This window comes from Rhinatrema bivittatum, chromosome 10, assembly GCF_901001135.1.
Source record: "Rhinatrema bivittatum chromosome 10, aRhiBiv1.1, whole genome shotgun sequence".
Taxonomy (NCBI): Eukaryota; Metazoa; Chordata; class Amphibia; order Gymnophiona; family Rhinatrematidae; genus Rhinatrema; species Rhinatrema bivittatum.
Genome location: NC_042624.1, coordinates 48,116,706 through 48,188,794, shown reverse-complemented (window position 1 = coordinate 48,188,794; position 72,089 = coordinate 48,116,706).

Below are 72,089 nucleotides of genomic sequence, written 5' to 3'. Positions count from 1 at the left end.
AGAGACTTGGAAACGAGGTACATGGCTTGCATCACAGATGGCCCTAACCAGCCCGCCCCGAGGGTTGGTCACGGACCACGGCGTGGCTTGCCGCGAGGTACCAGGACATTGGAGGACACAGGATCAAGGTGCTAGCTTTCAGGAGATTCAAGACAAGGTATTTAGCTTTCAGGCAAGTTTCAGGATCAAGGTACAAGGACTTCTCAGAGACTTAGAAACGAGGTACATGGCTTGCATCACAGATGGCCCTAACCAGCCCGCCCCAAGGGTTGGTCACAGACCACGGCATGGCTTGCCGCAAGGTACCAGGACATTGGAGGACACAGGATCAAGGTGCTAGCTTTCAGGAGATTCAAGGCAAGGTACTTAGCTTTCAGGCGGGTTTCAGGAACAAGGTGCAAGGCTTGTAATATCTGGATTGGATCATGGATACCGGATTAGGAATCAGACCTCAAGGCAGGAACAGGGACAAGCGAACATCAGGACTGGAACAACTGAAGACATCAGGACTGGAACCACTAGAGACATCAGGACTGGAACACAGGACAGGAAGCTTCAACGGAAAACATGGAACACTGGACCTTGCAGAAGGCTGGAACACAAGGCAGCTCCTGGAACGAGGATCTCAGGAGTGACCAACTCCTTGCGAAGGCCAAGACAGACTGGACGCGGAATCCCTTTGTAGAGCTGAGGTGGACAACGCCCAGGGAGGAGCCAGCAGGGGCCACACCTGGCTGGCCCTTGAAGAACAGACGAGAGGCGCGCGCTCGCGCCCTAGGAAGCTGGAGAGATGAGTGCTGGAAGCTGGTGGCATCCTCGACCACGTGGAAAACCCAGGGAAGCAGCGGAGCATCCCTGGGCTAGAGCTGGGTGAATGCAGGTTGCTGGAGCGGCTCCCAGCCGCCAGGACTGAAGCAGAGAGAGAGAAGTGCTGGCTGCAGGACGAGCAGGAAGCTGTAGCAGGCTGCAGGCAGAGAGGTAAGGCTGGCTGCAGGGAGCTGTGGGAAACTGCAGGCACCAGCAGGGACGGCTCCCTGCCGGTCGAGGACCCGGGCAGAAGCAGGCACAAGCAGGGACAGCCTCCCTGCTGGCTGAAAGCCCTGGGATCGGCAGAGACGCGTCGGGGAGACACATGGGCTGACACAGCTGACTCAGCCACATGGGAAGGCTCCCGGTGGGCAGACCCAGCAGCGCAGGGCTGGAGGCAGCCGAGGAGGAGCCCGGACAGTGCAGCAGAGCTGCCGCGGAGGCAGCAGCGTCAGCGGCCCGACTGGCTGCATGGAGGTAATGGCCTGCCCGCGCTCCTCGCGGGCAGGATTGTAACAGCAGGAGAGAACTTTTGGGAGAAGTACGAACACAACCAGGATCTACCGTTGCTGGATACTTGACTCAGGACGGCTCCGACCACCATGTCGGAGGCATCAACGTCCGCAATGAACTGGCGCTGGGGGTCCGGATGGCAGCCTTCATTTCTTGAAAGGCTCGTACTGAAGCCGCCAGCCAGTTTCTCGCGTCGGCCCCCTTCTTAGTGAGGGCCGTTAATGGGGCCACCATCCAAGAATAGTGGGGTATAAATTGCCAGTAGAAATTGGCAAAGCCAAGGAAACGTTGGAGTGCCTTGACTCCCACAGGTTGAGGCCAAACCTTGATGGCTGTTACTTTCTCAGGGTCCATATGGAAACCCGTGGAGGACACAATATACCCGAGAAAAGGGAGGGACACCTGTTCGAATTGACACTTTTTCATCTTGGCAAAGAGCCGATTATCCCGAAGCTTCTACAGCACCCGGCGGACATCTATGCGGTGCATATCCAGATTCTTCGAGAGTATCAGCACGTCGTCCAGGTAAACAATGACCGAAGTGTGTATCATATCCCTCAGTACCTCATTCATAAGGGTCTGAAAAACCATGAGGGCGTGGCTGAGGCCGAAGGGCATGACCAGGTATTCATAGTGGTCATCTTCGTGTTGAACGCGGTCTTCCACTCATCGCCTGGTCGTATCCTGACCAGGTTGTATGCCCCACGGAGATCCAACTTCGTGAAGACCCTGGCTCTTTGTAGCTGGTCCAGTAACTCCGGAATCAATGGTAACAGGTATCTGTCACGCCGTGTAATATTATTCAGGCCACGATAGTCTATACAGGGCCGGAGAGACCCATCCTTCTTTTCCACAAAGAAGAATCCAGCTCCGGCCGGGGAGGTAGATAGTCGAATGAACCCTCTGTCCAAGTTTTCCTGGATATACGTGGACATGGCCCAGGTCTCCTGGAGCGCAAAGGATAGACCCGTCCTCATGGTGGCGTGGTACCTGGGATCAGGTTGATAACACAATCAAAGGGTCTGTGTTCCGGAAGGAGTTCAGCCTTCTCTTTTGAGAAGACATCCATGTAGTCCTTGTATTGGGGTGGCAGTGCCAGAGGTGTCGTCAGGAGAGGTACCAAAGGTCGAGGCCTGGTGGTCAGCCAAGTATCGAAACAAGTTGAACCCCAGGACGCAATCTGGAGGGTGTCCCAACAGATAACTGGGGAGTGTTTCTGAAGCCAAGGTAGGCCTAAGATGACCGGGTACATGGATTTCTCCAACATGAGGAACGAGATTTCCTCTACTTGCAAGAGGCTTGTGCGTTGCATGAGGGGCTTGGTATAAGTAGAAATGGTCCCTGGAAGGGGGGTCCCATGAATGGAAGACACTCAGATGGGCGATTCTTGAGGTTGGACCCCGATCTGAAGTTGCTGGACTAAATCCCAGAGGATAAAATCCCCCCTGGCTCCAGAGTCAACCAGGGCTAGCGTATCGAAGCTCCCTCCGGGAAGGAGTAAGGTAACCGGAACAGTACATGGGGAGGTAGAAATGGTGTTACCTATGGTCAGCTCCCCGACTATCTCTAGGTTCTGGCATTTTCACGGCCGCTCACAACACTGAGCAAGGAAGTGCCCCTTGCTACCGCAATATAGGCATAGGCCTTGGGCACGGCATCTTCTCCTCTCCTCCTGGGAGATCGTACCCCGGCCCAACTACATGGGCTCTATGTCTTTACTTCCTGGAGAGGGTGGCACTGCTCGGGAGAAAGTGGTTCCCGAATTCCTGGGTCTTCAACTGGACCTACCCTCCCGAACCAGCATTGGATATGGCAATCCACGCGACCCGCCAGATCGATGAGGCTGTTCAGGTCATCCTGGAGCTCCCTCGCCGCTAATTCATCTTGAAGTCTTGGGGAGAGTCCCTCCAGGAATATACTATGGAAGCCGTCATCCCCCCAGTTCAGCTCGGTGGTTAGGGTCTTGAACTCCACTGCATACTCGGGAGGAGCCAGTTGCCCTGACGCAGCTGAAGTAATTCTGAAGCAGCGGTAGGCCTGCGAGAGGGTTCATTGAAGATCTGTTGGAAGGCTGCGACAAACTGCTCCAGATTTCTCAGGCGGGGGGCTTGACGCTCCCACAGCAGGGAGGCTCACACTAGGGGTTTCCCATCCAACAATGAAATGATGTAGCTAGTTTTAATCGGATCCGTAGGAAATTGGACTGGCAGTAGGTTGAACCGGATAAAACATTGATTTAGGAATCCTCGGCATAGCTTCGCATCCCCAGAGTATCGTGAGGGTTCTGGTAGTTGTGTGGGAGTGCTCGGTCCGACATCGGCCAAGGCTAATGGTACTGGAGGACTATGTGCAGGGACCCCGTCCACTCGATTGTCCAATCGCTGCACGGTTGTCATAAGGGAGTCGATGCAGATTTGCTGTTGTTGGAATCGCTGTGCAATACCGGGAATGGCTTTCAGGCCCGAGGCATCCGCCGGGTCCATGGCCTTGCAATCTGTTAGATTCATGGACCCTTGGGCCGGCTGAGACAGATGGCGATGCACTGTGGGGAGCCCAGAGCGGACATCGCCGCCGGGAGGTGGCACTGGAGAGGTGGTTCTGGGAAGGCTTCCCCACTGGAAGCCCAAGGTCCCCCCAGGAGGAGCCTGTAGGGATCCGGGCTTCTTGGACTTAGGTGAGATCCTCTGCGACCGAGGACCTGAAGAGAGATCCTGAAGAGGTAGTCCAGTGAAACGGCTGAGCCAGGAGGTCAGAAGAGACTTCACCCTCGGAAGCCCGCGTCCCCCCCGGAAGGAGCCCATGAGAACCCGAGCCGCTGGGACTTAGGCGAGACCTCCTGGCAGGTGAAGAACTGGATACCTGTGGAACGCGAAAGGTCAGGAGCCGGAGTCCAGCCAGGGATGGAAACTGAAGCCGGAGTCAGTGGACAAGCCAAGGTTGGAAGCCAGAAGTCGGAAGCCAGAGAGGTCAGAAGAACCGCAACACAACTCAGGAGAAGGAACCTCGTTGCAAGGCAGGGCATTGAAGCAGCTGCAGGGTTTAAATATCCCTGCAGCATCTGATGTCATCTCTAGGGCTGTCCTTCATTTCCGCGCTGGCCACTTTAAATCCGGAGCCCTCTGCGCGTGCGCTAAGGGGGCGGGATCAGGCACCGAGGATTGGCGGCGTCTCCCTTGCAGGGGGAACGCCGCGGCAGGAGCCAGGTCAGGCCTAGACGGCCGAAGAAACCTTCCAGTGGCCCGGGCCTGCCCTGAGGTAGGTGGAGGGACTGGGGCCTGGCCCGGGACAGTAACAGGTGGAGAATAGAGCACATAAAGGGATCCTGATTGATACAAGCACACCAGATGGAAAATCTTCCTCATATGATTTTCTCAATGCAAGAAAAACTATTGCTATAGGTAGTTGCATTGAAGCACATAGATGACTTTCAGCATCCAGGCAGTCAGAGCCAAAGATTGAAGGTTTAGGTGGAGAAAATTCCCATTGTACTTTATAATTAATGTTGGGAATATTTCCCGTGTTAGTGACTATTGAAGAGCTAGCTGTTGAAGCCATCGAAACCATTTTTGACATGGTTAAAAGAAGCTATCAATATCTTTAGGGCTTTTTCTCTTGGTTTTTGAATTGCCTTGACTATGAGAGGAATTGGGGAAAATGCATAAAGGAGCCCAGTCATGGTTTTCCATGTATCAGGTCTCTGAGACCGCTACTATATCTAAATCAGCTTCTTCCACAACTGCCTCTAGATCTGTGACTTTTTTCCCTATACTATGAGCATTAGTGTACATAGCTTTCCAAACATTGTCTTTTTTCCCCCAATTCTAAATGAGGAAGGACAAGGTAGGAAGGACAGGAGGAGGCGTGGCATTATATATAAAGAACAATATTAAAGCAACAGCATTGCTGGGCTTATGAGAGGAGGAACACTGTGAGTTAATTTGGAAAGAGGGAATGGAACCTCTCTCACTATTTCCTACACAGAACCTACTCAATCAATTGGTACATACCTATTAGTTAGGGAAACCTTCCCTACATTTATACCAGTGGCTGAAAGAGTAGAGTTTATATCAATGGCAGCAAAAACCAACAACAGAGATTACACACTCAGACACAGTGAGCAGCAGGAATTATGTGTGTACATGCACACACACACTCATACATATACATAAACAGAGGAACAGAGATTACTCAAACAAAACCTGCAGCAGGGAGACAGACATATCCAATGGCAGGCATAGCATGCACACATAAAACCAGGAAACCACAGCAATTATTAACAAGTATGAGACAGACACACACTTAGGTATAACCAATGGTAATAACTCCTCACTGACACAGTCTCAGCAGCCAATCACAGATGAAGCAGCTGGGAAAATGCTTTCATTTAAAACAAATGGGTAAAATATAACAAATTAGACCATTTTTGTTTTATTCATGGACTCCAAAACAAATGGAAGGTGCCCATAAATTAAATGAAAATTTGTTACAATTTATGTTTTTCATTCAAGTCTATGACCCACTGAAAAGTACTGTAATGAAACTTAAGTAAAGCAACCATGAAATTCCTGAGTGAGGTAGTAGCAGGACAGATCCAAGGTGGGAGAACAGGGGAAGTAGACAGGACAGAAGACCAATCAAGGTGAAGCTGTGCTGCTCCTGACAATATACTTTGGGGATCTTACTGCCACTCTGCATTGTCACCATACCTCTGAGGTCTTAATACAACTCAACCTTGCTGCCATACTCCAGATTTAGGGGTCTTGATGTCACTATGCTTTGCTTCTATACCACTTATTCTACACCTTGGGGGTCTTTCTGACACTCAGCCTTTCCACTATATCCCAGGCTTTATACCTTGGGAGTCATATTGCCTGTCTGCCTTGCTGCTCTATCCCAGATTCTATACCATGGGGTATTCTTGCCACTGTGGGTGGCTTCTTTGCACCTGTCATGGTGCTTTGGGTCTTCATGCCATTCTTTGTGCTGCTTTATCCCTCTGTTAGTATATGCATTTTTTTCTGCCACCTTTTCTGCTTTGTTACCTCTTCACGGTGCCTTAGGATGTTCATGCCATTCTTGGTGCCATTTTGTCCCTCTTGTACTTCCCATGGGAACTCATTCTACTTTTATTGGTGCCCTTTTTTGAAGCCTTGGGGTGTTTTTGCAATTCTTGCTACTGCTTTGCCCTTCTGACAGTACCTTGGAAAGAACTCCTGCCATCCCTGGTACCCTTTTTCCTCTTTACAGTGCCTTAGGCGCTGTAAAGAGGAAAAAGGGTACCAGGGATGTCACTTTTGGTACTATATTGCCACAGTATTGATACATTGGAGTTCCCTTCCCCCCTTTTACTGATGTTTACCCTCCAGTTTCAGCAGAATTGATTAGAAAATTTCAATTTTAAAACTCAAAATGTCTTCCCCCTTTGAATTTAATAGGAAACAAAAAACTAATGGAATGAATAAATACACTTTTCTTTTTCATTTGAAACAAACCAATCAAATGGAGATGACCTACAAAACAAATAAACAAACTGAAATGAAAATTTTGCCTCTGTACATCCTAGAAGCAGCACTACTTACACACACACGTATAGAATGTCTTCAGAAATTTAGTGTGCTCCATGGAGTACACTTTGTCCAATCTTGTTACATTTTGATTTGAATTTGTTTCTTGAAAATTTAATTTGAATAGGTGAGCATCTATTTTTATTATATTTAACTTTAACCACAATTTTTAAAATTTTTTGTATAATGGATTTTTCAAAGCTTAAATTATATTAATTTATATTGCAACCTGCTTAGAATTGTAGATAGGCAGGATACACATTTTAAAATAAATAAATCAATCAAGTTTTAACTGTCTAACTGCTGGAGTCAGCTAGTTAAATCTTGCTTGTTAAAAATTGGCTCCTACTGACCAGACAACTATAACCATCTAAGGCCTGGATTTATAAAAATGCACTAAATATTGCATGTGATAGAAAAAGGGGTGTGTTTTAGAGGGAGAGAGAGAGAGAGAGAGAAAGAGACTAGCCATAATGTCTTATCCCTAGATAAGTATTTGTATCCCTATGGTAGGCCCACCTAATAACTCGAGGTGAGGTTTAGGTATTAGTGTAGGGGGTTAGGGGCCACTTTGACATTCAAAGTGAGATGTATGAACAGAACAGTGCTCTCTTGTGAAGATTTGATTACCTTCGGAGTGAGGAAACTCAAAGATGAGATTTGTGCAATGTTCTCTCAACCTAGCTTGATGTTACTCAGGTAGAGAGTCCATCAATCTAGATTGAGAGAACATTGCACAAATCTCATCTTTGAGTGAATTTCCTCACTCCAAAGTGAGAAAACAATTTATCAAAATATTAACTAAATATAAACAAAATATAAACAAATATAAACACAATATAATATTTTGTTTATATTTGTATATTTTGTATATATTATACGTTTTGTATATTTTGTATATATTTTGTATATATATTTTGTATATATTTGTATATATTTTGTATATATTATAAACAAAATATAAACTAAATATAAACAAAATATTAACAAAATATTAACCAATCAGGAGAGCCAACTTTGAAAAGCCAATCGGGGGACAGCCCCGACCGGCCCTTTAAGCAGTGCGGCTGCCAGGCGCCCTCTCTTCACACGCGGAGAGCTGAGCGTTCGGAGGGACAGACAGGCCTGCGCGATCGGTGCCGGTGACCCACTGGGGTAAGGCCTTTAAATCTCTGCACTCACCCTCGGCCGCCGCCAGCGCTGACCACAAGGCAGTCCCAACCAGGACTCCGGGATTCTGACCGTCCTCTTCCTCTCTCCTGAGCCAATCAGGAGAGCCAACTTTGAAAAGCCAATCGGGGGACAGCCCCAACCGGCCCTTTAAGCAGCGCAGCTGCCAGGCGCCGGCCCCTTTGTGCGCCCCTTCGTGCAGCTCCGGAGAGTAGCTCCCGCCTCACCCCACTGCATTCTCTCGCTACAATTATAACTCCTCTTAGGCGATCTTATTGCCTTGCTCTTCAAACCTCTTCAAAACTCACAACTACCTCCTCAGTCTCCAAGTCCAACAATTCAAGTAAGCAACTCAGTTTAACCTCACCCCTGCTTCTATATCAAGCCCTCCACTAGCACTCGAGTTAACTGAGTACTCATTCTACAGTTGCACAGATCCTGAACCTCAAACAGCTTCCAACCCTCTTTCTTCCGGAACTCATTCCTGGCCAGGCCCCGTGGAGACTGACCACTCAGTTGATTTAAAAGCTAAAGCCGTTTTATACCTCCTCAATCCAACGGTGAGTCAACCTCACCCCCTGAGAGGCACCAGGCCAATCTTAGGGCTCCGTCAACCTCTATAAATTTTCACACCCATCAGAGCGAGTTCTAAGGGGCTTCCCTTCAGTGTCCCCCGGTGTGAATCCCAAGACAGGGCCCTCTAAGCCATCTGCAACCTTGACCATAAACCTTCCACAGGAAAACAAAACAGAATAGATGCCTCAGTCTTATTTCAATATTTATTAAAACAGAGATGTGTTCACACGATGCCCGACTCAGGCCGAGTTTCGCAGCTTGTCAGCCACTGCCTCAGGGGCTTGAACACTTTAGATTCCAAAATGAGACTCTGCAAAATTAATTTCATCGAACGTGCAACAATTGCATGACCAATGTCCTGGATAGCATACCGCACTCAATCTGAAATTAATTTTGCAGAGTCTCTTTTTGGAATCTAAAGTGTTCAAGCCCCTGAGGCAGCGGCTGACAAACTGTGAAACTCGGCCTGAGTCGGGCATCGTGTGAACACATCTCTGTTTAAATAAATATTGAAATAAGACTGAGGCATCTATTCTGTTTTGTTTTCCTGACGGCTATCATAGATCGCCTACCTCTTTGTTTTCTTGGACCATAAACCTTCCACTACTATTCAGGATCCCCCCAGGCATCCTACATTGCTCCACTCTCTTCTAGCCTCCCTTAGCAACCTTTTCTTACAGTAATCATACAGCCCTCACCCCCCAACTGCAACCATCCAGCACTCATATCTTCCAGCAATCATCTAGCACTCATCTTTTCCAGCAATCATCAAGCACTCATATTGTCCAGCACTCAGCCAGAATTCATCTCTTCCAGCAATCATCAAGCACTCATCTCTTCCAGCAATCATCCAGCACTCATCTCTTCCAACAATCATCAAGCACTCATCTTGTCCAGCACTCAGCCAGAATTCATCTCTTCCAGCAATCATCAAGCACTCATCTCTTCCAGCAACCAGCCAGCACTCATCTCTACCAACAACCTTGTAGCACCAGTCTCCTCCAGAAATCATCCAAATTTTCTCCAAAAGTCATCATGTTACAAACGTACCCCATCCCCATTATCTCACTCCCATTCCTTAACAGAAACAATCTACCCACGCACAATATTCAACGCTCAAAGAGATCACTGATTCCCATCATGATCTCTCCTCCAGCCCAATTCCTGGGTCTCTCATTAATCACCCTAACTCTTCTCAACCGCCAATCCCTCTCATAAAAATCACACTTGCTCAATGACCACCTCTTGGACACCCAACCTGATATATGTGCTATAACCGAAACATGGCTGCAATCCACAGATACAGCTTTAATCAACCAATTACCAATTCAACTCTAGGACTTCTTCTCTCTACCTAGACTTAAAAAAAGAGGGGGAGGAATTTTGCTAGCCGCAAAAAAAGAACTGAGACTATCCCACCAAACTTTTAAATCGACATCTAAACTAGAAATTGGATTATTCAAATCCAATCAGTTACAAATATGTTTAATATATGCCCCCCCCCCCCCCCCAGGCTCCTAGAATCTGACTCTTCTCCTCTCATCAAAATCATAACCAAACACATCAATACGGACTCCCCAGCCATCATTTTAGGAGACTTCAACATCCATGTTGACTCCCCTTCGCCCACCTACAACTGTGAAGCCCTCCTATCATCTTTCCAGGCCATGGGATTTAAACAAATCATAAACAAACCCACTCACAAAGCAGGCCACACTCTGGACCTCATATTCATTAATGAATCCATCTCACCCACTTTGATTCCTGGCATCCGACGGCACGAGACCACAAAATCGCTCCCGGACCCCCGCTGGATCCCCAGGGATTATTGGCAAGCCTTGGGGGGGTCAGGAGGCCCCTCAAGCTGGCCAAAAGTCCCTGGGGTCCAGCGGGGGTCCGGGAGCGATCTCCTGCACTCGTGCCGTCGAATGCCAGGAATCAAAATGACGCCGATAGCCTTTGCCCATACTATGTCACAGGGGCTACCGGCGCCATTGGTCAGCCCCGTCACATGGTATGAGCACAAGATGGCGCCAATGGCCATATGACAGGGGCTGAGCAATGGCGCCAGTAGCCCCTGTGACATAGTAGTTCAGAGGCTATTCGGCACCATTTTGAGCATGGCTGGCAGTGGCACACCAAGCACGGAGGGACAAATGGAACCCAGGACCCCGCTGGACCCCCAGGGATGTTAGTAAGTCTTGGGGATGGGGGGAGGGTGGTTGTATTATACTTAATCTTAATGTTTGGGGTGGTTTTTAATTTAAAAAAAAAATGTGCCCCTCTCCCTACACAAACCCGAAAAACGAATTTTCTCCGAAGTTCAGTGAAAATCCTTTTCGGGTTTTGGGGCCCCCGAACCACGACGAATTAGGCAATTTCGTTGCAATTGCCTAATTCATGATAAACGATTGCACATCTCTAACGAATACTACGAATAGTGCAATATACGTTGCGGATCGCCAATACGGCGAAAACGAATGCACACCCCTATCTACCATCATTCCTCACTCCAACTCACAATCCCACTCGAATTCCATACTTCCACTAGGCCAATTAGATCCACATACAAAGGAACTCTCCAGGCGCCCCCACACAAATCCTTCATCCACAATTCTTCTCAAAAACGAGCACTGTCCTCTGCGGGACCACATATATGGAACACACCACCCCCAGATCTACGCCAGGAACAATGTCTACTCTCCTTTAGAAAGAAACTGAAAACTTGGCTATTTTCTCAAGCCTTCCACTGATGAGACACTCCCCAACTAGCAATGACTCTTACACCCCCCATATCACCTTCCCTCCTCGCCTTGAGCCTATAACCTCTGCCTGCCACTGCTCCATCTCTAGCCCTTGTCGTCTCTCCTGTATGATGCCTCCTCTACCACTTATCTAAAGGAACCGTTAAGATCAAATCACTTAGTTAAATTAGCTGCTAAATTATCTTTCCATGCTAATTAATTGTTTTTTGCTATTTCGCATTACTTTTAGAAGCGTTATGTTAATCTAATTCTTTTCTTTCAATTGTCCTGAATTGTACTCCCTGTTCATTGTAACTTTCTTTCTTTCTGTTAATTATGGTTTCCCCTGGTTTTGCTGTAAACCGGTATGATAAGACTTTGTCTTGAGCATCGGTATATTAAAAGAATTTAAATAAATAAAATTTAAATAAATAAATAAAACTAAGGATTACATTTCACAGGGACACTATGCAAATTCCTCATTTTACTAAATTGATTCCTTCCTCCACCCCTAGCCCACTGTGATAAAAGGCGTTGAAGAGGAACACTAAACAAATGATCATTTTTTTGAGATGAGAAAGCTACCAAAATATAGTTACTATATCTAATGACCCTATAGTAGTTCATGCCAAATGAGTTGATAATCTCAGTCCAGTTCCCAGTGAGCGAGCAGGTGTTTGCATTAATAAAAGCCATCATAGCAATCAGTAGTAGGTCCCTAGTAACTAATCATAGAAAAGAAGGGTACAGGGACTGTCTCTTACATGTATCCATGCAGCTCTGCGTACATCTGGTAGTACTGTAGTGATTGTTATGATTCCTGCCCGCAGAGCTACTCTCTGCGAGCAGGCCTCTCCACCTACCTGCCTGAATTGCCATGCTGCCACTTGCCTCCGACGTGTGTAGGGCGCCTCCCTCATCTCTGCAGTGCAACCCTCCGGAAGACTTCTGCTTCTGTCCTAAGTTTTGAATCCTTGAGAATCGTGAATCCTGTGCTTGAGTCTTGTCCCAGTCTTCAGAGCCTATTGCAATTCGCGTCTGTCCATGTCAAGACTCTGTTCGAACCTGCTCCGCACAAGTGTGGTCCGCAACCAGTCCCGTGGTTGAACTGTGTAGGGCGCACCCCTATGCAGGCCCCTTCAGTATCTTCGTCATGTTCTGGTATCAGCTTCCACTATCCCTCCTGGAGTCTGCTTCGAGCCCAGCGTGGTCCACGACCAGTCCCGCTGGTGTACTGTGTAGGGCGCGCTGCATTGCAGCTCAAACCAGCACTTTGATCCTTGCCTTCGTCTACAGTGCCTTGATCCTTGCCTTTGTCTACAGTGTCCTCGCCTGAGTCTTCATCCAAAGTCTTCTGTGTTCTAAGGACTCCGTCTGCCCTCATCCTCTGTCTGGCCTGCCGCCTCTTGCCGTACCCAGCGGCAGGTCTGAAAGGGCTTGGAACGGTCAGAGGACAATTGATCAACATTGCGTTGTTGGTCATCCTGGGGCGTGCAGGTCCGGTAGAGGGTCAGACCTTGTATCCTTGTCTTCGCTTCAGCCTTGTCCTACTCCTTGCTACCCGTGCTCACACCAGCTCATCTCCCGCGGTGTGTCTTGGGGCTCCTCCCTGAGTCATGCTGTGGCCCAAGGGCTCATATCACCTGCTTTAGAAACGACTGTGCCTCCATGCTCGTAACAATAGCTGAAGGTCTCCAAGCCCTCGGTTCGTAACAGCTGCTGGAGGCCGCGCTCGTAACAGTGATAGTGTAAGCATGTTTAGGGGTGCAGTGATTTGTCTGCTATAAGACACTGCAAACTGTCCTCCCACCTTACTTGTGATTCTGTCAGGAAAAGACAATGTGTATTCTCCTCAGGAATAAGCTATTATTTAGCAGATATGGTAGGGTTTAGCATTTTGAAAATAATTTATGTCTAACATCCTGGTCACTAAGTTTTCCCTAAAAAAAGTTCTGTATCATGGGTAGTAACTGACATGCCTTAATCCTTTCCCTGCTTAACCTATTAATACTTATGGCTAACTTACTTACCCTTGGTCCCAGCTTCAGGTGATACCTCTCTGTTCATCTCTGAAGTAGACCCAGGCTGGAGGTCTTGAGAATGTGGGCAGAGGAGAAGCTTGCTTCCTGGGCTTGGTACTGGCAGAGCAGGCAGGCAGTCCCGGAAGGAGATGAGCTTCTGGCTCTGGTACTTGTTGGACTGTCTGAGGCTGGCTCTCACCCCTCACTACTTCAGACTCCATGTCACTCTCCACACCTGAGAAGGGGTCTCCTCTCTCCAGTCTCCTGCCCTGGCCTCTTGGTCACACCTAGTATTTTCCCTCCTCGATATCAGGGCTGCTGGTCTGCTTCAGGTTCCCCTTTCTTTTCAGGGATGCTCTCTGAATTTGCTTCCCTCAGGGTTCACTTCCTCAGGAGGTCTGTCAGTTTTAGGGTTTGTGCTCCTCCTTTTTTCTCCTTCTTTTTCTTCTTTTCTACCTATATTATACTTCCCATGCAGAATCACATGGTGGGTTGAGGGAATTTTGCTACATTGCAGGTCTTTTCCTCATCCCCATTGGGGGGGGGGGGGGGGGGGTCCTGCCATGTTGCAGGTCTTCTTACCCATCCCCTTTTCTTTAGGGAGAGCTGCCACATCTGTAGGCCAAGCTGTCTGCCAGTATCAGCGTTTTTCCCCATCTCCGACTGCCTCCCCCCAAGATTGGAGTCTTTCTGACCTTTGCTTGCTTTGTCTCATCCATGACTCCTGTTTATGAGCTTAAGTTGTCTTTCTGTCTGCTTTGCTCCTATCATCACAGGAACATGCAAACAGGCACATCTTGATAAGGTATCCTTCAGTGTATCAGGGCAAGGCCTTCATTTTTCACTGTGACAGTCCTGTTTTAAAGTTCACCTAGGTAATTGCTTTTTCTTGCTGTGACAACGTTTGGAGTCTATACACTTCTTTGGCTATTTTGATTCATTTTGTGATTCAGTGGTAAAGCATGAGATATCTCCCTACAGTAATAGTAGTGGAAAAAAAAGGGGAAAAAAAGTGAAACATCATGGAAATATTGAGATTCAAGTGAGATTTAATTTAATTTAATTTAATTTCAAATACTTATATTCAGCCGTTACAGTCATAGGTTAGGCAAGATAGATTACAATAAAATGTAAGAAACATACCTAGCTAGGCAATCAATATTCAATATAACCTTGATATCCAAACTGTGTCTGGATACTTAGTAGATAAATGGAATATGTCAGTGTCAACAGCCTATTGTCATTTATAAGCATGAAATATATTATGCAATAAAAAAATGAAATCTACCTACCAGAAACAGCATCTAGTGGGGGGCTAATGGTTGGCATCCTAGTTTTTCACTTTGGGAAGATCCTTATATTCCTTTTCTAGAAATACAGTGCCATGTTGCCCTCTTTTTCCATTGCTAATTGCTGCTGTAGATTGTTTGCCATTCTCATTTGATTACCCCAACACTAGCTTGAATGATTTGTGCATACATCTGTCTGTGATTGTGATATTGTCCCTGCAACATCAGCTCCTCTACCAAACAATGTATTACATAATTTTATTTCATCTAAATGAATCTAAATCATCTTTTTGAATGTTGGTGATGACAATAACCTTCTTTTTATAATCATCATTTCTGTTTTCTATTATTTGTTGACATTTAACTTGAAGAATTCTACAAGGACGGTAGCCTGAATGCATGTCATTTTTGACTGCTATTTTATCCATTTCATACATTTTTTTTCAGACCTACAAAGTATTATCCCATTCATACACTTTTCCTTAAGATAAAGACACTCTATATTATTAATCATAAATCCCTTTTGAACCATGATTTGTGTACCATGACCCATAAATCATTGGATGAACTCACCCAAAAAAATTGTGGCTCACTGACTGGATCAGAGACTGAGTAATAGGAAACAGAGGGTGGCGGTTAATGTAATTTACTCCATGGAGAAGAAGGAATGAGTGGAATGCTATGGGACACAGAGAAGGAGCAGTACATCCAGCAGAAAAAGAAGATACTACAACCTTTGTGCCAATCATTGGTAAGATCTCATCATGAATACCATGTCCAGTTCTGGAGGTTACACCTCAAGAAAATATAAACAGAATAAAGGCAATGTAGAAAAGTGGAGGAGTAACCTAGTGGTAAGAGCAGAGGGCTATTGTTATGAATCTGCTCCTGTGGAGGGAGGAGTTAGCAATCTGTTATGGATGTTGCTAGGGAGTAGCAATCTGCTATGAACTGGCTCCTGAGGTGGGAGGAGTCAGCAATCTGCCATGCTCTACTGCTCAAGAAGGGAGGAGTTAACAATCTGCATGAATCGACTCCCGAGGTAGGAGGAATTAGAATCTGAGAAGCTCGGCTCCTGTAGAGGGAGTAGTTAACAATCTGTTAAGGTATAGACTTTGGAGTAGCAATCTGTTATGAATCTGTTGCTGAAGACTCCTTGATGGGGAAAAAGTAGCAATCTGTTACCAGCGGAGTGCTTGTAGAGGACACTCAGCTGTAGAGGAATGTAGATAGGTCATCAGGCAACTTGGCGGATCCGAAGCATAGTGCCGCTCCGGGGAAGTCGGAGGGAGATGGCAAGAAGACGTCGCAGCAGCTAACCGTCCATCAGACCCGGAGGGAGTCACCACAGAGGTAAAGAGGGTGGAGTGAGAGCGTCGAGCAGCGATGGATGCAACAGCTATGAACCAAGAGACCAGGGTTTGAGTCCAGCTGTTGCTCCTTGTGACCTTGGGCAAGTCACTTTATCCTTCGTTGCCTCAGGTACAAACTTAGATTGTAAGCCTGCTGGGGATAGGGAAATACCTACAATACCTGAATGTAATCCACTTTAAAGTGCAAAAAAGTGGAATATAAAAAAATCTAAATAAATAAGATGGTTACAGAATGATGCAGTGCTTACACCGTAAATGTAATATGTAAATACCTTAATTAAACATAACTGGTTGACGGACAGAAAACAATGTGTGATGGTAAATGGAACTTACCACAGGGGTCAGTGTTGGGACCGGTCCTGTTCAAAATCTTTGTGAGCGACAGTGCAGACGGGATAGTAGGTAAGGTTTGCTTTTTGCGGATGTCACTAAGATCTGTAACAGGGTGGACATGCCGGAAGGAGTGGAGAGAATGAGACGGGATTTAAGGAAACTGGAAGAGTGGTCGAAGATATCGCAGCTGCGATTCAAAGCCAAGAACTGCAGAGTCATGCATATGGGGTGTGGAAATCTGAAAGAACTGTATTCGATGAGGGGAGAAGGGCTGATGTGCATGGAGCACGGGAGAGACCTTGGGGTGATAGTGTCTAATGATCTGAAGTCGGCGAAACAATGTGACAAGGCGATAGCTAAAGCCAGAAGAATGCTGGGCTGCATAGAGAGAGGAATATTGAGTAAGAGAAGGGAAGTGATTATCCCCTTGAACCTGTCCTTGGTGAGGCCTCACCTGGAGTACTGTGTTCAGTTCTGGAGACCGTATCTCTGAAGGGACAGAGACAGGATGGAGGCGGTCCAGAAAAGGGTGACCAAAAAGGTGGATGGCCTTCATCAAATGTTTTATGAGGAGAGATTGAAGAATCTAAATATGTACACACTTGAGGAAAGGAGGAGCAGGGGTGATATCTTACAGACTTTCAGATAATTGAAAGGTTTTAATGATCCAAGGACAACAACAAACCTTTTCCATTGCAAAAAAATCAGCAGAACCAGGGGTCACGATTTGAAACTCCAGGGAGGAAGACTCAGAACCAATGTCGGGAAGTATTTCTTCATGGAGAGGGTAGTGGATGCCTGGAACACTCTTCCGGAGGAAGTGGTGAAGACCATAAGAACATAAGAACATGCCATACTTGGTCAGACCAAGGGTCCATCAAGCCCAGCATCCTGTTTCCAACAGTGGCAAATCCAGGCCATAAGAACCTGGCAAGTACCCAAAAACTAAGTCTATTCCATGTTACCATTGCTAGTAATAGCAGTGGTTGTTATCTAAGTCAACTTAATTAATAGCAGGTAATGGACTTCTTCTCCAAGAACTTATCCAATAGGGATGTGAATCGTGTCCTCGATCATCTTAACGATCGATTTCGGCTGGGAGGGGGAGGGAATCGTATTGTTGCCGTTTGGGGGGGTAAAATATCGTGAAAAATCGTTAAAAATCGTTAAAAATCGAAAAAATCGAAAAATCGAAAAACCGGCACATTAAAACCCCCTAAAACCCACCCCCGACCCTTTAAATTAAATCCCCCACCAAATAACTTAAATAACCTGCGGGTCCAGCGGCGGTCCGGAACGGCAGCGGTCCGGAACGGGCTCCTGCTCTGAATCTTGTCGGCGCCGGCCATACGCGTATGGCCGGCGCCATTTTCCGTACGGAAAATGGCGCCGGCAGGAGATCGACTGCAGGAGGTCGTTCAGCGAGGCGCCGGAACCCTCGCTGAACGACCTCCTGCAGTCGATCTCCTGCCGGCGCCATTTTCCGTACGAAAACGATTCGCGGCGGGAAATCGCTCCCTGACCCCCGCTGGACCTCCAGGAACTTTTGGCCAGCTTGTGGGGGGCCTCCTGACCCCCACGAGACTTGCCAAAAGTCCAGCGGGGGTCCGGAAGGACCTCCTGCCGTCCAATCTTTTTCGTCTATGGCCGCCGCCATTTTCGGCGCCATTTTGGAAAATGGCGCCGGCTGAAGACGACAAGATTCAGAGCAGGAGCCCGTTCCGGACCGCTGCCGTTCCGGACCGCCGCTGGACCCGCAGGTTATTTAAGTTATTTGGGGGGGGGTTCGGGAGGGTGGGGGATTTAATTTAAAGGGTCGGGGGTGGGTTTTAGGGGGTTTTAGTGTGCCGGCTCACGATTCTAACGATTTATAACGATAAATCGTTAGAATCTGTATTGTATTGTGTTCCATAACGGTTTAAGACGATATTAAAATTATCGGACGATAATTTTAATCGTCCTAAAACGATTCACATCCCTATTATCCAATCCTTTTTTAAAACACAGCTATACTAACTGCACTAAACACATCTTCTGGCAACAAATTCCAGAGTTTAATTGTGCGTTAAGTGAAAAAGAACTTTTTCCTATTAGTTTTAAATGTGCCACATGCTAACTTCATGGAGTGCCCCCTAGTCTTTCTATTATCCGAAAGAGAAAAAACCGATTCACATCTACCCGTTCTAGACCTCTCATGCTTTTAAACACCTCTATCATATCCCCCTCTCAGCCAACTCTTCTCCAAGCTGAAAAGTCCTAACCTCTTTAGTCTTTCCTCATAGAGGAGCTGTTCCATTCCCCTTATCATTTTGGTAGCCCTTCTCTGTACCTTGTCCATCGCAATTATATCTTTTTCGAGATGCGGCGACCAGAATAGTACACAGAATAGTACACAGTATTCAAGGTGCGGTCTAACCATGGAGCGATACAGAGGCATTATGACATTTTCTGTTTTATTCACCATTCCCTTTCTAATAATTTCCAACATTCTGTTTGCTTTTTTGACTGCCACAACACACTGAACCGACGATTTCAATGTGTTATCCACTATGACGCCTAAATCTCTTTCTTGGGTAGTAGCACCTAATATGGAACCTAACATTGTGTAACTATAGCATGGGTTATTTTTCCCTATATGCATCACCTTGCACTTGTCCACATTTAATTTCATCTGCCATTTTGATGCCCAATTTTCCAGCCTCACAAGGTCTTCCTGCAATTTATCACAATCTGCTTGTGATTTAACTACTCTGAACAATTGTGTATCATCTGCAAATTTGATTACCTCACTTGTCGAATTTCTTTCCAGATCATTTATAAATATACTAGCCGTTAAGCCCGTAACAACGGGCTACATTTAAAAAATGTTTCGGTCTATTTCCTTCCCACTTCCTCCCCCCTCCCCTCACTCTCTCCTCCCTCCCCCCACCTCACTCTCTCCTCCCTCCCCCCACCTCACTCTCTTCTCCCCCCCTCCCTCTCACCTCCCCCCTCTATTCTCCCTCTCCTCCCCTCACCTCACTCTCTCCTCCCTCTCACCTCCCCCCACCTCACTCTCTCCTCCCTCTCACCTCCCCCCTCTATTCTCTCTCTCCTCCCTCCACCTCACTCTATTCTCCCTCCCAACTCCCCCTTCTATTCTCCCTCTCTCCTCCCTCCCACCTCCCCCCTCTATTCTCCTTCTCCTCCCTCCCCCTCCCCTCAGCTCACTCTCCTCACTCTCTCCTCCCAGCTCACTCTCCTCACTCTCTCCTCCCTCCTCTCAGCTCACTCTCTCCTCCCTCATCCCCTCAGCTCACTCTCTCCTCCCTCCCCTTTCAGCTGATCCGCAACCGGCAGACAGGGGGGTGTCCCTCCCTCGCGCGTGCGTCGCCGCCACTACTGCTCCTCCCTCCCTCGTGCGCGCCGCCGCCGCCGCTCCTCCCGCTCGTCACCGCCGCTGCTCCTGCCGCCGCCGCTGCTCCTGCTCCTAAGGAGCAGGCGCCATTTTCTTTGGGAGGGCACGCTCTGCTCTGGCCGACATGCTCGCATGTGCGGTAGAGCTGCTCTCTACTGCGCATTTGCGGCACGTCGGTCCGGGCTCCCTTATCTAGTAGATTGAAAAGTAAGGGTCCCAATACAGATCCCTGAGGCACTCCACTGCCCACACCCTTCTACTGAGAAAATTGTCCATTTAATCCTACTCTCTGTTTCCTGTCTTTTAGCCAGTTTGTAATCCACGAAAGGACATCGCCACCTATCCCATGACTTTTTATTTTTTCTCGAAGCCTCTCATGAGGAACTTTGTCAAATGCCTTCTGAAAATCCAAGTACACTACATCTACAGGTTCACCTTTATCCACTTGTTTATTAACTCCTTCAAAAAAGTGAAGCAGATTTGTGAGGCAAGACTTGCCTTGGGTAAAGCCATGCTGACTTTGTTCCATTAAACCATGTCTTTCTATATGTTCTGTGATTTTGATGTTTAGAATACTTTCCACTATTTTTCCTGGCACTGAAGTCAGGCTAACCGGTCTGTAGTTTCCCGGATCACCCCTGAATCCCTTTTTAAATATGGGGTTACATTAGTTATCCTCCAGTCTTCAGGTACAATGGATGATTTTAATGACCGGTTACAAATTTTTACTAATAGGTCTGAAATTTCATTTTTTAGTTCCTTCAGAACTCTGGCGTGTATACCATCTGGGCCAGTTGATTTACTACACTTAAGTTTGTCAATCAGGTCTACCACATCTTCCAGGTTCACCGTGATTTGGTTCAGTCCATCTGAATCATTACCCATGAAAACCTTCTCCAGTATGGGTACCTCTCCAACATCCTCTTCAGTAAACACCGAAGAAAAGAAATCATTTAATCTTTCCGCGATGACCTTATCTTCTCTAAGTGCCCCTTTAACCCCTCGATCATCTAACAATCCAACTGACTCCTTCACAGGCTTTCTGCTTCGGATATATTTAAAAAAGTTAAAAAGTTTTTACTGTGAGTTTTTGCCTCTACGGCCAGCTTCTTTTCAAATTCTCTCTTAGCCTGTCTTATCAATGTCTTACATTTAACTTGCCAACGTTTATGCATTATCCTATTTTCTTCTGTTGTATCCTTCTTCCAATTTTTGAATGAAGATCTTTTGGCTAAAATAGCTTTTTTCATCTCCCCTTTTAAACATGCTGGTAATCGTTTTGCCTTCTTTCCACCTTTCTTAATGTGTGCAATACATCTGGATTGTGCTTCTAGGATGGTAGGATGATAGGATGGTATTTTTTAACAATGACCATGCCTCTTGCACACTTTTTACTTTTGTAGCTGCTCCTTTCAGTTTTTTTCTAACTATTTTTCTCATTTTATCAAAGTTTCCCTTTTGAAATTTTAGCACGAGAGCCATGGATTTGCTTACTGTCCCCCTTCCAGTCATTAAATCAAATTTGATCATATTATGATCACTATTGCCAAGGAGCCCCACCACCGTTACCTCTCTCACCAAATCCTGTTCTCCACTGAGAATTAGATCTAAAATTGCTCCCTCTATCGTCGGTTCCTGAACCAATTGCTCCATAAAGCTATCATCTATTCCATCCAGGAACTTTATCTCTCTAGCGTGTCCTGATGATACATTTACCCAGTCAATACTGGGGTAATTGAAGTGTCCCATTATTACCGCACTACCAATTTGGTTAGCTTCCCTAATTTCTCTTAGCATTTCACTGTCAGTCTCACCATCTTGACCAGGTGGACGGTAGTATACTCCTATCACTATAGTCTTCCCCGACAGACAAGGGATTTCTACCCATGATTCAATTGTGCATTTAGTCTCGTGCAGGATGTTTATCCTGTTGGACTCTATGCCATCCCGGTCATAAAGCACCACACCGCCTCCCGGGTGCTCCTCTCTGTCATTGCGATATAATTTGTACCCCGGTATAGCACTGTCCCATTGGTTGTCCTCCTTCCACCATGTCTCTGAGATGCCAATTAAGTCTATGTCATCATACACTGCTATACATTCTTATTCTCCCATCTTACTTCTTAGACTTCTGGCATTAGCATACAAACATTTCAAAGTTTGTTTTTTTGTTTGTATTTTCATTCTGCTTTTTAATTGATAGGGATAAGTTAGAATTTTTTAGCTCAGGTGAGTTTTTAGTTACAGGCACTTGGACTACTTTTCTTATTATTGGAACCTCACTGTTAGGATGCCCTAATTCTAATGCATCATTAGTATCCTTTGAAGATACCTCTCTCCGAATCATGCACTGCTGAGTGACTGTCAGCTTTCCTCTTTGTTCTAGTTTAAAAGCTGCTCTATCTTCTTTTTAAAGGTTAGCGCCAGCAGTCTGGTTCCACCCTGGTTAAGGTGGAGCCCATCCCTTCGGAAGAGACTCCCCCTTCCCCAAAAGGTTCCCCAGTTCCTAACAAAATGGAATCCCTCTTCCTTGCACCATCGTCTCATCCACACATTGAGACTCTGGAGCTCTACCTGCCTCTGGTGACCTGCACATGGAACAGGGAGCATTTCAAAGAATGCTACCCTGGAGGTTCTGGATTTAAGTTGGAGGGATGTGAATCATTTTTGAATGATTAAAATTATGGTCAGATAATTTTAAAATCGTCCTAAATCGTTAGAGTGCACGATACAATACAAATGCCCCCGATTTATCATCAGGGGCATTTGTATTGTATCGTTAAATAGGGCACGGGAATTATTTGGGGGAAGGCGGGAAAACCGGCACACCAAAACAACCCCTAAACCCACCCCGACCCTTTAAAACCAATTTCTTACCCTCCCCCACCCTCCCGAACCCCCCCAAAATGTTAAGTTACCTGGTGGTCCAGTGGGGGGGGGGGGTGTCCCGGCGCGATCTCCCACTCTCGGGCCATCGGCGCCATTTTGGCTGCCACTAATTAAAATGGCGCCTATGGCCCGATAAAAAAAAAAACCCACCCGACCCTTTAAATCGACCCCCCTTAGCCTCCCCCACCCTCCCGACCCTTTTTTTTTAGGGAGGCCTGCACCGCTAAAAAAACCCCCACCTGACCCTTTAAATCGACCCCCCCCCCCCCCCCAAATCTTTTAAAATTACCTGGTGGTCCAGGGGGGCCTCGGGGAGAGATCCAGGGGGGCCTCGGGGATAAATTTCCTGTTCCCAGGCATCAGCTGTTCTAAAAAAAAATGGCGCCGATGCCCCTTTGCCCTTACCATGTGACAGGGTATCCGTGCCATTGGCCGGCCCCTTTACTCTTTACTCATCAGCCCCTATTATACTATAATAGGGGCTGATGAGTAAAGATGGCCGGCACCATCTTTAAAGATGGTGCCGGCCATCCAGTGCTTCTACCATGTGACAGGGGCCGGCCAATGGCACGGATACCCTGTCACATGGTAAGGGCAAAGGGGCATCGGCGCCATTTTTTTTTAGAACAGCTGATGCCTGGGAACGGGAAATCTATCCCCGAGGCCCCCCTGGATCTCTCCTCTCCCCGAGGCCCCCCTGGACCACCAGGTAATTTTAAAAGGTTTTGGGGGGGTCGGGAGGGGGGGTGTCGATTTAAATGGTCGGGTGGGTTTTTTTTTTTTTAGCGGAGCGGGCCTCCCTAAAAAAAAAATTAGCGATGTAAATTGGAATCGGAAACGATTCCAATTCACATATCTTAACGATCAGATTCCCCCCCCCCCCCCCCAGCCGAATCTGATTGTTAAGACGATCTGGCACACGATTCACATCTCTATTAAGTTGTCTACCTAAGAGCCTAAATTTGGCTTCCAGAACCTCCCTCCCACATTTTCCTACGTCGTTGGTGCCCACAATTACGATGACAGCCGGCTCCTCCCCAGCACTGTCTAAAATCCTATCTAAGTGATGCGTTAGGTCCACCACTTTCGCACCAGGTAGGCATGTTACCAGGCGATCCTCATGCCCACCAGCCACCCAGCTGTCTACATTTCTAATAATCGAATCACCAACTATGACGGCCGACCTAACCCTTCCCTCCTGGGCAGTAGGCCTTGGGGAGATATCCTCAGTACGAAAGGACAGTGCATCACCTGGAGATCAGGTCCTTGCTACAGGATCCTTTCCTGCTACACCAGGTTGATGCTCTCCAATCATGAGACCTTCTTCCTCCAAGGCAGCACCAGGGCTGCCAGTCTGAAGTTGGGATTTGGCTACTATGCCCTTGAAGGTCTCATCTATATACCTCTCTGTCTGCCTCAGCTCCTCCAGATCTTCCACTCTAGCCTCCAGAGATCGGACTCATTCTCTGAGAGCCATGAGCTCTTTTCATCGCATGCACATGTACAACTTCTCACCGGTGGGTAAAAAATCATACATGTGACACACGATGCAAAAGACTGGGAAGCCCCCCTCTTGCTGCTGGACTGCTGCCTTCATCTCAGTTTTGATCAGTTCCTAGTTAAATTTTAGATTGCTATGGGAGTAGGAATGTGTCTAATTAACGTCCTTTAAATGTATTAGTGAATTCGCTATATGTCTGGTAGTGGCCTACAGGGGTTTGATCAAACTCTCAATAAAGTTTTTGTTGTTGTTGGTTTTTTTTTTTTGTGAAACTTTCACCTGCCTATAAATTATAGGATGAGCTACAGGTGGGTGGGTTGGGAAATACAAACAGTCTAACTTCAGTTAGTCAGCCAGAGTGACTCACTGCTCTCTTGATTAACAAATGTTGGTACCTATTCAAACCAAATCACACTACCTCAACACCTTTCCAAGGTGAGTAACTGAACTGAACTTTTCAACCTTTTTACTAAGGTATACACTGCTTCTAGCTTATTTCTAGCTTCTGGCTACTTTTGGGGTTTGTTTGTTTTTTTAAATACAAACACTCAGTTCTGCTTACTTGCTGCCTTACAGACTTTTATTTATTTATTTATTTATTTATTTAATTTTATTTAGGTTTTTTATATACCGGCATTCATGATCAGATCACATCATGCCAGTTTACATTTGAACAAGGTGTGCAAAGAACAATAAAACTGAAACTAGTGCAGAGGAGTTGCAGTTACAATGAATAGGGTAATGGAACTGGGAGAAGAGAGAAAAAAACAGTAGTAGGTTAAACATCATAAATTAATAACTATTTACAGAACCAGTGTGGATACATTCTTTGAGTGGATATGGAGGGAATTAGGAGTGTTCTGGGAAGGCTTGTTTAAATAACCAAGTTTTCAAACTTTTTTCGGAAAGTTGGCAGGCAAGGCTCCTGGCGAAGATTAGTGGGGATGGAGTTCCAGAGTGAAGGTCCGGCTGTCGAGAAAGCCCATTCTCTTGAGGTTATGTGCCGCGTGGCTTTCGTATTAGGTACCTGGAGGGATCCTCTGTAGGTTTCTCTGGTCAGTCTTAGGGAGTTGTGAGGGCTGAGCGGGTATTGAAGGTCAAGTGATGTAAGGTGGTGGATGGACTTATATATGATGGTGACGGACTTGTAGATGATTCTGAAGTGAATAGGGAGCCAGTGAAGATTTTTTAAAATGGGTGAGATGTGGTCTATTCTTCTGGAGTTTGTGAGTATTCTTGCTGCCGCATTTTGGACCATCTGTAAGGGTTTGGTGTATGAAGATGGGAGACCTAGTAGGATAGCGTTACAGTAATCTAACTTTGCGAAGATTATTGCTTGCAGTATTGTTCTAAAGTCATGAAAGTGGAAAAGTGGTTTTATCCTTTTCAACACTTGGAGTTTGTGGAAACAGTCCTTGATAGTATGGTTGATAAAAGCTTTCAAGTTCATCTTGTTATCAATTATAGCTCCTAAGTCTCTGACTTGAGAGGAAAGTGGGATGCTTGGAGGGGTGCTGGAGTTGTTGTTGTTTTCTGGAGAAATTAGCATGAGTTCAGTTTTGGTGGCATTTAAAATAAGGTTGAGGCTGGCGAGCAGGTCATTAATTTTTGAGCGGCAGGATTCCCAATAAACTTTAAAAAAAAAAACACACTACCTACCAGAGATGTGCTTCATTTTTTACTACCGGGTCGTTTTTTGAGTTGGACGCTTCGGGGTAAAGTTCGGTTTTCCTCGGTTAGTTTTTTTGACAAACGAATAAAAAACTAAGAGAGAAAAACGAAACCGGTTCAAAAAACGATGCGGAAAAAGAAGCTTAAAAAAACCCACCTCAAGCATTAAAATGTACTATAAAACATTAAATACAACCCCCCCATCCCGATCCCTCCCAAAGTCTTACCAACATCCCTGGTGATCCAGCGGGGTCCCGCAAGTGATTTGTCCCTCCGTGCCCGGCATGCCTGCCTCTCTCAGAATGGCGCCTCTGAATTACTATGTCACAGGGGCTACCGGCGCCATTGGTCAGCCCCTGTCACATGGCCATCGGTGCCATCTTGTGCTCTTACCATGTGATAGGGGCTGACCAATGGCGCCGGTAGCCCCTGTGACATAGTATGGGCAAAGGCTATCAGCGCCATTTTGATTACTGGCAGTCATCAACGAGATCGCTTCCGGACCCCCGCTGGACCCCCAGGGACTTTTGGCAAGTCTTGGGGGGGTCAGCCCCTGTCACATGGTAGGCGCAACTGACCAATGGCGCCGATAGCCTCTGTGACATAGTATGGGCAAAGGCTATCGGCGCCATTTTGGTTACTGGCAGCCAACGGCCCAAGGGCAGGAGATCGCTCCGGGACCCCTGCTGAACCCCCAGGGACTTTTGGCCAGATTGGGGGGCCTCCTGACCCCTCCAAGACTTGCCAAAAGTCCCTGGGGGTCCAGCGGGAGTCCGAGAGCGATCTTTTCATCGTCTGCCAGTAATCAAAATGGCACTGATAGCCTTTGCCCATACTTTGTCACAAGGGCTATCGGCGCCATTGGTCAGCCCCTGTCACATGGTAGGAGCACAAGATGGCACCAATGGCCATGTGACAGGGGCTGACCAATGGCACCAGTAGCCCCGTGACATAGTAATTCAGAGGCTATTGGCGCCATTCTGAGTGAGGCAGGCATGCCGGGCACGGAGGGACAAATCTCTCGCAGGACCCCGCTGGACCACCAGGGATGTTAGTAAGTCTTGGGGAGGGATCAGGATGGGGGGGTTGTATTATATTTAATTGTAATGCTTGGGGTGGTTTTTAATTGAAAAAAATAAAATGTGCCCCTCTCCCCATACAACCCCGAAAAACGGATTTTCCCCGAAGTTTGAGTAAAATCCGTTTCGGGGTTCGGGGCCCCCGACCCATGATGAATTAGGCAATTTTGTTGACATTGCCTAATTCATGATAAACGAACCACATCTCTACTACCTACTGCTTACTAGCTGCCTTATTGACTGATTGTTTAAAAATACAAACAGTTTAACTTGTTTATTCACTGCCTTACTGACTATTAAAAGCACAAACACACTAAATAATATTCCCAAATAGTTAACTTTGCCCCAATACTTTTAAAAAAGACAATTCCCAAGCAAAAACTTACTAATTCCTTTCAGCCACCAGCAAGGTGATCCTCTCCTCTCAGTGCTCCCATGTACTGTGCATGTATGTACATGCATGCACAGTATCAAATAGACTGAAAGCGCCTACATGTGCACTGTATTTGATATGTGTGCACACAGATCCCATTTCCACCACATAAGTGGGGGGATTTTTAAAAAGGAGGTGCGCCATCACAATTGCCAGTTTCACCAGTTTATTCCCAGATCACACAAGCAAGGGATTGGACTTCTTAATCCCCCCAGTTTATAAGTCTTCCTTTCCCCGTTATCCCCAACCTGTAATAACATGCTGACAAGCCTATTAAATTTTCTTTGAGGACTTAAACTCCATTCATGCCAGTAATAAAGTTACAAAGCAGAGGGCTACAATGCTCTCTGTGTGCTTAAGTTTATATGCACACATCTATTGGTGTCCCCCCACACGCCAACATCCCATCCCTTTTTCGCAATTTTTCACATGTGCACAACGGGAGATACACAAGTACTTGGACGGCATCAAAGAAAAAACAGTTCTGGGCGTATCGGGCCAAATTCTGCACTTATCTCCTGGTTTGGGTGAGCAATGCGCAAATGTGTTGCACACTACGATAAGCCATTCCGTGATAAAAACATTTATAACAGGGTATGATATTTTGCTACACAATGCAGCATCTCTAAAATTTGCATAACCATTCCCCTTTTTTAATGTGACCGCTAACGCACAATATTCCTGTAATAATTATAGCTTTTTGATGAATCTAGGTCTAAGTTAGCTGAGATATTCAATAGTGTGGTCACACTGCTGAATATACCCAACTGTCTAAAATTTAGCTAGATAGGTTACAAGTTTAAAGTTAGCCAGATAAACTTATCTGTCTAACTTGATTGGATAAGTCTGAATATCAGCACTTATCCGACTAAGTACTTGATTCACTAAGGGTTTTTCCTTTAGACACAAAATGGGAGAAAAGCCTTAAATGAATCTGGCCCTAAGTTAGCTGGATAAGTAGCCATGCCCCATCCCACCCCCCACTTAGGCCTGGATTCATCATTCCTCGCAGAATGATGAATCCTGTGAAAATGGGGGCGGGCCTGCGAAAGCTCACAGCCTTCGCACCACAGTGGTGCACCGGCTGCCGGCTTTTGCACCGAATAGCGCCACCGTGAAAGGTGGTGCTATTCGGTGCGCTACTGCCACCGATAATGTTAGTAACATTATTGCCGGCAGCAAAGACACTGCTGACTCCGCCCCTCCCCACCCTGACTCCTCCCTCCCCACCCCCTCTCCTCCACTCCCCCTAATTTGCATTCTATCACATGCAAAAAGGCCCTTTTCACATGCGATAGAGGCTTATCACACGCGATATGGTCGTATCGCGTGTGATAAGCCTTTGATAAATGACCCCCCTTAGCTGGATAACTATTTAGCTGGATAAATAGTGCCACTTAGCCAGATAAGTCAGATCTTATCAACTAAGTGGTGCTGAATATTAACCTCCTGGTGTACCAAGCTGGTGCAGCATAGAATGGTATAGTGCCAAAATTGTGCTACAGTGTACTAATTGGATCTTTCATTACAATGTGGGTAATTTTGCCCACATTGTTTGGGGCATTCCAAAGCACAGAGAGGGCATTTCAAGGTGCAGCGAGCAATCTCCAGTTGCTCCTGTCTTGCCAGTGCCATATTCCAATTTGGTGCCAACTGCCCTGAGGTATAGGAATGCATGAATTGACGGCTTGATTGGAGAAGTGTGGGTCTGTAGATGTAGGAGTGAGCACATGTGATGGTGGTGTGTGGTGGATGTAAAAGTGTTTGTGGGAGTATAGGTGTGTGTGAGAGTGTAGGAAAGTGGGGGAGTTGTGGGAATGCATAAGGTGTAAAGGTGTGGGTAGGATTTTAGGGTAGGTAGGTTTAGTTATGTAGGGGCATATGTGTACGGATGGGGCAGTATGGGTTGCAGGTGACTACGGGGTTATAAGTGGAGTTGGGGTATGTGTGGGTGTGATTTTGGAAATGTGGGGGGAGATGGCTTTGAAAGTACCCATTTCTGCTATCCATCACCAACAAATTCAAGGTAGATACAGAGCTGCTGTGGCTTGGCTACTTAGCCAGATACATTTTGTGGTTAACTTAGGCCATATATGGAGCAGCACAACTTCTCCGTTGAATATATCCAACTATTTTAGGACAGTTCTTTGGACCAATCAGACTTAGCCAGATAAGTTATCCGGCTAAGTCTGAAAATCTGAGTTTCCAGATAACTTATCCGGATAAGTTGGCTTCTCCCCGAAACATCTTCACCCCTTGTTATGGTCGTGGACCCTTGGGCCGGCTGAGACTGCAGATGTTGCACTGTGGGGACCCACAGTGAGTGTCGCAGCCGGGAGGTGGCACTGACGAGAGACTCTGGAGAAGACTTCACCACTGGAAGTCCGAGGTCCCCCCAGGAGGAGCCCGGACCTGTTGGACTTCGGTGGGACCTTCTGCAACCAAGGATCCAGGAAGCGGTCAAAGAGATGGACGATGAGGACAGTAGGGCCCAGGAGGCTGGAAGAATCTTCACCCTCGGAAGCCCGCGGTTCCCCCGGGAGGAGCCCGTGAGTGCCCGAGCTGCTGGGACTTAGGAGAATCCTCTGGGCCAGCAAGAACCAGATACCTGAAGAGGCGGAGGGAACAGAACTCGGAGTCCAGGAACGAAGCAGGGTGGGAAGCCAGAAGTCAGAGGTCCGAAGTCAAAGCCAGGGGCGGAAACTGGAAACAGAGTCGTGGACGGAGCCGGGTCAGAAGCCAGAAGTCAGAAGTCCAATCCAAAACCAAGAGCGGGAGCGAATTCGAAGTCAATGGACGAAGCCGGGTCGGAAGCCAGAAGTAGATGATCCAAGATCCAACGCAGCAATGAGCAACTCAGGGGACTAAGCGAACCTAATTGCAAGGTGAGGCATGTCAGTGGGAGGCTGTCCCTGAGTTTCCCGCACTGGCCCCTTTAAGACTGAAGCCCCGGCGTGCGCGCGCGCCTAGGGGAGGAGCCAGCCGCGGATCGTCATCGGCGTCTCCCTCACAGGGAGAGCGCCGCGGTAGGCCACATTTCGGGCCTTTGAGGCCAAAGTGGAAGGACTCCCAAGGCCGGCCCGGGCCGGGAGGTGAGTGGAGGTCCCGGGGCACGGCCCAGGACCGTAACACCCCTTCTGCCCCATTTAGCAGGCTAAGTATTTAACCAGATAACTAGTGGATGTTCACCACTAATTATCTGGCTAAATGGCAGCCAATCAGCAGGGTTGGATATTCAGGCACCGCTACTTAGCTGGATAAGCCCTAACTTGTCAGACTAAGAAGAATTGAATATCTCCCTCTTCTGTTATTTCCCATTTCTGTCCACCTGTGATGCTCTGGGCCACACTTGTGCAAGGGTGAGCTCGGCTTTTAGAATGGAGTATTAGACTACATTCTACAGTTTCTTTTTCCATACAAATTAGTGGGGATTTTTTTTTTTTTTTTTTGCAACTTGGTTCTCTGAAAATACAGACCTGTTATTACTGGTTTTTGTACTCATCTGAGATATTCACATTTTCTTTTTGCATAGCACATTTGGTTATTTTACCTATGGATGGAAGGGTGGACAGACAGGTAGACATTGATCCCATTTATATAATTCTTTCCAACTTTTCATATATTGTAAAGCATAAAATGATTAAAATATTTAGACATTGCTTGTATGTTTTATACTAATTTAAATTCTGTTGAATGATAGGTTCCTATTTTCAAGAGTTTTAATATTGATACAGAAAAGGAGTTAATATTTTTAAAATAGGGACCTTTCCTCAAACTAAAGTGTATAGCTAATACTTATAAAATATAGTGCTTTATGAAAATATAACTGTGCATTCATTTATTTTTAAAATACTGCACCTAGGGGATGCATGATGAAATATAATTTGTCATAATTGCCAAACCAGTTTTAGTGGAAAATGAATAACAGGATAATTGCGATGCAGGCTGCCCATGACAATGTTTCCAAAGTTCTGGAAAAATATTATAAATCACAGCCAACAAAATTTCACAGCATTCCATAAAGGGTTTTGCTGCTGCTTACTGTCATCTTCAGGCTTAAATATGTTGCCAAATGAAGACTAACTTTTGGTAGACCAGCTGCAGGATATTTTGAATGTTATTTCTTAATAGGGTAATTTTGAGAAAAGCCATAGCCTGCAAGACAGTTTTCACAAGGAAAATTCCCATGGAGTTTCTTTTTGAAAATCCAATGGCTACCAGCACCTTGGGGATAATTGTATCCCGCATAGTTTGCAGGATGAAGAAAGCACCAGGATTTCTATAGGAAATCATGGTGCATAGTTCAGCTGGCCTGCCCCAGCAACTTCCCTTTTTCCTCGCAGAGTCGGAAGGGCAATTTTAAAAGAGGGGGATTTTCCATGATGAATATTTGTTTACCCACTTGACCTCTTTCAAACAATTTTATCTGGGCAACTAATTGGTTAAATGGATACAACTATATGCTGAAAATGTCCCTTCACCTGTGTAGGTTAAAGTAAGCACGTTGTTCCACAGGGCTGGTACTTCTACCTGCATGTGAAAGAAAGCAGAGAGACTTCACTTTGAAATCCCTGTGACTGCTTTCCAGTGCCCACTTTACACTGGCTGTAGAGCAGGGCTGTTGTCAAGAGTGGGCCTGGGCAGCCCAACCCACTTTAGACTCAGGCCAATCACAAAGCACTTGAGCCGGAAGGAAAAATTACCTGCCCATGCAGCATCAGGAGATGGAGACAGTGACTGTGCAAATGGAAGAGGCAACAGCCATGCTGTAGAAGGATGAGAAGGCATCAGTGGCACAGAGGGAAGGACGCCTGTGGTTGAAGTTGGCAATTGGCCAGATTTTGTTGTCAGAAATCATGTTTCTCCTCAACACAGTAGCAGTGACAGGAGTTATCCCTGAAGCTCCCTGCCCTAATTGCAGCCACTAGGCCTGTCCTGGAAAAGCCACAAAAGGTGAGAGGAGATTAGAAACTGATGTTATGGGGGAAAGAGGCTGTAGGGGTTTCAGGGAAAACTGAAGCTGGGGAAGGCCAGGAGGAGCTAAGATGGAAAAGAGCCCAGAAAGGGCCATGGGGAGCACAGGCCATGTGGGGAAGCACAGGAGGGATAGGGACCATATAGGGAATATAGGATGTTATGAGGAGAGAAGTACGGGGATGGAGAGGTCAAGGGAAGAAGAGGTTTTGGGTGAAGATAGAGAAGAGTTAGGAAAAGGCCACGGAGATGTAGAAGGAAGATGACTTAGGAAGAGGGCATGGTTGTGGATGAGAAGGCTCAATGGGACTTGGAAAAGACATAGATCATATGTTTCGGGTGGGGATCCTGGATTATGTTGCTGGTTGTGAATGGGGAGGGACAGAGAACAGGATAAGGGGAAGGGAAGGGGGAGGAGCAAGCTGTTGGTTTTCCTTTTTTAAAAAGTTGGCAACCTTGTGGTGGCAGATGTGGGCTGGAGGGGGAAGGAAGCACCTCAGAGGTAGGAAAGGAGGAAATACAGAAAGTGTTGGGATCAGGGCAGGGAACAGGAGAATATTGTGGAACTGTAAGGGAAAGGAGGGAAGTAAAGAGTGAATATGAGTAAGGAAGTTCCTGTCTTCCCTCCCTTCCCCATACTCTGCCTCATCTTGCTTTGCCTAGTGTGCATGCATGTTTGGTTTCTTGCTATTGCTTTGCTTTAAGAGTCAAAAAACCACCAAAAAGAAAAAAAAAACAGTATCTCTCTCTTATTGTATTACCTGTCATTATTAATCTCTGTTTAATATTGGGGCATAAAGTGCTGTGGGATCATTTAATAGCTAAAGGACAAGTAAAGTTCCAGAAAGTGTCCAGCTAAAACCAGTTTGGGCGTGGCTAACTCAGAGGTTAAGGGTAGCTAACTTGAGAGCCAGCAGGAATAATACAGACTGTTTGTGCACAGCCTAGGAGCCAACTGTTTCCAGTACAGATAAGCTACAAAATAATTATTAATTTATTATATTGTAGAAGCTTGTGTATAAAAATACTGCTCTGTGCTTTCATTATCCCTTTCTCTTCTAGTTATAGATATTGTATATTAATTTGTTTGGATTCTTGCTATTGGTTTGCTTTAAGATTCAAAAAACCACCAAAAAGGAAAAAAAATCCCAGTATCTCTCTCTTATTGTCATTAATAATCTGTCATTAATAATCTCTGTTTAATATTGGTGCATAAAGTGTTGTGGGATCATTTAATAGCTAAAGGACAAGTAAAGTTCCAGAAAGTGTCCTGCTCTACCCAGCTTGACCTAGGTTTAACTGTTTAACTCACTCTCACCCTACCCCTCTGCCCATCCACCCCTAGGTTTGTTTTTCTGATGTAGTCTGCCTAACTTCATAATTGGCAACAAGATAAATTAGTAAATTGGTATTTCCTTAGGTGTTAACCATCAAATAAATTACCAAAATGAGGAATATCCAATGTAGCTATTGTGCAGCCTTTATTCTGAGGGAAAGCATCTGGAAACTTAGGGCTTGCCCCATTTGTACAGAACTCTCTTCCTTGAAAAAGGAGCTGGCTGATGTTAAAGCTGAATTAGCTTCAATAAAGAAAGTCTCCCCCACTTTACATTATTCAGGAATTAATTCCCCATTACCACAGAAAAACCAAAAGTCAAGAAAAAAGAGATATACAGTGGGCTCAGGTAGGATAAGGCATGTGACCCACAGACATCCGTTCTTGACAGCTGGGCAGCCCACAAGTATACCCCCCCACTCACACAGGACATTAAAGAACTCAATAAAACCCAGGATAACAGTGCGCTCTGGTAGAATTAGACCTGTGATATGGAGACACTCACTGTATCAAGTGCAACAAGTACAAAAAGCCTTCTCTATATTAAACACTGAAGTTCTTGAGAAAAAGATTGAAGTATTATCTGAAAAGAGAGAAGAAACCCAAAGCATACAGAAATTCCAAATCAGTAACCAAAGAAAAAAGCTCATTGTGATGGATGACTCTATCATCAGTGGTACAACTGCAAAGGGAAAGAGTGAAGTGAATAACAAAACTCAACTAAAGTCTCAAAGGAGTCCAGGAAAAGCTTTTTTGTGAATGCATCTTAATGAGAAAAGCTGGAAAGCTATGACCGCAAATGCTCGTAGTTTGGGCAATAAAATCCCAGATCTGCAAGCCCTAATGGTGGAGGCGGACTTGGATGTTGTTGCTATCACAGAGGCATGGTTCATGGAATCTCATGATTGGGAAACGGCAATACCAGGCTATAACTTGTTAAGGAAGGACAGAGTGGATAAGAAAAGGGGAGGTGTGGCTCTTTATGTGAGAAACAATATCCAAGCATCTCAGCTACAAGGAAGATGGGACAATAAAGAAGCACTATGGGCCGACCTAAAAAAAGATGATGGGGCATCCATTTATATTGGAGTGGTTTACAGGCCTCCAAACCAAAAGAAAGAGAATGACAGAAATCTGGTTGAAGACATCCAAAAGATGAGAGAGGAGAAGTGGTGATCGTTGGGGACTAATATGCCGGATGTAGACTGGAGAAACCCTTCTGCAGAATCTAACAATAGTAGAGAAATAGTGGATGCCCTGCAAGGGGCTTTGTTCAAACAAATGGTAATGGAACCCATGAGAGAGGGAGCTATACTCGATTTAGTGCTCACAAATGGAGATAATGTTTCTGATGTTCAGGTGGGTGCCTACCTCAGCACCAGTGATCATCAAACGGTATGGTTTCATATCACACACAGGATACGTAGAAGAAGCATGAAGACCCGAGTTTTGCAGTTCAAAAACACGGACTTTGATGAAATGGGGAAATACCTGGAGGAAGAACTAAAAGGCTGGGAGAATGAGAAAGATGTGGATCAACAGTGGACCAATCTAAAAGGAGCAATCATCAAGGCAACTAATCTATATGTCAGAAAAGTAAAGAAAAGCAAAAGGAAAATGAAACCTATCTGGTTCTCAAAGGAGGTGGCTAACAAAATAAAAGCTAAAAGAACAGCATTCAAGAAATATAAAGGATCCCAAAGGGAGGAGCACAAAGAAGAATATCTGGTACAACTGAGGGAGATGAAGAAAGCAATCAAGATGGTAAAAAGACAAGCGGAAGAAAGGATTGCCAAAGAGATAAAGAGAGGTGACAAAACATTTTTCAAATACATCAGAAAAAGGAGAAAAGTTCAAAGCGGTATAGTGAAATTGAAAGGTGAAAAGGATCAATGTGTAGAGAGAGACGAAGAAATGGCAGAAATAGTAAACAAATACTTCAGTTTGGTGTTCACTAAAGAGGACCCAGGAGAAGGACTGTCGCTAGTTAGCAAGAAACTGGAGGGGATTGGAGTAGATGTAACTCCGTTTACAGTGGAGAATGTGTGGGAAGAGATGGGGAAACTGAAAGTGGACAAAGCCATGCGGCCCGTGAGGTTCATCCCAGGATACTGAGGGAGCTCAGAGACGTGCTGGCGGGACCGCTGTGTGACCTGTTCAATAGATCCCTAGAAACAGGAGTGGTGCCGAGTGATTGGAGAAGAACAGTGGTCCCGCTTCACAAGAGTGGGAGCAGAGAGGAGGCTGGTAACTATAGGCTGGTTAGCCTCACCTCAGTGGTGGGAAAAGTGATGGAGATGCTGCTGAAAGAAAGAATAGTGAACTATCTACATTCGGGAGAATTGCTGGACCAGAGGCAGCATGGATTCACCAGGGGAAGATCCTGTCAGACAAATCTGATTGACTTTTTCGACTGGGTGACTAGGGAGTTGGATCAAAGAAGAGCACTCGATGTTATCTACTTGGATTTCAGCAAGGCTTTTGATACGGTCCCACACAGGAGGCTGGTGAATAAAATGAGAAGCTTAGAAGTGAGTGCCGAGGTGGTGGCCTGGATTGCAAACTGGTTGACGAACAGAAGACAATGTGTGATGATAAATGAAACTTACTCTGAAGAGAGAGCGGTGTTAAGCGGAGTGCCGCAAGGATCGATGTTGGGACCAGTCCTGTTCAATATCTATGTGAGCGACATAGCGGACGGGATAGAAGGTAAGGTTTGTTTGTTCATGGATGACACTAAGATCTGCAACAGAGTGAACACGCCGGAAGGAGTGGAGAGAATGAGATGAGATTTAGAGAAGCTGGAAGAGTGGTCGAAGATGTGGCAGCTGAGTTTCAATGCAAGAAGTGCAGAGTCATGCATATGGGGTGTGGAAATCCTGAAGAATTGTATTCGATGGGGGATGAAGGGCTGATGTGCACAGAGCAGGAGAGAGACCTTGGAGTGATAGTGTCTAACGATCTGAAGTCGGCGAAACAAGGTGACAAGGCGATAGCTAAAGCCAGAAGAATGCTGGGCTGCATAGAGAGAGGAATATCGAGTAAGAAAAGGGAAGTGATGATTCTCTTGTACATGTCCTTGGTTAGGCCTCACTTGGAGTACTGCGCTCAGTTCTGGAGACCGTATCTCCGAAGAGACAGAGACAGGATGGAGGCGGTCCAGAGAAGGGTGACCAAAAAGGTGGATGGTCTTAATGGAATGACTTATGAGGAGAGATTGAAGAATCTAAATATGTACGCCCTGGAGGAAAGGAGGAGCAGAGGTGATATGATACAGACTTTCAGATACTTGAAAGGTTTTAATGATCCAAAGATAATGACAAACCTTTTCCGTTGGAAAAAAATCAGCAGAACCAGGGGTCATGATTTAAAACTCCAGGGAGGAAGACTCAGAACCAATGTCAGGAAGTATTTCTTCACGGAGAGGGTGGTGGATGCCTGGAATGACCTTCCGGAGGAAATGGTGAAGACCAAAACTGTAAAGGACTTCAAAGGGGCATGGGATAAACACTGTGGATCCATAAAGTCTAGAGGATTTGAATGAAGAGTGGGTGGCTCACACGAACGATGGCTACTACGTTGTGATAATACCCTTATTCAATAAACATACACACAGTTAATGTGACTCCAACATTGCTCTAAGCTTCAGCGGCAATGAGGAAATGTGGAAAAAAGGATTTGCATTCACAAAAAAGCAGGGAGTAGCTTGCTTGTTACAGCGGTTACTACCCCAAACCAAATAAGCCTGATACTTCACTTTCAATGCATATAAAGCATAGCTCTCTGTTTCAATGGCAGGGGAGAAAGTCTGACACTTCACGCATATCCAGCATAGCTCTCTGCTTCAACGGTAGGGGAGAAAGTCTGACACAACTCATATCCAGCATAGCTCTCTGCTTCAACGGCAGGGGAGCAAGACTGATACTTCACTTTCAATGCATAGTCAGCATGGTTCTCTGTTTCAACGGCAGGGCGGGATGAAAAAACATGGATCTATATTCAGGCAACAACCAACAAGGACTGAATTACATAGTCTGGATAAACAGATAAGCATGGGTTTAGCATGCTTATTGCGGTGGTTAATACCCCTAACTAATTAAGCTATTTCACTTAGATGCAGTTCCAACACTGCTTTCTACATTAATGGCGGCGGTGGAAGGGAAATAGAATAAAAAAGGTTACTAAGAGCCAAGATTAACAGATAAGTATGAGAGAGAAAAAAAAAGTGTGAAAGCTTGCTGGGCAGACTGGATGGGCCATTTGGTCTTCTTCTGCCGTCATTTCTTGTTTCTATGTTTCTATGTTAATCTCAGGCCTGAACAAAAAATCAGTCTGGCTATGCCACTGCTGTAAAGCAAGAGAAAATTGTACAGTTACAGATTTACCCATGTGTGATAACATGCGAGTGGTGGTTGTCTTTATAAGGGTGTCAGAAGACAGAATAGTCTGGACTCTGGCCTTTTCTCCCCAGAATCAGCTTTATTATTTACAGCATTACAGAAAAAAAGGTAAAAATGCCTGCTTATCTCAGCAGATCTAAATCAAAAGTTACAATAGTCTTATCGTAGAAGCTACATTTTCCTTGTCCCTAGGATTTCTTTGTTCCTTCTTGGGCTTGCTCTCTAATTTCCCTGCTTAGGGATATGTCCTGGAACCAGAATTCCCTTCCAGGCTGTGCCTTAAGGTAGTCTGGTCCTGTTCTTTTAAGGGAGTCCTGATATTAGGGATGTGCATTCGTTTTCAATGAATGTGCAATCCACAATGAATAGTTCCCTGTTCGTTTGATTCGTGGCTTCACAAAATGCATGGTAATCCCCCACGAATGAAACATATCATATTAGTTTCATTCTTTTGGTTCGCAGTGCTTTCTTAACGGCCATTTGAAATAGGAGAAGGCCATGTGGGAGTATCCATAGCAACAGCCAGCCCTTTCCTGTGAGTCATAAGTAACCTCACAGCCCTGTCATAGAGCAGGCGTGGGGAAAGGCGATAGGTACCTGGAACTCGTGGAGGGAAGGGTGCTTTGCCAGATGGCTCCATGTCCCATGCGGTGGGGTGGGGAGGAAGGCGGCGCCTGCCTGCCGATTTCCCCGCCCCAGGGACGTTGATCCATCCTGGGTGCCGAGCAACCCGCCTGCTCTCTTTCACCCTTTCGGGGAAGCCAGCATTCCCTCATCTCCTGGCTCCCAGGGGGGATGAGAAAAGGAGGAGGTGGGCCCACTGGTTGAACACGCTGCGCGTCCGGAGGTGGCAGCGGTCGCCAGCGCAGGTTCGTCCCGGTGCTGTGGAAACGCGAGTACGGTGGACTCCCTCACTCGTGCCCCGCACTCACGGCGGGTGGCATTGAGGCAAGGTCTTGTGGTGTTCTTGCCACTATCATGGTTCCTCAGTGTGTTGGTGCTAGTCTTTCTGCTGCTTTGTCCCTTTATTGGCACCTTGTGTTTTTTTCTGACACTTTTTCTGCATGCCATGTTCCCCCTTCATTGTGCTGTAGGATATTGATGCCACTTGTCTTGCCACTTTGCCTGTCGTGCTGCCTTCAAGGGTTCATGCAACTGTTATCGGTGCTCTCTTTTGAAGCTATGGTGTGTTTTTGACACTCTCGCTGCTGCTTTGTACCTCTGTTAAAGCACTCTTGCCACTCCTGGTGCCCCTTTGCCCCTTTACAGTGCCTTAGGCTATTCATGCCACTTTGGTGCCACTTTGCCACAGTCTAAGTACCTTGGAGTTCTTTTCTCATTCTGATGATTGCTCCCCAGAAGTTTCATCAGAATTGATTAAAAAACCCCCCAATTCTGCAGCCAAAATTAGGCAGCAAATACTTCCCCCATTGAGTTTAATGGCAAGCGAAAAACAAATGAAACTAATGAACAAATTGTTTTTTCCCCTACGAAACTAATGAAACAAATTTGGGTCCCGGCAAAATGAAAAACGAAACAAAACAAATGTTTTCCTTCTGCACATCCCTATCTGATATACAGTCCTTTACACCATGGTGCTGGCCAACCCCCAAATTTTAGAAGTGAAACTATGAGGAGTTTCCCTTTGAACAATTGCTTGCAGGTGTATAATACTTAAAAATTGTCCCTACAACAAATTTTCTGAGACACTCACAAATAGCATTGAAAGCAAAATAATTGTATAATCTAAAAAAACATATAACACTTATTTATTTATTTATTTATTTATTTATTTACTTACTTACTTACAATCTTACTTACTTATTTATTTGTACACTTTTAATATACCGATATTCATTAAGACTTCATATCATTTTACATATTCACATTCAAGCCAAATAAACATTGTAAAACTAACTTCTAAAATACATCATCATATTATAAATAATCAGTTAAAATTTATCAAAATTCTAATAACTAGCTAAAATAACATTCAAAATTAAATTAAAACAGGGAAAGAAGAAATGGGAAAAAAAAGGATAACCGCAACTTAAAAATGCCTGCTCAAAGAGCCAAGTCTTCAGCTTTTTTTTAAAAGTGTATTGGTGAGAGTCTAACCTTAATTCACCTGCAAGAATGTTCCATATTCTTGGACCTGCGAGAGACAATGCCCTATCCTGAACCATATTCAAGTGTGCCAGTTTAGGGAAGGAATAGGCAAGAGTGCCTTTCCTCCAGAATGTAAATTATGTTGCGGTACATGTATATGCAAAGCTGCATTTAACCACTCTATTTTTTCCTCATATATGGATTTATGGATTAATGTTAAACATTTGTATTGTGTTCTGTAATAGATGGGGAGCCAATGCAGTTCTTTTAGGATTGGAGTAATATGCTCTTGCTTTTTACTTCCTGTTAAAAGCCTTGCCGCTGCATTTTGCAGAAGCTGCAATGGGCGAATTGTTGCTGCTGGAGGCCCCAAAACAGGGCATTGCAGTAATCTAATTTAGAAAATAATAGGGTCTGAAGGATCGTTCTAAAGTCATTTGTATGTAGCAGCAGTTTTAATTTTTTTAAAGTTTGTAATTTGTAAAAACCTTCTTTCATGATTTTATTTATTGCCCCTTTAAAAGTAAATTCCGTATCTAAAATAAAACCTGTCCCTTACCTCATTATTAATAGTATAAGGGTCTTTTAGTCTTTCTGTTAAAACCTTGTCATTTAATTTATTACAGATCAATAACATTTCTGTTTTGTAATTGTTTAATGATAGATGCATCTGATTCAATAGACGTTCAATGGACTTAAAATATGTATTCCATAATTTTAGAGTGCTCTCGAGAGAGCCTTCTATCAGAAGGCTCTCTCGAGACCCCGATGTGCTAAGCCCAGATGTGGGCCATATCTGCGTTGCCAGATGTGGGCCTTATCTGCGCTGCCATGCCCTCTGTTCTGCCCAATGCATGAATGAGTGCCCCACAATCCACACGAATGAGTGGCCCACAATCCATACCTGCAGCAACCTAGGGCCCGATTCTGCAATAAAATAAGCAAGTTAATCGACCTGTTGTAATGCGCCGGCTTGATCGAGCCTGACGTAGGAATTTACCGCAGCAGAGCGCCATCTCCCTACCTGTTGTTTGGCCTCCATTGTGAACCCTGCCTGCGCCGCACTAGTGGCTGCTCCTATTCTGAAAGAGTGTGTCCCAAAGTTGTCTGCATTCTCTCCTATCTCATTTAAAGTTCGCTTGAGAATTTCTGAAAACTGGTATCGTGTTAAGGGGGCCCTGTCCGCATGTATAAGTAAGTGATCCCCTTTTGTAGGTCACATGGCTTGATATTTCTCTAAATTGGCCAGTGGGCAAGTGACCTGACCGCCCCAATTGATCAGTTTTGGACCTTGGTATAAACATCCTCTTCGTGTCCCCCTGTTTCGAGACATTCCGCATTAGCATTCCCGTGTGACCGACATACTTTTTAGATGTCGCCACCAGCTCGCCAATGCCTAGCGCGCCGAAGAAGGCTAGTGTAAAAGCTAACCTAAATAATTGTGTCTCGAATGTTAAATGGCATACGTCGCCCAACCTATGCCATATTACAATTAATAAATCATGTCTTATGGGATGCTGCCCATCCCTCTGGGCCCCTAGTCTCCTTCCCCAACCCTTCAACATTTTTCGAGTCAGAAATCCTTTGATAGGGTCTCCCCAATCTTGGGCTCCCATGAAAAATGCCAGCCCAGCTAGCTGCTTCACTACTATGCCCCTGGACAGTCCCGCATCCTTGGCCCAATATATGTATGCCACAATCTGTTCCTCTGCCACCGTCCTTTTTTCCAACCATGTTGTCTCAGGAAGGAGCACACTCTCCCGTATCCCCTGCAATAAGCATCCCACGTGGTGGGAGCCACAGATCGTCGCAACAGTTCTAACGTGGTTGGCGACCAATTGCCCATTCATGCTCTGGTACTGGAGTTGCTTGTTCGTTGGCATTGGGTAACTGTTTACGGAACAAAGACCATTTAGCACGAGATAACGAGTCTGCCATTATATACCCCTGGAACATACCGTACCTTTACAGTGGTATTAATGCGCAAACTACTTAGGACTACCTGTCGAAACAGGTCCGCCACCCGTAGACATTTGGCTGACTGTTGATGACTGAAACCACTGTTTGGTTATCACACCAGAATATGACGTGTTTGTTCCGCAAGCACTCCCCCCAGATTATCAATGCCACCCATATGGGGAAAAGCTCCAGGAATGTTATATTTGCTGTTATTCCTTCTTCCACCCATGCTGCCGGCCAATGCGCGGCGGCCCACGCACCCTGGCAGTATTCACCGAATCCCCATCCCCCCGAAGCATCTGAATGAATGTCCAAATCACGGCTTGATACTGGGGGCTCCTGCCAGACCAATATGCCATTTTAACTGCTCAGGAATAATGTCCATATCGCCAAGACTTCTCGTATAGGTTGTGATATCCTGATGAAATGCTGCGGATGTCTGACTCCTGCTGTTGCCGCTGCTAGTCTGCGCAAGAAGGCTCTGCCCATAGGGATTACTCGGCATGCAAAGTTAAATGCTCCCAAAATTGTCTGCACCTCCCAGAGTGTCATCTTCTTCGCCTTGGATGCCTTGTCCAGTAGGCCACACAATTTTTGGAGTTTGTCTGTTGGGAGTCTGGATATCATCCTCTTAGAATTCAATTCAGTGCCTAGGAAGCACATGGTGGTAGTTGGCCCCTCCGTCTTTTGTGCAAGTGGAACTCCAAATTCCTCTGCCACCTCCTGAAAGGTCCGTAACAGGCGATCCGGCGTCTCTGTCCCAGCTGGGCTGACGAACAGAAAATCGTCCAAGTAGTGTATTATATTGTCTGACTGTGCCCTTTTTGCTGTCACCCAGTGTCACTGGGCAACAATGAAAGTGTTACTGACCTAAAAAGGTCCTACTCTGTAGTATCTTGATGTGCTGAACATGAATATGACCATGAAAAGTTTTATTGGCTCTCGTTTTGAAGATATTTAATATAGTTCACTTTCTATGTTTAGTCATGTAAATTTATCCAGTAGGACTGTAAATAAGCCTAGAATGATGTAATATTGCATCATATTGCATAATACCATCATGCACACATCATCCAGAGTTTATTACATCATTTTCTGATGCAATGCAGTTCTACTGCCATGCTGCTGCTGAGTAAGCTGACGTCAGCAGTGTACTATATGAAGCCCAGTCAGAAAGGGTGAGCATTTGAAATATTCATGCTGGCTGACTACTGCTGGACACTCCGCAGAGATGCTCCCGAACAGGTGTATAAGAAACAAGCAAAGAAATCTAAGACGTAGTCTATGACTTCATTTTTCAAATGGTATTAACCGTAGGTCTCCTACTATTGGCATACAATTCAAGATGTAATTATATTATTGCATATTACAAAAAAACTAGAGCCAATTTTGCATTTTCACAGTCACATTCGTGTTTAGCACATGGAAATTTATAAGAATTTACTAATTTCATTTCAGTAACATGACTTTTGTGAAAATGTATTGCCCAGTGAGCTATTGGCATACAGTTCACGATGTAATTATATTATTGCATATTACAAAAAAACTAGAGCCAATTTTGCATTTTCACAGTCACATTCGTGTTTAGCACATGGAAATGTTTAAGAATTGACTAATTTCATTTCCGTAACATGACTTGTGAAAATTTGTTGCCCAGTGAAATGAACTGAAAGCCTCGAAATAGGCGCAGGACACGGAGCAACCCATGGGCATGCACTTATCGAAGTAAAACATCCCACGAAACTTGAAGCTCAGCAAAGGAAAACTATCTGGGTGAACTGGCAGCAGTCGAAATGCCGATTCAATGTCAGTTTTTGCCATGACTGAAGACTCTCTGTACCTCCGAAGGAGAGTGATCGCACTGTCAAATGATGCATATTGTGGCAGGTGGTTGTTGACCGAGAGCCCAGATGGAAATGATAGGTTTTGGATCAGTCTGTATTTGCCTGGCCCCTTCTTTGGTACAACCGCCAGAGGAGATAATGCCATATTTTGGAATGGGGTGTTGCAAAAGGGCCTGCCATTCTACCCAATGACAGCTCAATGTTTAACTTGGCTTGGACTATTTATGGATGTCTCGTTGTCAAAGCTGCATTATTGGCTGTAAACTCTCTGATCTTTCCTTGGTAAGGAATTTGGAATCCTTCACTAAAACCACTTGCAATCCTCCCAGCATCCTCTTTCTTTGGGTATTTCCCAAGCCATTCTAACATTCTGTCTAGTTGAATTGACGAGGCTGCCTTTGTCATTGCCTCATTTTATTTTCTTGGGGAAGAACTCCCCATAGCCATCTTCTTTGTACACTTGTTAGCTGAATGGGGTGGTGCACAAATCAAGTAAACGTGCTTGAACTTGCAATCTTTGAATGTGCAGGAAGATTTGTTAAATCTCAAGCAGGCGTTATTTTGATTATTTGCCAATCCTCCGTAGGCTGCTCCCATGTATGATGTCCTTGTCGATGCTCTTCCGCGGCCCCCCGCATCGGCGGCCTTGTTCGTCATTTGTTTTAACCATAGGTCGACATTGTGTGTCCCCCATGACATTGTTCCCAAGTCCTCCATCTTGTCCCAGAAGCGCTCATCATAATTTATCCACACCCAGCCTTCATATGCTCCTTGCGCCTCCAAAATTGTGTCTGCATACCCGAGCATCGGTCTGCATTGCGATGGATCGTATTTTGTTATGGCACTCATCAGTCTGAGATATGCTCTGGTCCAGGTCCATATGTTGCGCGGTATACTCTTGCTGGCCTCTGGCAGTGCATCTCTGCCTTTTTTCTTTTTTTTGTCTCTTGAGCTTCTACTTCCTTCCATAAGTCGGATGAAGTCGATTTATTTTCTCTTTATAATCCTTTTCCGCAGCTTCCTCGGAATGCTTAACCATAGAGGGGCTACCCTGTTCACCGGCGTCAAGGTTGCTGCCGCCTTTCCATGTGCTGACTGTGCCCATGTTAAGTTGTCCTCGCCTGCGCTATCGAAGTCCGAAGATGAGCTACTGTCACTGGAACTTGAACTGTACCTTCTCCTCCGCTTTCTGCTTCCTTTCTTTTTCGACGTGTGCGCTGCCACCGTGTCAGCGAGAGGCTGTGGAATTGAAACATTATGCTCAGATAACTCACCCAGCTGTTGTTGCTCAAGCCCAGCTTCTGCTGTGACTGCGTCCCCCGCACACACCTCCGGTAGTATCATGTTCTCTCTGTTGCTATACCGGTTGTCTCACTGCGTTGGGTCTCTCCTTCAGACTGACTATTGGCAGCAGTGTTACTACAATTTCTTCTTCTTGGCGTGCATCCAGCACGCCCGCTGCTCCCTGCTGCCGTTGAGTTGTCATCGTCTCTCCCTTGGGCCTCTTGGTTGTTCCGTGTGCCCTGATGTCCTGGCCAATATCCCCATGGATATACCGGGTATGGCATTCCTCCAGCATAGGCCATTTGTGACCATTGCAGGAATGGTTTAGGTCCTGGGCTGCTGCCACCACCGTCGGTGTTGGATGGTGGTATCCAAGGTCCGCAGGCCCAAGGTGGAGGGAACCCCAATAAATAAGGGAAACCCATAGTCTGTGTCTGGTCTCCCGGACCAGGGGTTCATACTTGTGGTTTACTGCAGTCGTACACTACCCCCTGTTTCATTGTGGGACCCGTGTCCTCAGCGCACCACAATCCACATTCCACCCCACATGGGGGGTCCCTTCCACCACCTCTCCCCTTCAGCTCTGCATACCCTGAGTAGAGGCGCCTCTGCCCCACACAGCTGGTTTTCAGTCCCCCTTTCCATTGGGTACTCACTATTGTGCTGATCTTTTCCTTTCACTCGTGATGTCTTTTTCCTTTCGCTCCTGGTTGGGGACTACTGCCCGGCATGGAAGGCACCTGGGAGCCTTTCTTTTCTTCTTAGCTCAAAATCTTTTTTTTTTTTTTTAATTGCCACCTTGTGGACTATATTTACCAGTCCCACATAGCCATGCCGCAGCCATGCCTGCTGGTCCCCTGGGAGAGGTGAAAGAGGCCGGCTGTGGCACAGCTCACGCATTAAATACCCGGACCAACGTCATCAGGGCCGGTCATGGCCGTCCCCGATGACGCCGGCCCGCAGAACATCCCCCTGTGGGCGGTGACATCGGCCCACGCCAGGAGTGCCTGAGCCCATCGGCCAGCGCCGCCGTGCTGGGGAAATCCCGCCCATCTTTGGCCCATGGCCCCAGGTGAGCCGTGGGCCCCTTGCATGCGCCGTGGGCCCATCATTTCTTTACTGCTTAATCTAACTTTAAAAGCTCTTGTAATGAAACCGCTATCTGATGGGAGGAGCAATCAGATAGGAGTTAGCAATCTGTAGTATTTAGGAGAGTTGTGGGTGGATCCTTGGACCAGTGGCAGATGATCACGCCCCTGGGGAAGACCCCAAGAGGGACCACCGGTCAGGCTCAGAGTATGGAGACAGATACACACTAGTTCTTTTATTAGACAGTATACTGAACCACCAGATGTGGCAGTAGTGAGCTGGAATGTCCGGCTTCGTCCAGCGAGTCTGGTGTCTGGTGAGCGGCCAGCTCATCCTTCAAATGGTTATTCAGGCCTCTGCAAAAGAGAGTCTTGAGACATCTGGGGTCCCAGCAGAGTTTTGCCGCAAGAGATTTGAATTCTATGGCAAATTCAGCCAAAGATCTGCTGCCTTGCTTCAAATCCACTAAAGCAGAACCGGCAACAGAAGTTCAAGCAGGGTATTCAAAACAGATTTAAACAAGTCCATAAATCCTTCTATGTCCTGCAAAAGAGAGTCTTTGCGTTCCCACAAGATGGATGCCCAAGACAAGGCCCTATCATCCAGATATGAAAGGATGTAGGTAGTCTTGGAGAGATCTGTAGGAAATAGAGACAGCTGTAAGGCAAAGTGCATGCAGCACTGGTTCAAAAAGCCCCGGATCTTCTGGATTTCTCCGGAAAAGTGGATTGGAGCCGCCAGTGGTACAGCAGTCTTTAAAGTTACCTCCTGAACTGACCTTCTTGGTTGGAGGATGTGCTTTGAACCTTCTGTGTGTGTAGCTGATGAAATGCTGCAGCAAGTTTCTCCAAGGCGTCTTGCTGCTCCACAATGCACTGGGCCAGGCCCGGTATGGCCTGCAAAGCACTCAGTTGTGCTGGATCCATGGAGTTAGCAATCTGTAATGAAACCTCTATCTGATGGGAGGAGCAATCAGATAGGAGTTAGCAATCTGTAGTATTTAGGAGAGTTGTGGGTGGATCCTTGGACCAGTGGCAGATGACCACGCCCCCGGGGAAGACCCCGAGAGGGACCACCAGTCAGGCTCAGAGTATGGAGACAGACACACACTAGTTCTTTTATTAGACAGTATACTGAACCACAAGAGATGGCAGTAGTGAGCTGGAATGCCTGGCTGGGCTGTATTTCCTCAGAAGCTGGAACAGCGATCCCTGGAGGCTGAGCTGTAGAGAAACTGAAATATGTGAGTAGGCAGGGTAAGCAGAGTTCATGTACTGAACTTGATGGTAACACTCACACAATGTCTCATAGAAGCCCAGGAGCTGGAATGTATAGGCCCTCGAGGAGCAAGTACCTGGTTCCAGGGAAAGCTCTGAGAGAGCGATGATAACTCACAGATGTAGTAGGCAGTGCTGACTTCCAGGCAGAAGTGAATTCGAAAAAGTCCAGGAACAAGGGCCCTCGAGGAGCGAGTACCAGTTCTAGGCTGCAATCTACAAAGTAAGAGAGAGAGCGAGGCCCCCGAGGAGCGGGTACCCCTGGTTAGTCCGAGGAGGCAGAGTAGCTTAGATAGCAAAACCCCCGGTTAGTCCGAGGAGGCAGAGTACCTTAGATAGAACAAATCCAAATCCATTGTCATTCCATATCCTTGCTAACTCGATGTGTTAGCAAATTCTAAGACCTTAAATATCCGTCACGGGTGACATCATCTTCGGGGGGACACCCCCGAGGTTTGCGCCATCGCTGGTACTTCAGCCTGGGCCGTGCCACGTGTGTGCCCCTAGGCCTCCAGGAAACATGGCGGTCAGCAGCATGGAGCCAGTCCGGAGACACCGGAGGACCTCGGCAGAGGAACGCCGTGGCAGCCAATCTTCCTGTGGGTGGTGCCAAAGAGGTGAGGAGGGTGGAGAGAGTTCGTCGGGAACCAAAGGACACAACAGCTCTATTGGCGAAAAATGATTTAAATCATGTCAATACAGTGTCTGTTATACCTAGTTCTAGTCTCTTTACCAAAGCATAATGGTGATGGTATCAAAAGCTGAAGAGATATCTAATAAAATCAAAACATAAGCTTTGCTTCCGTCTAAACCCCATAATACTATGGTAGAAAATATAATGTATGTATATAATAAATGTCAGTAATTGTTACAGCTATGGCTGCAGTGCAACCGCCTCACCACCAGGGGTCCTTCAAGAGCAGGCTCTCCTGGCGGGCCCAATCCATCTGCTCTATGTCTTGGATGTTCCTTTATAGCCCTGCCTACCCTAGACTCCAGTGCTTCGGCATCGAGCTCGTTGGGCTCCCTGCTCTAGCCTTGCCTTGCTGTGTGTGGCCTTCGGGCCCTCTGCCCTGCCTTACCTTGCTCTGTGTGTGTGGCCTTCGGGCCTTCTGCCTTGCCTTGCCTTGCTGTGTGTGTGTGAGGCCTTCAGGCCCTCTGCCTTGCCTTGCCTTGCTGTGTGTGTATGGCCTTCGGGTCTTCTGCCTTGCCTTGCCTTGCTGTGTGTGTGTGCCCTTCGGGTCTTCTGCCTTGCCTTACCTTGCTGTGTGTGTGTGTGGCCTTTGGGCCTTCTGCCTTGCCTTGCCTTGCTGTGTGTGTGTGGCCTTCGGGCCTTCTGCCTTGCCTTGCTGTGTGTGACCTTCAGGCCTTTGGCCTTGTCTTGCCTTGCTGCATGTGTGTGGTCTTCGGGCCTTCTGCCTTGCCTTGCCTTACTGTGTGAATGTGGCCTTCGGGTCTCCTGCCTTACTGTGTGTGTGTGTGGCTTTCGGGTCTCCTGCCTTGCTGTGTGTACATGGCCTTTGGGTCTCCTGCCTTGCTGTATGTGCGTGGCCTTCGGGTCTCCTGCCTTGCTGTGTGTGCGTGGCTTTCAGGCTCTCTGTCTTGCCATGTGTGTATGGCCTTCGGGCCCTCTGCCTTGTCGTGTGTGTGTGTGTGGCCTTCGGGTTCTCTGTCTTGCTATAAGGTTCTTGTGACCCTGCCTTGACTTTGACTCTGTTGCCTGCCGCCTGCCTTTACCCTGCCTGGACTTTGACTCTGTTTGCCTGCCGCCTGCCTTGACCCTCCCTGGACTTTGACTCTGTTGCCTGCCGCCTGCCTTGACCCTGCCTGGACTTTGTTGCCTGCCACCTGCCTTGACCCTGCCTGGACCTTGACTTTGTTCCCAACCAGTACTTTGCTCTTTATGTCACAGCCATCGCCCAGCTCCATACACTCCTGCCGCATCACATTCCTTCCCAGCCATCATCAGAGACCTTCCAGCTATCCCTGTCTCTCTCCACCTGGAGTCACTCCCAAAGGTGGTGTTCACTACACCGGATCACTGCCCAAACATAACAGTATGCCGAAGCCACCCTCTAGAGAGAGAGCTAGAACCCTGCGTCAACCCGGTGAGACAACTTTTTTTCCACAGACCACAGCATGCGTCAATCTCAAAGGTTTTATACCTGCAGTTCCTGTCAGATCTTGAATTACCCAAGCTACCAGAACTGTCTAGCCTGTCAGCTTGCAGATCAGGAACATTGGGCCTGCAGTAACTGCTACAAGAGAAATGTTTCTGTATACCAGGAATTGAACTGTTCTACTCCCAAGCCTGGATGGTGGAAGTGTGCGTGTATCCCAAGCCTATTACCACCAGGCAAACCTTGCCCCTGTTGTTCAGCTATGGGACCAGCTGTTTCATTAGGAAAAACAATCAGCTCGACTACCCTGCATACTGCTTCTGGTCCAACTAAGAAGGTTTGGACTATTGACAGCTCATTACTTCATGAAACCCTACAGAAAACTGCTCCTAAAAGCACAAGCTATCTTCTAGAAAGCCCAGAAACTCACCTGGACAAGAAGACTCCCGTGACTGCCATACGGGGGTTTCAGAAACAAGTTCTCCTAAAGCAGAGAAAGCTAATTAACCTGAGCAGAGCTCTGCTTCCCTCAGCTGCAGCCTGGTCACGACTAACGAACTGTGCCTCAAGACGTTCCAGAGCAGCCTGTTCTTTTAACAAGCTGCCTGTCCACCCTTCAGAACCAGGGAATCATGATCTAGGCTCCAAAGGTCCATCTCTGCTTACCAAGTCCTTAGCCGTCCAGTCTTTATCCTCCCTTCGTTCCATCACAAGTACTCCCACTATTGGTGAACCATCCATAACAGATTCCATTACCCTGCTGCCTGAGGAGGGGTCCGAACCAGCCCTGCTGCCACCTCTGGAGGGGTCCGGACCGGCCCTGCTGCCGCCCCTGGAGGGGTCCGGATCGGTCCTGCTGCTGCCCTTGGAGGGGTCCGAGCCTGCCGCTCTGCTGCCCCAGGTGGGGTCTGAGGCTGCTTGGTCACCCCAGGTGGGGTCTGAGACTGCTTGGTCACCCCAGGAGGGGTCTGAGACTGCTTGGTCGCCCCAGGAGGGGTAGAATCCACTGCATCACCCCAGGAGGGGTCTGAAACTGCTTGGTCATCGCAGGAGGGGTCTGAGACAGCTTGGTCACCCCAGGAGGGGTCTGAGACTGCTTGGTCACCCCAGGAGGGGTTTGAGACTGCTTGGTTGCCCCAGGAGGGGTCTGAGAATGCTTGGTCGCCCCAGGAGGGGTTTGTGACCGCTTTGCTGCCCCAGGAAGGGGTAGAATTCTTCACTTCTTCCCAGAAAGGGAGTGAAATCACTGCATCAGCTCTGGAAGAGGTTGAGCCCACCTTGCTACCTCAGGAGGGGAACGAACCTGCCACTGCAACTCAGGAGGGGTTGAAAATTACCATGCTACCCCAGGAGGGGTCTAACTTTATTATCGCTCAGTACCCCCTGCAAAGTTGGGACCCAGGAGGAGGGGGAGGCCTTAGAGGGGGGGGGGGGTACTTTTATGGCTATGGCTGCTGTGCAACCGCCTCACCACCAGGGGTCCTTCAAGAGCAGGCTCTCCTGGCTGGCCCAATCCATCTGCTCTATGCCTTGGATGTTCCTTTATAGCCCTGCCTACCCTAGACTCCAGTGCTTCGGCATCGGGCTTGTTGGGCTCCCTGCTCTAGCCTTGCCTTGCTGTGTGTGGCCTTCGGCCTTCTGCCTTGTCTTGCCGTGTGTGGCCTTCGGGCCCTCTGCCCTGCCTTACCTTGCTGTGTGTGTGTGTGTGGCCTTCGGGCCTTCTGCCTTGCCTTGCCTTGCTGTGTGTGTGTGGCCTTCGGGCCCTCTGCCTTGCCTTGCCTTGCTGTGTGTGTGTGGCCTTCGGGTCTTCTGCCTTGCCTTACCTTGCTGTGTGTGTGTGGCCTTCAGGTCTTCTGCCTTCCCTTGCCTTGCTGTGTGTGTGTGGCCTTCGGGTCTTCTGCCTTGCCTTACCTTGCTGTGTGTATGGCCTTCAGGCCTTCTGCCGTGCCTTGCTGTGTGTGGCCTTCGGGCCTTCTGCCTTGCCTTGCCATGCTGTGTGTATGTGGCCTTCAGGTCTTCTGCATTGCCTTACCTTGCTGTGTGTGTTTGTGGCCTTCAGGTCTTCTGCCTTGCCTTGCCTTGCTGTGTGTGTGTGGCCTTCGGGCCCTCTGCCTTGCCTTGCCTTGCTGTGTGTATGTGGCCTTCGGGTCTTCTGCCTTGCCTTACCTTGCTGTGTGTGTGTGGCCTTCGGGTCTTCTGCCTTGCCTTGCCCTTCTGTGTGTGTGTGGTCTTCGGGCCCTCTGCCTTGCCTTGCCTTGCTGTGTGTATGTGGCCTTTGGGTCTTCTGCCTTGCCTTACCTTGCTGTGTGTGTGTGTGTGGCCTTCGGGTCTTCTGCCTTGCCTTGCCTTGCTGTGTGTGTGTGGCCTGCGGGTCTTCTGCCTTGCCTTACCTTGCTGTGTGTGTGTGGCCTTCGGGCCCTCTGCCTTGCCTTGCCTTGCTGTGTGTGTGTGGCCTTCGGGTCTTCTGCCTTGCCTTGCCTTGCTGTGTGTGGCCTTCGGCCTTCTGCCTTGTCTTGCCTTGCTGCATGTGTGTGGCCTTCGGGCCTTCTGCCTTGCCTTGCTGCATGTGTGTGGCCTTCGGGTCTCCTGCCTTGCTGCATGTGTGTGGCCTTCGGGTCTCCTGCCTTGCTGTGTGTGCGTGGCCTTCGGGTCTCCTGCCTTGCTGCATGTGTGTGGCCTTCGGGTCTCCTGCCTTGCTGTGTGTGTATGGCCTTCGGGCCCTCTGCCTTGTCATGTGTGTGTGTGGTCTTCGGGCTCTCTGTCTTGCTGTAAGGTTCTTGTGACCCTGCCTGGGCTTTGACTCTGTTGCCTGCCGCCTGCCTTGAATCTGCCTGAACTTTGACTCTGTTTTCCTGCTGCCTGCCTTGACCCTGCCTGGACCTTGACTTTGTTCCCAACCAGTACTCTGCTCCTTATGTCACAGCCATCGCCCAGCTCCATACACTTCTGCTGCATCACATTCCTTCCCAGCCATCATCAGAGAGCTTCCAGCTATCCCTGACTCTCTCCACCTGGAGTCACTCCCGAAAGTGGTGTTCACTACACCGGATCACTGACCAAACGTAACAGTAATATTAGATCTACTAAGGTTATATAAAAAATATAAATATAATATATAAAAATAAAATATGGAATTAAATTACAGCATGTGTGATCAGATTTCAGAAATGAAAAATGGATGGTACAGTATTTCAATAAGTAATCAAAACTAATTGCTAATCAACATGAAAATAATTTATGCACATTGCTGGTACCAGTAAATTGTCAGTATAAGCCAAAATATATGTCAGTTATTCCATCTGGGTCAGCATGTGATGTTAACATCAATATCACAGTGTAAGAGAAATTTAAATTCTTGCCCCACTGCTAATCTGCACAGAATTGCCACAGCAGAACACTGTTGTCAGTAAGGAAGACTTAATTTAATAATTTCATGGCAGCTGACAGTTTGCAAACCTGTTATCAGCCAGTCTCTTGAAATTCGGTTAGATGTTAACTACATATCCAATATCTTCCCTATCCACTTTGAAAATTCAAAGTAAAAATGAAAGTGAGATGTGAGAAGGCAAGTGAATGTATGATTTTGTCAGGAGACGTTCACTAGATCAGATTGTTCTAAGTAAACTCCACTTTTATGGTGATACTATAAATGGAATTGAAACTTGCACAGGGCCATTTAATATGGAGCTGCCAGTAGGTATAAGCAAGATGGAGATTGCAAAAGTAAGGCTGGTTTCCCTTGATTTTTCTAAATGGTACCTACTCATCAGACATTTTCTCAATTTAGTGTTTTATGATTCAGTCCAAGAATGAGCTTGAGATGTTGTGGGAAAGCAAATAATTGTAGATTTTGTTTTACATAAGAACATAAGAAATTGCCATGCTGGGACAGACCAAGGGTCCATCAAGCCCAGCATCCTGTTTCCAACAGAGGCCAAAAACCAGACCACAAGAACCTGGCAATTACCCAAACACTAAGAAGAACCCATGCTACTGATGCAATTAATAGCAGTGGCTATTCCCTAAGTATAATTGATTAATAGCCATTAATAGACTTCTCTTCCAAGAACTTATCCAAACCTTTTTTGAACCCAGCTACACTAACTGCACTAACTACCTTCTCTGGCAACAAATTCCAGAGCTTTATTGTGCGTTGAGTGAAAAAGAATTTTCTCCGATTAGTCTTAAATGTGTTTCTTGCTAACTTCATGGAATGCCCCCTAGTCCTTCTATTATTCGAAAGTGTAAATAACCGAGTCACATCTACTCATTCAAGACCTCTCATGATCTTAAAGACCTCTATCATATCCCCCCTCAGCCGTCTCTTCTCCAAGCTGAACAGCCCTAACCTCTTCAGCCTTTCCTCATAGGGGAGCTGTTCCATCCCCTTTATCATTTTGGTTGCCCTTCTCTGTACCTGTACAGAAGATTTTTAAAGCAGATTGCATTAAGCGCATTAAGAGAGGGATGAAAAATTACCAATGTAAAAGTATTGCCTTGGAATAGATAAAGGAAGTCAAAAGAAATCTAAGGAAAAAAGAAAAAGAATGGAGAAAAAATAAAACAACCGAAAACCTAACTAAATAAGAAAGCACCTAGCCTACTATCAACAAGTAATTCTCAATACAAAGAAACAGTTCTACAGCACTAAAATAGAGAAATATGCAAACAACCCAAGAACCTTATTTTACCATAGTAAGAAATCTCACTAATGACAAATCTGACTCTCCACAAAACCTACCAGTAAATAGATGCAATGAAATAGCTAAGTTTTTCAATGACAAAATTAAGAACCTAAAAACAAAAATTCCAAATACAACAAAACAAGAAATTAAAATGAAAAAAAGAGATGTTAAACAATAGATGACATTCAATGAGATATCGGAACTGGAAATCAAATCTATGCTAAAAAACTAAATCCCGCCCCACATGCATATGACACAATACCAACCATAGACATAAAAAAAGTAGCCAACACAGTATCCCCGACATTAGCAAAGATCGTTAATCTATCCTTAGAGGAAGGAACCATGCCAGATACACTAAAAGGGGCAATCGTAAAACCAATTTTAAAGAAAAAAACAGCAACCCGCTTAACCTGAGCAATTACAGACCAGTATCAAACCTACCCCTAATTGCAAAATTAATTGAAAAAACTACACAAAAGAAACTAGTGGAACACTTAGATAGCAATGACATCCTGTATCCATCACAACATGGCTTTCGAAAACACTATAGCATAGAGACACAACTGCTTGCGCTAACAGACAACATCATGAGAGGTTTTGATAGTGGTAAACATTACATTCTAGTGATGCTAGACCTATCAGCAGCCTTTGATACCGTAAATCATGACATACTTTTAAATAGACTAGAAGAAATAGGATTAAGTAACAAGACTATCAAATGGTTTAGATCATATCTAAGTAACAGATATTTCAAGTACAAATCAAAGATGTAATGTCAGAAAAAATAAACCTTCAAACAGGAGTACCCCAGGAATCAGCCATATCCGTTATGTCACCTGCTGGCTGGTCTGGGCATCACACATTATATATACGCTGACGATATTCAATTAATACTTCCCATCGATGACACAATTGAAAAAACATTAAACATAGCTAACATTTATTTATTTATTTATTTATTTATTTATTTATTTATTTATTTATTTATTTATTTAACACTTTTTTATACCGACCTTCATAGTAATAACCATATCGGATCGGTTTACAAAGAACAAAGGTTTAACTGAAGCAATAAATAAAAATAGTAATTAACAAGAGAGGTGAATAAGGCAAAGTTACATTTAACAAGGAATAAAAAACTTGGGAAGCTTAAGGCTGGAAGAAAGAAAGGCAGGAGGTATAGCATAATACAAAAGGAGATATCAAACAGCTACTAAACCAAATGGAGTTAGTAATTAATATAGAGAAAACATAATTCCTACATTTAGAACGCAAAAATATTGAGATCATTCAAAGCCCAATCACACTCAAAAACAACCTAAAAATAGAATTAGCAGAGAAAATACGGAACCTAGGAGTAATAATTGACACGAACTAAGCTTAAAACAACATATATCTTTAAAAGTAAAGGAAGGATACGCCAAACCCATGGTTCTCAGAAGACTTAAACCACTTCTAACAACTGCCAACTTTCGATCAGTGCTACAAGCGTTTTTGCAAGCACTGATTATTGTAACGCCCTTCTACTAGGTCTACCATACACCTCACTAAGGGCCTTATTTTCCAAATGTATCGCACGTGGTAAGGGACGTTTCGCACACGAAATATCCCTTTTTGCGTGCGATATCAAAATGGGGGCGGAATCGGCCCTGGAAGAGGAGGAGTCGGGGCGTCACTGGGGCCGACTCCACGACGACGGCATGCACAGCGAAAAGGTAAATGCCTTTTCGCTGCCTATTTCGCTCCCAATAGCTACACCTACTATGGTGGTGCTATTGGGTGCGAAACCGGCAGCGATCGCACCGTGATGGTGCGATCACTGCCGGCTAGCCAGGCCCGCCCCCCGTTTCGGCCCCCCCGCCTTTCATCTTCTAAAGTATCGCAGGCCTGCGATACTTTAGAAAATGAGGCCCTAAGACTACTACAAATTTTACAAAAAACATCTGCAAGAATTTTGACCGGTAAAAGTAAAAGAGACCACATCACCGAAACCCTGGCTGAGTTACACTGGCTACCCATTGAGCAAAGAATACAGTACAAAACACTATGCACCATATATAAATTAAAGCATAATGAAAAAGCACAATGGCTGAACACAGCCCTTCGCATACATGTCCCTAACAGAAACCTGAGATCAGCCAACAAAGCACTCCTAGCTATTCCATCAATCAAAACAGCAAGACTAACACAAGTAAGAGAAAGGGTGCTGTCCTTGCCAGGACCCATACTATGGAACACCATGCCCTTGGAGTTAAAATTACAAAGAGACAGCAAAACCTTTAGAAAAAGTTTCAAAACATGGCTCTTTAAACAATCATAAAAAAAAGAAAAGGGAGAATAGAACCCAGGGAAGTTCAAGGTTCGAACAATTGAACGCCCACACATATCGCCGTAATCCATATGTGTGTAGTTTTTATTTTCATTTTTTCGTTCATCACTAAATGTTACAATTATAAAGCTAGTCTTGTATTCAAAACTGATACAGAGAGATTTGGACATGATTTATCACATTTACCAAGTAATATTGTTTACAAACTATGGTCCTCATTTTCCAATATCGCAAAAAGGGGTGTTACCTTATGCTAATAAGCATGTATATCGCAAATTGCGATAACAGCTATGCAACACTCTCTTAGCGCAAATCACGCTATTAACCCAATTTGAGCTACATTGCAGTTCACGATGTTTCTGGACAGCCTGTTTCAGTATCCTGCAGGCTGAGAGAGTGAGAGAGAGAGAGAGAGAGAGAGAGAGAGAGAGAGAGCACCTTGCTATATTGCCTCTTTCCTAGACAGGTATTTGTATCCCTATGGGAGGCCCACCTAGTAACTCGAGGTGAGGTTTAGGTATTAGTGTAGGGGGTTAGAGGCCACCTTGACATTCAACGTGAGACATACGAACAGAACAGTGGTCTCTTGTGAAGATTTGATGGCCTTCGGAGTGAGGAAACTCACTCCAAGATGAGATTTGGACAATGTTCTCTCCACCTAGCTTGATGGACACTCTACCTGGGCAACAACAAGCTAGGTGGAGAGAACATTGTCCAAATCTCATCTTGGAGTGAGTTTCCTCACTCCAAAGGCCCTCCCCCCATTTCAGCCCCCCGCCCCTCATCTTCTAAAGTATCGCTGCCTATCCTACTCGAGTGTGAGACTGGTCTCTGCTGAAGACCCCTGGACTACTTCACTGGGTTACCTTCACTGCTGCCCACTCCCCGGGTAGTACCATCGAGCTGTACAATAAATACAATTTCTCTGTGTTTGCGTGTAAAGAGTCTAGCCTAGTACTGCGGTTCCTCTCAGGGCTCCTCCCCGTGGGAGTGGCCATCACTGCAGTACCCAAGAATCCACTCCACTCCACCTCATAAACATAACACCTGAGCCCACTGTAATCCAATTATTCCTGGGTTTCTGAATCCTGGCTGTCTGAATTCTCTGTGGAAGTGAGGGTGGACACAGGATGCTTCACAATTGGGGAAAATGCTGATTCAGAGTCACAGGTCTTGTTCTACCAGAGTCCATTGTAAATCATTTATGCCTTGGTTTCTGAATCCTCTGTGGGAGCTGGGAGAGATATTTTGGATGCTGCAAGTTATTTGAACAATTTCTCTTTCAGGGTCATTAGCTCCTTATTTATGGCAGACACCTGAAGGCAAATTGGACAACCCTTAATTCTTCAAATGATAGACCTTGGGACATAAGCACCATGACTGTTTTACTGAATAAAGGACATTTTGCTAATAGTCACTAATAAACTTGTAAGATTGGTACTTCAGTTCAATATTATTCACTTAATACAGTTGCACCTGCTATTTCTGCAGGGCAGTTGATCAGGCTGAAACCACACACGCAATTTTTAAATATTATATCTTGTAACCTACACATTTTTTTCCTTTCCCAACCATAACAGCCCCCCAGGAATGCTTCTTTTTTTTATCTGTCTAAAAATAACACATGCTGGGAAAGCCCACACACATTTTTAGTCACTGTAGAGGGCACAATTTGCAACCAAGGAAAGTAACCGGGGTGAATTGAAAATTATCTTTCCCAGGCCTGAAAGCACAAGTATTTGGAAAATATATACTGTATTTCTGATTGTATTTGTGCTAAAGTTGTTTATTTGTTTGGTGTGACTTGCTATCCCACTTTTACAGATAAGTTCAAAGCAGGGTACTGTAGAATATTTCATGCATAATTAGATACTGGTGCTTAATGTTTTCAGCTTTCACTCTCTCTCTATAAATCTAAGAAAATCTGAGTGTTGCTGTGCTTAGGAATCCCATATGGGAAGTCTATTGATATGTGCTCAGCAGAAATACATACAACATAAAGAGAGGAAGACTGGATTAGAGGTGAAGAATTATTAAAACCAGGAGGCCTAGCCATAATTTAAAAATCCACAACAATTATTTCAAATTTGTACAGGAGGGAAAACAGAGAATACAATTTATTGGGATTAAAAATGGAGATCTGGAAGTAAGACCCATAAAGGAAACAAGAAAGCTGAGAAACTACTATTGTGTTATTTTGAGAAATCCATGTAATATTGTGTTTTTCTGTAAATCAAATTTTGAGTGAATCTGCTGCTGGAGTCAGCAAAGACACTGAATAAAGCAATTCTAGAAAAAGAAATTGAGGTGAGGTACTTCCTGCAGTTTCCCTTTCCCTCATCTTTGAAAAGGAAAAGCGGCCCATGGCAAGAGACATCAATGTACACTTAGGGTAAGGGAAAACAACCTGATCAATTGCAGTTTTATAATATTGCTGCATAGAAAAGCATTATGATATTAAAGTAATAAAAAGTTTATTCTGTTTAATGAGCAAAAATAATTATCACATTAATTGCCTTCAAAACCTGTATGGTATAGCATGAGGCATTCCTAGAGGCAGAGTCAGGGCAGTAAAGCATTCCAAAGTATTCACGAAAATGTATACATAGAGCATTATGCTTGGTCAGGAGCAGGCGTTACTTTCTGTGTGTATATGTACGGATGGCGGTACCAGGGCAAAATGCAAATTTTCAAAGAAAACTTGTGTGCATAAGTCTGCTTTTGAAAATTCATCCTAAAGTCTGCGGGTGCAAGCTACCCGCAGACTTTATCCCTATGCAGGCTGTTGTATTACCCTTCAAATGTGTCATGCAGTTTTCTTGAAGACTTAAACTTATCTGCAATTTATTGTACCAGAATAGTACAGTGTGATTCCTGTACCACACATACTTTGAGGCATTCATATGCTCTCTACAGTTGATTCTTTTTCTTAAGGTAACTGGGCAACCTATTAAAAAAATGTGAATACATTTGTAAGAAATGTGGGCTGTATTTATTTATTTTTTTACAGCATCCTCCTAGATGTAGAGAACAGAAGGCTGATTTTAAGAGTCTGTTTCCACTCAGGGAATCCAGTTTTTCATTTTGCAAGGCCTCCTGGGAATACTTTTTCCTGGTCTGCATTCCAGTAGCTTTTTTTTTTTTTATTTCCTGTAGCTGTGTCAAAAGCATTAATATAAACTCTAAAGAATGGAACAGGTTACTTTATGATATATCAACCATATGGTTTTGCAGCGTTCTTTCTCTGCTTACTTGGAAATTATTGTGAAGGACAGTAGTGACTTTGTTCAGTAATTACCATCTCATGTGAAAGACCCATAGAAGGAGAGTTAAGGCTGAACCAAGGAGCTTTCAAACCTTCTCTTTGCTTACCTACAACTTTTTCTTTTTTAAAGTAACCCTTTCATGACAGGAATGCAAAATTCTGCATGATGGTTCAAAGGCAGACATCAGTAGGTATTAATAAAAGAGCATTTTATCTAGTGATGTCAGTTCCTGAAAGAATCAGACTAAGACCCTAGGTAAATATAGTAAAAGTAACTGAACATACAAAAAGTGATTATCAACCACTGGCTAAATCTAAATTGAAAGCCATAGATCAAAGATCTCATTTTTTTCCAAAGTAATTTTTTTTTATTGTCAAAAGCCCCTTCTTCAACAATTGAGGAGGCAGTTTTCAGTTGCACACATAGTTGCAAAGTATGCAAGTACTTTTATTGCATGGGTTGTTTACCTTTAAAAATTAGCCAGCTTAAAGTGCTCACTGCTCACATGCTTTGTCCCTAATATTTGAATTGGTGGCAGGATGAAATAGCATGTATACTTTTGAAAATTACAAATACTTGTGTTTTACTCCCCTGACCTAAACATACCCAAAAGAATGCTACTTTTTAATTAGTCTTAAAGTACGCCTATCGTGAACTCCTCACTGAAGAGGTCCAATTTATCCTGGTAAATTACTTTCAAAATTGCTCTCTTGTCATAGTAAATGGTACATTTTTGTATAAACCTGATTTCAACTATAATTATTTAGGGGGTAATTTTATAAATATGAGGGTGGGATAACTTTGCATGTAACTTTTACAAGCAGACTTTACTCTACATTTTCAAAGTGAACTTATGCACATTCACTAAGGGGATCATTTTCCAAGGAGTTACCGCGGGTGATAATTCCGCAAATCGCGCTAACAGCCGTTAACACGATTTGCAAATGCAAATTTTTAATTTTGTATTCAGGGGGCGGAGCAAATGTAAAGTAGGAAGGATTTATCATGTGCCGCAAAGTTAGCATGGCTCCTAACGCAGCCAATAACTACACCTCTTTCATTTGTGTTACGTTGTGCGCTAGAGGCCGGTAAAGGTTTATCACGGTTCATGATGTGAGAGAGAGAGAGCCTCCTCCCTAGACTGGTAATTGTATCCCTATGGGAGACCCATCTAGTAACTCAAGGTGAGGTTTAGGTATTAGTGTAGGGGGTTAGGGGCCACTTTGACATTCAACGTGAGATGTACGAACAGAACAGTGGTCTCTTGTGAAGATTTGCTGGCCTTCGGAGTGAGGAAACTCACTCCAAGATGAGATTTGGGCAATCAAGCTAGGTGGAGAGAACATTGCCCAAATCTCATCTTGGAGTGAGTTTCCTCACTCCGAAGGCCAGCAAATCTTCACAAGAGACCACTGTTCTGTTCGTACATCTCACGTTGAATGTGAAAGTGGCCCCTAACCCCCTACACTAATACCTAAACCTCACCTCGAGTTACTAGGTGGGCCTCCCATAGGGATACAAATACCTGTCTAGGAAAGAGGCTATATAGCAAGTCTCTCTCTCTCTCTCTCTCTCTCTCTCTCTCTCTCTCTCTCTCTCTCTCTCTCTCTCTCTCTCTCTCTCTCTCTCTCTCTCTCTCATGAACTGTGATACTGGCTATGTAGCCCAAATAGTGCAATAACAGCCTTTTGCATAGCTGATATCACAATTTGCAATACACATGCTTATTAGCATAAGGTACACCCCTTTTTAGTATTGCATGCAATACCAATGCGATATTGGAAAATGAGGCCCTAAGTTTGCTTTCAAAATTCCTGGGTAAGTGCCTTGATATGTGCACAAATTCACCCGCACAAAGTTTTACCTGCTCTAAAAGTATGCATGAAAGACCCAACTCCAACCCCCGGAATGCCTCTCATTGGTATACATAAAAGTATATGTAAAATTGGGTTCTTCAGACACATTCATATGCACTGCAACATGGTGTTGCACATGCCCGGCCACGTTGGTGCCGCGGTCGGGCCTGCTCACCTCGTGCTGCCCTCCACCAGTTCCGGCCTTGCCGCCAACTCCTTACGTCCCCGACGCTCTCCCCAGGCATCCTCGGCCTCTTCCATGCCACAGGCCTCTCAGCGGAGCACCCGTAGGGGCTCTGCATCTTCCATCACCTCGGCCCCGCCCCTAGGTGCACGCGCAGCAGACGTCTCCACTTTTAAAGGGTCAAGCGTAGGAAACCTGACTCGGATGCATCCCGATGACATCACTTAGACCTAGTATAAAAGGAAAGCCTCTTTCCCCAGAGCCTCGCCTTGGCAATCGGGTCGACACCTCGGTGTACTAGTTTGCCTGTTCCTTGTATCATATCCTGCATTCCAGTGTCTCCTTGTTCCATTGTCTCCTTGTTCCAATGTCTCCGGTGTTCCAGCGTCTCCTTGTTCCAGCATCTCCTTGTTCCATCATCTCCTTGTTCCAGCATCTCCATGGTCCTCCGTGTCTTCAGTGTCTGTCTTGTTCCTGCTCCACATTCCCTGGTAGTACCCTTCAGACTGATTCTTGGTACTGACCCCTGCTTGCCTGACTACGACTGACCACTGCCTGGAACTGACCTCTGCCTGCCTGACCACGTTGACCGCCACCTGGAACTGACCCTCGCTTGCCTTGACTATGCTCGGACTGACCTTGGATTTGACCCCTGCTTTGGATGACCACTTCTGGATGGATACCCTGACTTTGATCCTTGCACTTCACTCGGAAACCCTCTTCTTGCCTTCTGTGACCACCAGATCGACCTGCTTGGACTCTGACCACGACCTTCATCTGACCAGATCCACAGGCACTGCCTGTTTACCCGGAGAGCCTTCTTGAACTGTTACCTCGCTGAGGTCTCCAGATTCTCCAGTTCAGGTCTGGTTCATCCTCTCTGAATCAGCCGCACACCCTTGCTTGTGGTGGGCACACCTCTCCGCTACCTCTCCGGGAGACCCTCCAAGGCCCACCTAGGTCCAGGCGGTCTGTGTATCCAAGGGCTCAACCTGCAGAAACCCCAGACTGATAGAGGCTAACTGGAGCTTTGCCAATGTCTCCTCATGTGCTCCGCCTCCTGGTGGCAGGCGCTCTCTGGGTCCGACCAGGGGGCCGTACCAATCCTGTACCAGGCCAAGGGTCCACCTCCAGCGCAACACAGGGGCTATTTTAAGACAGCCATTTATGTGAATAAAACTGTGATTTATGTGTGTAAATGATTTTGAAAATTCACACTTTAATGCCTAATTAAAACAAGAATAATAATGTTAATAGCAGAAAAAAGTGCAAAACCTTTAGTTACCTATTTAAAAAAAATGGGAGGAGCATTTTCAAAGCTATTTACATTAGTAAATACCAATTTAGGCTGTTAATTGATGTATCTGAAAATTGTCTTCCTCAGAGGGACTAAAAAGTATTTGTGGGATTCACAATCTGTATAAGTTTAGCTGCATTAAAAAGTGACTGTTCCTAGAATGTCGTTATGATGGCGCAGTCTTCTGGAAGAGGCTGGAGTGGCTGGAGTGGCTGATACACTAGCAAGGCATGTCAGATGGGTTTTAACTGTAACACTGGCAAGGTGTCTTCTTCATCTGAAAGCCAATTTTCCCTGGGGTTGACCCTTCAGGTATTGGGTGGCCAGAAGGGCTTAGGTAGTAGTCCCAGAACCAGGACTCATCAGAAACACAGAATGGAGCATAAGAGAACTAGAAACAAGACTAGATGGGACAAATCAGTAGATCTGGAGAAGCAAGGAATATGCTGGAATCAATGCAGTGAGATACACTCTGGGAGCAGTATGCCAATGAGGGAGCCAGAGAATGAGAACCAAACTTGAAGACTGGATATGTGGAATATCAGTATATGTGTCCAGACAGGAAATAAGATGGCTATTAAGAGGAAGTATGGGCCAAGGAGCTGGGAGACTGAACAGTTATTCCCTAAAGCCCCCAGAGGCTCCTTTCAGTAGGAGGAGAGAATTCCCTGTTGGACCTCAAAATATTTCAGTCAGGAGAGTAAAACAGAGCACATACATGGCATTTTTAATAGAAACATAGAAACATAGAAATGACGGCAGAAGAAGACCAAACGGCCCATCCAGTCTGCCCAGCAAGCTTTGCACTTTTTTTCCCCTCATACTTATCTGTTACTCTTGGCTCTTAGCAACCTTTTGATTCTATTTCCCTTCCACCCCCACCATTAATGTAGAGAGCATTGTTGGAACTGCCTCTAAGTGAAATATCTAGCTTAATTAGTTAGGGGTAGTAACCACCGCAATAAGCAAGCTATACCCATGCTTCTGTGTTTAAATAGTTTTTATTTTCATAAAATCTTATACATTGTCAACACTGACATACAATAAGTGTATAACAGCACTTACAGAACAGCATGTCTAGTATCAAACATATATCAAACGAGAATAATACAATATTCTGAAACAAAGGCATGGCCTAAAGTGAGCAATGCTAATGTCTAAGGAGGACAATGTATGATGAATGAAATCCATATATAAGGAACTATTAGCAAGGGGAAGAAAGGAAAGGAAGAAAGAAAATAAAGTATGTCAAGAAAAAATATAGGAGAGAGAGAAAGAGAAGGAAGAAGAAAAGAAAGAAAGAAAGAGAGAGTGACATGCACAGAAAGGAGCCTACAGTGAGAGTGAGAAGAACATGATAATATAAGAATAAAGAACATCATTCAGCAAAGCCAATAGGCGCTGATGACAAATGAGTAACCCATTCACAATGATACGGATGTAGTGTATTCGTCAAGCGGCTTCCACACCTGACACCAGGAAGATAATCTATTAAATTTAATGGCCATTGCTTTCTCATACTTGCTATACATACATACAGAATTCCACCATAAATGTTCAGAAAGCATATCACTCCTTTTCCAGTTCGCCAAAATGTTGTGTAGGGCCACCAACAACAAAAAATCTAGCAGTTTACGCTTAGCTGGACTAAGACTAATGGAGGGATCTGCACCCCTTAATATGATAATGGAGTAAGAATGCGGCTGGGAGATCCCTAAAATAAGAGAAACAATATTCCAAATCTGATTCCAAAATTTTGTGACTAATGGACAGTAATACAATACATGGGATAATGAGCCATTGGGCATTTGGCATGACCAGCAATTGGCGGAAGGAAGGAGACCAGCTTGATGCATCTTCCAAGGAGTCCATGCCACCCTATGAAGGACAAAAAAGGAAATTTGGGTGAGACTGGAAGAGAGTGATATGCAAGCCGAGATCTTCCAGAGATATTGCCAATTAACCAAATCTGAATTCAGTTCAAGATCCTGTGCCCATAGGGATTGAAGGCCAGCAACAGGGTTGACAGAACGTAGGAGTTTAAGAGTTTTATAGAGTCGGGATGCAAGATGACCAAGCATGCCATATTTATGAAAAAAAGAGAAAACATAGGGAGGTGCAGCAAGAGACATATCAGAGATTCCCAAAGTGGATAGAGTGCTTCGGAGTTGTAACCAGGCATAAAATTGAGTCTTAGGGCGCCCATACTGAGCTTGTAATTGCTCAAATGAAAGTAGAGAGCCTTTATGGAATAATGAGGAAACAAACCATAGACCATGACGTTTCCAGATAGGCCAATTGATCGTGGTCCCACCTACTTTAATTTGTTGGTTATCCCAAATTGGGGCAAAACACGAGTTATGCCAGGAAGGTAGGGTAACAGGTCGTTGTAAGTCTAGCTCTTGAAATGCTCTATAAAGAGCAGACACAATAGGGTTAGAAATAGCATGCTTTTGAGGGGGACTCCTAACCAAAACTCCAGCGGAGCAGGGGATATCAAATGACGTTCAATCGATAACCACCTGGGGTTCTCAGGGGAATGATGATCAAACTGGAAGTGATGATATCCTTGTTGTAGAATAAAAGCCAAATGATACAAATAAAAATCTGGGAAATTGACCCCTCCCTGTTGTATGGAACCCTTTAATTTATGAAGAGCGATACGGGGGGCTTTATTGTGCCAAAGAAACCTGGCTAAATGTCTATCCACATATTGGTAGAAATCCTTTGAAAAGAGGACCAGAATCATTGCTAATATATATGTAATCCTAGGAGCTAGTACTATTTTTATAGTATCTAATCGACCCCACCACGAAAGGTGTAAAGGAGACCATTTATGAGTGGCCTCTCGTATCATCTGTAAAATAGAGGATTCACAATAACCAGTGGTGGTAGGAATATCTATGTGAAAACGAATTCCCAAATACTTAAGGCCATGCGATACTTTTTGAATGGGAAGGTCCGATAAATCCATTAATGAGCCCAGTAAGTTATGGGGGAGCAACTCAGTTTTATGCCAGTTGATCTTATACCCAGATGCTAAAGAGTAGGTGGAAATAAGACTGAAAAGAGAAGGAAGAGAAGCATCTGGATCAGGAAGAAAGAGAAGAACATCATCCGCATAGGCAGATAGTTTAAAAACCTCCTTGCCTATGGTTATACCTGTGATGTCCATTGATTGGCGAATTGCTAATAGCAGTGGTTCCAAGGCTAAGTTAAAAAGAAGTGGAGAAATAGGGCAGCCTTGCCTTGTGCCACGATGTAGTTGAAAGGATGAGGAAGAATGATTATTTATATATAGAAAGGCCGAAGGAGAAGTATAGAGAAATTGGATCCAGGAGAGAAAAGTGGGTCCAATACCAAACCACTTAAGGGTAGTAAAGAGGAAGGGCCATTCTACTCAATCAAAAGCCTTTTCGGCATCGAGAGAAATAGCCACAGTAGGAGTCAAGAGAGATGAAGCGTGATGCAATGCATGTAAGAATAGTCGAGTGTTGTTAGCTATAAGTCTGCCCTTAATAAATCCCGTTTGATCAGGGTTAATAAGAGTACACAGCACTTGGGATAATCTGGTAGCCAGTATTTTAGTAAAGATTTTATAATCTGTGTTAAGTAAGGAGATAGGTCGATAGTTAGAAATAAGAGCAGGATCCCTCCCAGGTTTGGGGAGAACAACAATACAGGCTTCGGTGAAGCTAGATTTCCCCGATGGGTGTAAAACAATTGACGAGTAATAGTCATGTAAACAAGGTATCAAGTCAGATTTGAAAGCATGATAGAAGTCCGAGTTGAATCCGTCAGGGCCAGGCGCTTTACCATGAGACAATGATGAAATTGCAGCATCAATCTCTGATCTTGAAATGGGAGCATCTAGCGTAGCAGCTTGACTTTCAGAAAGAGAGAGATGAGTCAATGAGCCAAGGAACTGTTGAATCCTAATTGGTGTTTGGGTATCAACTGCTTCCGATTGGTAAAGCGACTCATGAAAGGAACGGAAAGCTGAAATAATATCAGTATCAGACGTCAGCAACCGTTTTTGTGGGGATAGGATTGAAGCTATACGTTTCTTTTCCTGTCGTTTTTTGAGATACGATGCAAGCATATGACCACATTTATTGTTCTCTGCATAATATACTGCTTTAGCACGATCCATGCCAACTTGGACCTGAGTGCTCAGATGTTGATTGTATTGATATCTTGCCTTTAAAAGTGATGTAAGAGAGCCGGTAGAGGGTGAATCAATATGTTGTTGTTCTAGAAGCTCTACTTCACGTTGCATGGAGGAAAGAGCTGCAGCTTGAATTTTCCTAGACCTGATGGTGTAACTGATGATATCCCCACGTATGGTAGCTTTAAAGGCATTCCAAAGAGTTGAAGATGAGACCTCTGAAGATGAATTAAACTGAAAGAATTCCAGAATTTTAGGACGAATTTCTTCAAGAAATGAGGAATCAGCTAGTAAGGAGGAATTAAATCTCCAATTCCGATCTATCTGGATAGGCGAAAGTAGACGGATAGTGAGTTCAACCGCTGCATGATCCGATATCAGTATAGGAAGAATAGATGCCGACTTGATAGTTGAAACCAAAGATTTGGATAGGAGAAAAAAATCGATGCGTGAATAAGATGAGTGGGGAAATGAATAAAATGTGTAGTCCTTGGTCATAGGATGAAGTAATCTCCACGGATCCACGAGACCAAAGGATTCTCTGATATGTCGTAGCGCTTTACAGGAGTTGGATACGAGAGGTCATAAGGTGGTCTTTTTATCTAAAAAGGGGTCCAGAGGTTCGTTGAAATCTCCTCCAGCGATGATAGGATGTGGATCCAATATTAACAGGTTAGCAAATACGGAGTGGAAAAAAGATGGATCATCCATATTAGGAGCTTAAAGATTCAATAGGTTATAAACATGACTAGCGATGCGAATTTGAGCCACCGCCCATCTGCCATCTATGTCGGCTGCTTGAGAAATAACTTCAGCATCTAAACGCTTGTGAAGAAGAATAGCAACTCCTCTTTTTTTATGAACCGCTGGACTAAAAAGGACTGAACCAACCCATTGTTGCTTAAGCTTAAGATACTCTGCTGGCGATAGGTGCGTCTCCTGAAGAAAGGCAACATCTGCATGCAAGGACTGTAAGTAAGTCAGGATCTTCTTCCTCTTTATTTGGTGTGAAAAGCCATTGACGTTTAATGATATGATGGTGATATGAGTGATAGCCGAAGCCATGAGTAACATGCAATGAATCTTGATGGGAAAAGTGACGCAAAGGCATTGCTGCAAATAATTATGTTCCAAATGCTCACCAGGATAACAAAAATCGGACCAAAAGCATTGTCACTCATTAGATGAGAGAAAGGAAAAAAAAGAGAAAAATAATTACTGAAAAACCTTAGTAATAGTAATAGAGTCAAAATTGCCCGTAGGCTATTAAGCATAAAATGAGCCTCTTGATAAGCCAGAGGCCACAGCCAACTGAGGGGTTGCCGAATCGCTATTGAAAAGAATATTGCAAAAATAATCATTGCACCTGGGAACCATTCCAAGCATGTAGGAAAGTCCACTCCAATAATAGACTGAAGATAGATTACGTATATATATAGACAGTACCTTCTAAACAAATGTCGGAGTAGGCAGATATGAGAACCACAGCTCACTAAGAGCAGTAAATACATTTTCAAGTAATCATTTCAGATGCCGATTGAGAGTGCAGAAATTCTTCCAATGCCTTCGGTTGATGAAAAACCTGTGTATGATTATGAAGAGTGACCCTCATCTGTGCCGGATAAAGAAGACCATATTGCGCTCCTAAGGATCTGAGTTGCGGGCGCATAGCCAAAAACTGCTTACGTTTCAGCGCGGTAGCTTTAGCAAAGTCGGGAATCAGAATAAGCTGATTTCCTTGAAATTGCGATGGGGCTTGATTTTTCGCCGCTGTTAGAATAAGGAGAACTTGCTGATATCGCAGCACCTTAAAAATAATAGGGCGCGGATGTTGAGAATCACGGAGCGGCCTAGTAGGGATCCTATGCGCCTGTTCGATTTCAAAAGGCATGTCGAATTTAAGCTTGAAAAACGACGGGATGAATTGAGAGAGGAAAGCAACGGTATCCACCCCTTCAGCTCCTTCTGGTATGCCAAGTAAACGAATATTATTCCGGCGATTGCGATTCGATAAGTCTTCAACATCGCGTTGTAGCTGTTCTATTTCTGGCGCCATACGAGGAATGGCCGCCGTTGCAATAAGCAGCGAGGTGGCCTGTGCCTTGACGTCATCCAGACGTACCTGAAAGTTGCTTAATTGTTGGGTCACATTTTGCAGCTCTTCCCGAATCGCTGTGGTGGCATCAATATTAAGCTGTAGCATATCTTTTAATTGTTTTAGTTCTAGCAGAACCAGGTCTGCCGACGCCATAGATTTTGGCACAGCTGTTTTGTCCGGCGTGGGCGGATCCTGTTTTTGTCTTTTAGAACCAGTCCCTGCGGCAAAAGCCGCTTCGATTTTCCCAGATTTAATAGTAGACATCCTTAAATAGCAACGAGTTAGCAAAAATTCGATGATTATGGCGAAAAAAGCTGCTGGTTCCCAGGTTTAGTATGCGATTTCGGCAGAGCTCATGCGATTTCGGCAGAGCTCCAAAGTTAGGCGGCCATCTTGGTCGCTGCTCAAGAGCGCCCCCGCTATACCCATGCTTATTTGTTTACCCAGCCTAAATAATTCAGACCTGTTGGTTGTTGTCTGTATATAGATCCACTTTTCTTCATTCCCACTGCCGTTGAAGCAGAGAGTTATGCTGATTATGCATTGAAAGTGACGTATCAGACTTTCTCCCCTGCTGTTGAAGCAGAGAGCTATGCTGGATATGTGTGAAGTATCAGTTTTTCTCCCCTGCCGTAGAAGCAGAGAGTTATGCTGGATATGCATTGAAAGTTAGGGATGTGAATCATTTTTTGACGATTTAAAACAATCGTCAGATATATTTTAAATCGTCAAAAATCGTTAGAGCCGCGATACAATAACAATTCCCCCGATTTATCGTCAAAAAATCGTAAATCGGGGCAGGGGGGAGGGCGGGAAAACCGGCACACCAAAACAACCCTAAAACCCACTCCGACCCTTTAAAATAAATCCCCCACTCTCCCGAACCCCCCCCCCCCAAAATGTTTTAAATTACCTGGGGTCCAGTGGGGGGGTCCCGGCGCGATCTTCCGCTCTCTGGCCATGGCTGCGTTAATAGAAATGGTGCCAGTGGCCCTTTGCCCTTATCATATGACAGGGCAAAGGTAGCGCCGGCGCCATTTTGGTTCCTGGCTCCCGACGTCACGCGTGCAGGAGATCGCTCCCAGACCCCCGCTGGACCCCCAGGGACTTTTGGCCAGCTTGGGGGGGGCCTCCTGACCCCCACAAGACTTGCCAAAAGTCCAGCGGGGGTCCGGGAGTGACCTCCTGCATGCGGGCCGTATTGCCAATATTCAAAATGGCGCCGGTGCTACCTTTGCCCTCACTATGTTATACGGGCCGACGTATCAGACTTTCTCCCCTGCCGTTGAAGCAGAGAGCTATGTTTTATGTTCCCAGTGCCCAAATAATTAACAGGTGCAAAGGACACGAGTGTTTTTAAAGTGTATCCTTTAATCAAATATGCCCCTCCCCCTTGGTCCAGATTATGAATTACCCTATGCTTGGGGTGGGGAGTACCACATGAGAAATTATATTTGCTAATATTATTTATCTTCAGGTTTGTAACCTGAGTGGAGGATGAGACAGGGTCTCAGTCACCTTGTTACCACAATTCTGTGCCATTCCCAAAACAACTTCTCACTTGTGGCACCACAAACCAGATAAAATCATCACACCAGAACAGAATAAAACAGAAATTAACCCTTTTACTAGTATTGTGTAATTAGACAGTAAATCCAACCAGAACATTAAATGGGAAAAGTACAGTAGTGAAGTATAAAATAAACTTGCAGTTTTCTTATTTTATATCAAGCAATGCAAAAATAACACTGGGTATAGCCTGTTAGCCAGGGCAACCAACATACTGATATGGATAGTAAAAAAATATAGGGAATGCTAATAGAGAAAGTTTGGGGGAAAAGCAGTGAAGTACACAGCCTTCCATCTGCAACATTACATGAGCTATCTGACTTTTTAATCATATGAAGTTAATTTTTATATTTTCTTTCTCAGATCACTTTGCATTTTTTCATTCTTATAACTATAGGGGCGGATTTTAAGAGCCCTGCTCGCCTAAATCCGCCCAAATCCGGGCGGATTTAGGCGAGCAGGGCCCTGCGCGCCGGTGAGCCTATTTTACATAGGCTCACCGGCGCGCGCAGACCCCGGGACTCGCGTAAGTCCCGGGGTTCTCCGAGGGGGGCATGTCGGGGGCGTGTCGGGGGGGCGGGCCCGGTCGTCGCGGCGTTTAGGGGGCGTGTCAGCAGCGTTTTGGGGGAGGGTCAGGGGGCGTGGTTACGGCCCGGGGCGGTCCGGGGGCGTGGCCGCGCCCTCCATACCCGCCCCCAGGTTGCGTCCAGGCGCGCTAGCGGCCCACTGGCGCGCGGGGATTTACGCCTCCCTCTGGGAGGCGTAAATCCCCCGACAAAGGTAAGGATGGGGTTTAGACAGGGCCGGGCGGGTGGGTTAGGTAGGGGAAGGGAGGGGAAGGTGAGGGGAGGGAACGGAGGTAGGCTGCGCGGCTTGGCGCGC